At 36.5% G+C, this 72,089-nt stretch overlaps 1 protein-coding gene across 3 annotated transcripts in view; it reads right to left on the bottom strand.

Moving 5' to 3' along the window:
• Positions 1 to 71,743: 71,743 nt before the first annotated feature.
• Positions 71,744 to 72,089, bottom strand: part of LOC149182635 (uncharacterized) — a 3,249-nt gene continuing 2,903 nt past the window's right edge. For all 3 annotated transcript variants that reach the window (XM_089416908.1, XM_089416905.1, XM_089416907.1), the window contains exon 3: positions 71,744 to 72,089. This exon is cut by the window's right edge. In XM_089416908.1, the coding sequence (XP_089273034.1) occupies positions 72,014 to 72,089 (76 nt within the window). In that variant the 3' untranslated portion in view covers positions 71,744 to 72,013.

The raw sequence follows: 72,089 nt of genomic DNA, 5'->3' as shown, positions 1-72,089 counted from the left end.
CATATTGAAGAGAAGGGTCTTCGAATACTTCATGGTAAAGGCATGGTAGAAGCTATGAGTAATAGCTCTCTGGATTTTGATTTCTGTGAAAATTGTGTATATGGGAAGCAGAATCAGGTGAGTTTCCCCTCTGGTGGTAAGAGGGTGAAACAGATATTAGAGCTTGTGCACAGTGATGTGTTTAGACCTATGAACGTTCCATCACTAGCTAAGTTTGTGTACTATGTATCATTTATAGATGACTTCTCAAGGAAAACATGGATATATTTCCTTAAGAAGAAATCTGAAGTCTTTGGCAGGTTTAAAGAATTTAAGGTCTAGTGGAAAACCAGACAGAGAAGAAGATAAAGGTGTTGAGGACAGATAACGGTGGAGATTTTTGTAATAAGGAATTTGTAGAATTCTGTAAGAAGTGTGATATAGCACGGCAGAAGACTACTCCATATACACCTCAGCAAAATGGAGTTGCAGAAAGAATGAACAAGACGTTGATGGAAAGGGTAAGAAGCATGCTCAGTGGTGCCGGGTTAGGACAGGTATTCTGTGCAGAGGCAGTGGAGACAGCATGTTACCTGATCAACAAATCACCTTCATCAGCGTTGGAGGATAAGACTCCACAAGAGGTATGGACTGGTAAGAAACCCTCTCTTTCACATCTGCGGGTATTTGGATGTGATGCATATGTACGTGTTCAAAAGAAGAAATGAACCAAGTTGGATAGTAAATCTGAAAATTGCATCTTTATTGGGTATAAGGATGCTTTAAAGGGTTATAAGCTTTGGAACCCAGCAACAAGGAAGGTTGTGTATAGTTGAGATGTGGTGTTCAGAGAGGTGAAAGATGTTATTAAACATGAAGTCCAACCAAAGGAACTTGAGAAGATAGAGTTTGAGCTAAAGGAGGAAGAATCAAACTCTACAGCAGAGGAGAAATCAAAATATGAAGAGCCACAAACTCCGAGTGTAAGAAGATCAGTTCGAGAAAGAAGGCAGCTAGAAAGGTATAGTCCATCTGCTTTCTTTTAAAATTTTGCTTTATATATTACTGATGTTGATCCCATAACTGTGAAGGAAGCAGTAGATTCAGAGGATGGAAAACTCTAGAAAGAGGCCATGGTTGATGAAATTGTATCTTTACAAAAAAATGAGGCTTGGGATCTGGTGGAGTTGCTGGCTGGAAGGAAACCCATGGGCAGCAAATGGGTGTTCAAGAAGAAGACAAATACAGAAGGAAAGGTGGAGAAATACAAAGCTCAATTGGTAGAAAAAGGTTATTCCCAAGTGCCGAGAATTGATTTTGGTGATATTTTTTCTCTTGTTGCCAAGGTAACTTCTATTAGGTTACTTTTATCTGTTGTTGTTGCTTTTGATTTTGAGGTAGAATATATGGATGTGAAGACATCATTTCTTCACAGGGATCTGGAAGAGGAGATCTACATGAAGCAACATGAAGGCTTTGCAGTGAAGGGTAAGAAAGAACTGGTATGCAAGTTAGAGAAGTCTCTGTATGAGTTAAAACAGTCACCAAGGATGTGGTATTAGAAATTTGATACATTTATACGGGGACTTGGCTTCACGAGAAGCAAAGCAGATCACTGTGTGTATTTTAAATTAATTGGTTACCATGTTATTTATCTGGTCTTGTATGTGCTGGTTGGAAATGACAAAGAAATTATCCAGGATTTGAAGACCTAATTGTCCTCTAAATTCAACATGAAAGATCTTGGTGCTGCAAACTACATTTTGGGCATGGAAATTAAAAGAGATCAGGCAAAGAGGAAGCTCTGGTTAAACCGGAGGAAGTATGTCGAGACAATACTGCATGTTAGAGAATTATATATTACAAAGCAATGGAACACATAAAATATTGAAGAAATATAAACACAGAAAACACATAAAACAAGAGAGACACAAATATACGTGGTTCACCCAGTGTGGGCTACGTCCACAAAGAAACAGCCAGCCCTTCTTTTTATATTATCCAGCAAACTGAAGAGATACAACCTACAGCAGATCCGTTGTAATTCCGTTTTCTCTCTCAATCTCCTCTCTCTTCCTCACTCATAATACAGATATACATAAACACAATACAATTCCCTCATATATAGCGAGGGGTTGCCTTCTAGGGAAAAAAACCCTAAACTAAACATAACTTCTACCATCAGATCTCTGCTTAATGAACGGCCCAGATTGACTACGAAATTATAACATTTTACAAGGCAATTTTACATCTATTCTTAGCTTCAAGGGCGCTGCCCCCAATCCCCCCGCTGGGGGGGGGGCTCCCAAAGGTCGCAGCCGCCCGCCGGGCCCCCCCTGCAGCGAATATTTTACGGGCGGCGTTGCTGCCCCATTACGAACTGGGGTCCAATGTGACGATACCTTTGAATATAGAAGATAATCAGGCTCCACACCCAATAATCTCCCACTTGGAGACTGAATATAGCAACTCCACTGCTGCTTCATTTGCTAGACAATGACTCCACTTTGGACCTGGTTGTTTCTCATCTTCTTCATCATACTTGAAGACCAATTGAAACTGAGCAGATTCTCAGTTCCTCCCTAGTTACAACTTTTGTTAACATATCTGTAGGATTCTGGCTAGTGTGTATCTTTTCCAACTTCAACTGTCCATCTTCCGACGCTGACCGTATGAAATGGTACTTGAGCTATATATGTTTAGTCTTGGAATGAAATGCAGAGTTCTTTGAAAGATGTATGGCACTCTGGTTGTCACTGTATAACTTGCCCAACTCCTACTTCTTACCCAATTCATCCATAAACCTTTGTAACCAAATCATTCCTTTACTAGCCTCTGTAGCAGCAACATACTTTGCTTCTGTTGTTGAGAGTGCAACAACACTTTGCAGTTTTGAGACCCAACTGATAGTTGTTCCACCTACAGTAAACACATACCCTGTTGTGCTCCTCCTATTATCTCTATCACCCGCCATATCTGCATCAACATATCCCTGTAGAGCAATGTTTGAACCAGCAAAGCATAATGCTTGATTTGTGGTACCTCTCAAATACCTGAGAATCCACTTCACCAACATCTAATGTTCTTTTCTTGGATTGTTCATGTACTTGCTTACAATTCTCGCTGCATGTGCAATATCAGGCCTTGTGCAAACCATTGCATACATTAAGCTTCCAACTGTTGATGCATATGGAACTTTAGACATATGAGCCATTTCTTCCTGAGTCTTGGGACACTTCTCCTTACTTAATTTGAAATGGCTAGCCAAAGGTATACTAACTAGTTTTTCATTCTGCATATTAAACCTTTTCAACACCTTTTCTATGTACTCACTTTGAGACAATGTTAAATTGTGATTCTTCCTGTCTCTAATTATTCTCATACCAAGGATTTGTTTTTCAGCACCCAAATCCTTCATTGGAAATGAGTTTTCCAATTTTCTTTGAGCACATTTATTTCTTGCATGTTAGAACCTGCAACAAGCATGCCATCTACATACAATAACAATATAATATAGTTGCCATCATTTTTCCTTTTGAGATAAACACAATGATCAGAGTGACATCTAGTATAACCTTGTTTAGACATAAACCTGTCAAATTTTAGATACCACTGCCTTGGAGCCTGTTTTAAGCCATACAATCTCTTCTTCAACCTGCACACTAGTTTCTCCTTCCCTTTTACCTCATATCCTTGTGGCTGTTGCATATATATCTCTTCCTCCAAGACCCCATGGAGAAAGGTTGTCTTACATCGAATTTCTCAATATGAAAATCTTCAGCTGCTACTAGACTTAAAAATAGTTCTGATTGAAGTCATTTTAACAACGGGAGAAAATGTCTCATCGAAGTCTATGCCCTTTTTTTGTGCAAACCCTTTCACCACAAGTCTAGCTTTATACCCTTTTTGTCTCTCCATCTTCTTCCTTCAACTTGTAAACCCATTTATTCTGCAATGTTGTTTTACCTGTAGGCAACCTGACTAAGTCCCAAATCTGGTTATGTGCTAAGGAGTCCATCTCTTCTTTCATGGCTTGCTCCCACTTCTTCTTGGTTTCTACATGTACTGCTTCTTCATAACATTCTGGTTCACCAGAATCAGTCAATAATACATAATATAATGAAGGAGAGTATCGTTCAAGGGGTCTACATACCCTGGTAGATCTTTTAACACCACTTTCAGGTGTTTGAGGTACTTTTTGTTGTTCTGGTTGATGTTCTGACTATTGATCATTATGATTTTCAGGCACCATCACTTTTTCTATGATCTCGTCAAGCATTGTGTATTCTCTGTTTTCTTTTTCCTGTTTCTTTTCCTGCAGCTGATCCTTATACAAAAACTTTTCATTGAATATGACATATCTGCTCCTAATGATTTTGTGTTTTTCATAATCATAAAAGAGATAACCAAAATAATTAACACCATATCCAATAAAGGTACATTTATTTGATTTTTGCCTCAAGCTTTGTTCTATTTTCTTTATTAATGTGGACAAAGGCTTCACAATCAAAAGTCTTTAAAAAAGAGTAGTTTACCTTTTTACCTGTCCACGCCTCCTCTGGAATACCACCATCCAAGGAACTTGAAGGCTCTCTGTTTATTAGATAAACAGTAGTATCTGCAGCATCTACCCAAAATTGTAAAGGCAATCCTACATGCAATCTCATGCACCTTGCACGCTCCATGATTGTCTTGTTAATCCTTTCTGACACACCATTTTCTTGTGGTGTTCCTGGAATTGTCTTCTCTCTGCAAATTCCATTCTCTGAACAATACCTATCAAACTCTTTGCTGCAATATTCACCTCTATTGTCTGATCTGAGACACTTCAACCTTTTTCCTGTCTCATTTTCAGCCAAAGCTTTCCATTTCTTGAAAGTGTCAAATACATCAGATTTATTTCGAATACAATAAATCCAAGTTTTTCTGGTTGCATCATCAATAAAAGTAACATGATAATGAGAGCCACCAAGAGATGATACCTGAGCAGGTCCCCATACATCTATATGCACAAGCTCTCATTTTTCGCTCTTCTTTTCTTTCCCAACTCTAAGGAATCTAACTCTATTTTGTTTTCCATAAACACAATTCTCACAGATTTTTAAATCAACATGCTTCAAACCTGGCAACAAATTTCTTGAGTGAAGAATCTGCATCCCCTTCTCACTCATGTGCCCGAGCCTATGATGCCACAATGTTGTATCTTCTCCTGTAGAGGTTAAAGCATTAACAGAATTAGAAATACCATTGCATAAATACAATGTACCAACCTTTCCTCCTTTCACTATTACCAAGGATCCTTTAGTGAGCTTAAAGGTTTTATCTGTGAAAGTAGTTACACGACTTTCACCTCCCAACTGCCCTGTTGAAATCAGTGTTTTCTTCAGATCTAGAACATGCCTTACCTCCTTCAATAGCCACTGATTTCCATTTTTCTGTTTTATGAAAACTGTACCCATTCTAATGATTTTACAGGGTTTATCATCACCCAATCGAACCTGTACAAAATCTCCTTGAACATAATCATAAAAATGTTTCCTATCAGGTGTGGCATGGAATGAGGCCCCTGAATCTACCACCTAGGCATCAATAATATTTTCTAATGAAAGAATCAAAGCATCTTGCAACACATCACCTGTTACATTCGCTTCATGATTATTTTCTTGCTACGTGTCTCCTTCTTTTCCCTTTCAAGACTTGCAATCTTTCTTCAGGTGTCCTTTCTTCCCGCATTTCCAGCACACTATCCCCGATCTGGACTTGGATCTACCTTTTCTTGACTTATTGCGATATCCAGGGCTCCTTCCTCTTTCCATTTTTCTTCCCCTAGCCTCTGCAGTCAAAGCATTACCTGATGTCTCACCAGAGCTTTTACGTCGCATTTCCTCGCTAAGGATTTCACCAACAACATCATCAAACTTTAAAGTACTAGATCTAGAGACAAAGTTGCTAATGGCCATAACTAAACCATTCCAAATTTCTGGCAATGAGAACAGAAATAACAGAGCCCTAACTTCATCATCAAAAGTTACCCCTACAGAACTTAACTAACTGGTAACTATATTAAACTCATTTAAATGATCAGTAACAGATCCACCTTCTAACATCTTCATATTAAATAAACGCTTCTTAAGAAATACCTTATTTGAGGCCGAGGGTTTTTCATATAGTTTGGCCAATGTAGACATTAAACCCTTTGTTGTCGTTTCCTTTGAAATATTAAACGCTACCGACACCGCTAGGCACAGCCATATTGTTCCAAGTGCTTTTCTGTCGAGAATATCTCATTCTGTGTATATCATACTCATCATCTTCTTTGTCTTTCCACTCAATGGTTGGTACAGATCTCTCTAGTACAAATAATCTTCCATCTGCATCTTCCACAGCTGGTAGTTTTGGCCATTAAATTTTTCGACCCTAAACCTACCATCTTTCGCCATTGCTCCCACTCGAACTAGGAACCCTTCTCTCCTGCAAGTTTATCAGCCAAAAATATCTTTGGGTCTGATACCAGTTGTTAGAGAATTATATATTACAAAGCAATGGAACACATAAAATATTGCAGAAATATAAACACATAAAACAAGAGAGACATAGATATACGTGGTTCACCCAGTTTGGGCTACATCCACGGAGAAACAGCCAGTCCTTCTTTTTATATTATCCAACAAACTGAAGAGATACAACCTATAGCAGATCCGATGTAATTCCCTCTTCGCTCTCAACCTCCTCTCTCTTCCTCACTCAGAATACAGATATACATAGATGCAATAAAATTCCCTCATATATAGCGAGGGGTTTCCTTCTAGGGAAAAAAAAAAAAAAAAAAAAAAAAAAAAAAAAAAAAAAAAACCCTAAAATTAAACATAACTTCTGCTGTCAGATCTCCGCTTAATGAACGGCCCAGATTGACTATGAAATTACAACATTTTACAAGGCAATTTTACATCTATTCTTAGCTTCGAGGGCGTTGCCCCCAATCCCCCCGCTAGGGGAGGGCTCCCAAAGGCCGCAGCTGCCCCCCTAGAACCCCCCTGCAGCGAATATTTTACGAGCGGCATTGCCACCCCATTACAAACTAGGGTCCAATGTGGCAATACCTTTGAATATAGAAGATAATCAGGCTCCACACCCAACACTGCAGAGGTTTAATATGCAGGATAGTAAACCGATGAAGGTAACTATTCCTGCAGGTGTAAAGTTTTATGTTGAACAGTGTCCCAAGACACAAGAAGAGGAAGAGGATATGTCCCATGTTCCATATGCAAGCAGTCGGTAGCCTGATGTATGCAATGGTCTGTATTAGACCAGACATTGCACATGCAGTAGGAGTATTGAGCAGGTTTTTGTCAAAACCAGGGAAGGAGAACTGGACAATAGTGAAGCGGGTTTTTAGGTATTTGCGTGGCACTAGTGATTATGGTTTGTGCTACCAGGGAAGACCAGGCTTGGATAGAGTGTTAGATATTCGTGGCTTTGTTGATTCAGACTCGGTTATAGATCTGGATCAGAAAAGATCTACAAGTGGGTATGTGTTTAACCTATTTGGAGGTGCAGTCAGTTGGATGAGTAGGAAACAATCTGTAATGGCACTATCAACTACAGAGGCAGAATACATGGCAACCACTCATGCAAGCAAGGAAGTAGTTTGGTTGCAGAGATTGTGTTCAAGTATGGGGTTAGTACAGGGAGCTACAAGGATAGACAGTGACAACCAAAGTGCAATTTTACCCTGCTTACCATTCAAAGACAAAGCACATTGATGTTCAGTATCACTTTGTGAGGGATATGATAGAAGACAAAAAGTTTTTGCTGGTAAAGGTGGACACCTTGAAGAATACTGTAGATGCATTGACAAAATATGTGAGCTCTGAGAAGTTCTCCTGGTGTAGAGAAACAATGGGTATTTCAAGGCTGGAAAAATGACTAAGCTCTCATGTGGCCCCCTATGGAAAGAAAACAACAAGTGGGAGAATGTTAGGTTGTGTTATATTCTTTCCACAACTAAGCTACATAGTGAACTGAGGGGTTAGAGGGGGGGCGGAGCCCCCGCTTCGTGGCGCCGATTGCGCAGTGGGGGGTCACAAGGGGGCGGCAGCCCCCCCTGTCTGGGGGGTTTGAGGGGGCCGGGTAGCCCCCCTCTACGGCGTCAGGTGTAACGCCCTAGGAAAAAACATTTTGGACCCTATATTAGGTTGGGAAAACCTACCTATGGTTTTCGGTCCATGGTTTTGGACGTAATGGTTTTCGGTCCATGGTATTGGATGCTTCGGCATGTATAAATATGTATTGTAACATTGAAAGGAATATAATGAAAAATTAAGTTGGTAGTCCCAGTTTTGGGATCCAAGGGAAAATCTTTGTGTATATGTGTTTTATGTGTTATGCTCTCGCATTGTTTATTTTTTGTGTTTTATAATTCGTATGCAGGTAATTTCTGTACGGGGTTAAAATCTACACAAACGAGAGCACAAGAGAGAGAGAGAGAGGGAGAGAGAGAGAGAGAGAGAGAGAGAGAGAGAGAGTTGCACCAAGATTTTGATTTTCCTTACTTCCTTCTCCTAGACCAAACGCGCACTCCTTTTACCTTATTTCCTTCACTTCGCACTTTTTCCTAGTTTCAATAGATATCGAACTTGCTTGAGTTGATTGTCCTCCAAATGGAATTTTAATTGCTTCATTTATAGTCCTTAGGTGAGGCTAAATATCCTTCTTTGAGGCCAACTTGGTGTGGAGGTAACATAATTCATATTCGACTCAATACTTAACCTTTTACATGATTCAAATGCCCAATAAGGCTCTCTTTAAAAGTAAAATGACTCTATTGACTCATAATAAATCCTAGAAGTCCTTAATGGGGACTTTAACCTAAAACATGATGACCCAAGCATGAAACCCATGCTTTAATAAGTCATAATAATAATAATAATTCTTTTATTTATTCTTTGGACAAGTACATTACATGATGACTCAAATACGTTAATGAAGACCAAACCTAGTTACATTTTCCAACATCGAGGAAAAATTGCACACACGTCCACTCTTTTTGAGGATGGTGCCCAGGTTAAACCCTAGAATATTTAGGGCTCAAGACTTGTCAATAATAGGGCTTGAATACATTACAATAATATAGTCAATGTTTGCTCAATATCTCAGTAGTAGGAGTAGAATTTGAGTAAGAAAGATAATACGCCATCCCAAAACCACTTGGGCCTTTCAATCTTCCCTTCCAGAGGGGATGTGACAAGACCCACAATATTAGGATATCATAAGAACTTAAATCCAAATTGTGATTATGTCTCTAACTACCCGAAGAATGTCACATATTAGTTTCATAATTTTATCAATATTATAATGAAACATACTATTCTAAATAGTTGGTCTAATGTAGCCATCAAATGCACTTGTGTGGCCATTAGAGGGCATTACGCATTATAGCATTCCTCCTTTTTGTTGACCAAAGGAATAAGAACATGTTCAGAGGAAGATGTAATTACATAATATTCCCCATTAATGATGACTTTTAACATCCTTAAGAAGTCAGGAAGTGTATTTTTCAAGGACAAGCCTTGGGTGTAATAAGAAACCAACAGCAAATTGTAATTAGATCCTAATAAATTTATAAGTAAGGGCGTCTCTACTTATAGGATGACAACATAAAAAAACTGATAAAGTTTCAAGGAGGGGAGACCTCACTTCTATCAAAAAATCAATATATCAAAGAACAAGCTCTCATGAATGATAGTAAAGAGTATGTAAAGCTAAAAGTGATCTGACATGTTGAAGCATCAATAACCAACAATAATGCTTCAACCAAAATCCTAAACATGGTCACTCAATGATCAAAAAAATTAACAAGTGTTCTAATATGCATGACATGCAACACAAATAATGCATCATTCCATTGCCAAAGCTCCAAATAACTCTATGATTGAAATAAGGCATCATGCTTCACAGAGGAAGAAAAATATGTTATAATAGAAGAGTTGGTATGTGGAAAATGCTCATGAATAGTGGAAGAAATATGTCTATAAGATTTGAGGAAGGAGCTTTGAATGCACTACAATGGTTGATCATCAAGCCACCCATTATATCATTGGATGGTGGGAGTTGAACCGGGCCTATTAGGGAAATTTTATGGTCTAAAATGGTTCTCCTTAGGAAAATAATAAAGTAAAAGTTATGAATCTTCGAAGTGAAAGAAAGAAAACTACTTTTTATCATATTTTTTTACTTATCTCCTTATAGGTCTACTCAAATATCATGTGTGGGCACTCGTTGGATGTGGAATTCAATTATACATCCAATAGATAACCACTTTGCAAAATTTTAATACATATATAGTGAGATAAATTGGAAATATGTGGAAAACAAATTGTGTTTCTTAACCACACATTTTTTCATGTGTTTGTATTTTATCTCACTGTGGATTAAATGGGAAAAATCATGTAGTTTTAGTTTCTCACTATGATTCTATTAAAAGTATGCAGAGTGGGTATTTGTAGATTAGGAAAGTAATCCTACATCTAATGACTTCCTACACTTGAAATATGGGTAAACCTATAAGGAGATAAGTTGAAATAAGATTTTAAAAACAATATTATTTTCTCCAAAACTATTTACCCATATGGTTAACATTATCATCTTGAATCCCATTGGTTCTTTTAAAGTTGATGTTGATAGCACCCTTTTTCTGTTGAGACCCATTTTTTACCTTGAAAATTCTTTAATGATTTTGCATCTTCTATTTTTGCACAAAATGTGGATGACAATATATGGTTTATAAATTGATTTTTGAACATGGTAAAAGAGCTAAATTACCCTTGAATATTACATGAAGTGCTCTTCTTTATATGAACTTGTAGACATAGATGGAGAAGAAACTTTAGTGTCTTCCTAAAAACAAGGACATGTAGGAAAACAGTGACCAATGCCTTAACAAATTTCTAGGATACAACTTTAATTGGGTGAATAATAACATAACCATGCTTTCCTAAGCCACCTCCAGTAGCTCATTTGGTGAAGTAGTTTGGATTCAAAACCAAGTGTGTGAAAAAATGGAAAACATAATTATTTTTACATCATCTTCAAAATAAAAATAAGCAGAAAAAAAGACAAAAATGCAACATTGTCACACTCCAAAAAGGAATCTAAAGGATCAGTATAGGATTTCATTGATGTTATGTCTCCGGATCTATTAACTAAACTAAGGTTGGTTTTAACATCTACAAAAGATTGCTCCAAATCAGAAATCATTACTTACAAAATAATGATTGTATATTGTGATCATAAATTTGTGACAAGAGTTGAGCATTTTCATCTTTCAAAGCTTGATTCTCCTCTACATAAGTTACAAGATTTAACCAAAAAGAGCATGGTTCATTGAACAACTTGTCATTTTCGCTTGCAAGTTATTATATGTTTTAATTAAGACCATTACATCAATGCACAAATCCATAAGTACATTTTACAAATCATCAAAAAAAGAAATTTGAGCCAAAGAATACTTTTAAGCCCAAAATTTCAAAATATGAGCAATATGCTTCAAAAATAAAAGATATTTTCCATCATCGCATTTTCATGGAAAAACATGTAGATTCAAAACATTTTTGTTTGTGCTTCTTAGAAATTTCCAAAATGGGGCAAAAACATGTAGATTCAAAACATTTTTGTTTGTGCTTCTTAGAAATTTCCAAAATGGGGCATTCCTTAATTTTTGGCAAGAAATGTAAATTAACATCATCAAATAATGTAATTCACTTAAACCACTTACATCATTATGAAAAGCAATAAAAAATGCATAGTTTGTAAACTACACTAAATATGGATATTGTATGACAAAGTTATGATAGTTTAAAAAATTCCATCAAAATCTTAGTGCTAAACCCTACACATTGAGATAGAAATTCCATGTGGAACTAAATGATGGTCTCGGTGGCATTGACTATAGGATGACATGGCAAATGTGCAAATTTAAACATGGTAACACAAAAATTGAAGTGTTAGTACATATGGAATTCCATGGTACATATGGAAGGTTGATGTGGAAATGTTTGGAATGACACATGGTAGTTAAGTTGGCATCCTAGTTAGTAGGTAACATGGAACAAGTGCTTATGTGGTAGTGTATGAATGTGCTACATGGTAGTGATGTGGTGCATCTATCACTAGAACACTTTGCCACATGATGTTTCACCCAATGAGGTAGCTAATTATCTTCAATATAAAAGTTAGTTGAGGAGAAGCCAAAAGGTTTGAACCAAAGATTATTCATGTCCTCTTAGCCAAATGAGAAAATGTAGATTTCTTGTAAAATAATCCCATTTTTATGGTTTCAAATAACTTAATTTCAATATACCTTAGTTTAAACAGATAGTACACATCTACTAGAAAAATTACTCAATGTTTCAGTGACATCAAGGCCAATCATTAGAGAAATTTTCAGCCTAAAAGTGCCCATGGAATTTACATGTACATAATATGTAAACCAATCAAAATCCTAAATTTAAAAAGAGATATATGTAAAATATTTTGGAGGGAAAAGAAGAAAACTATTTTTTAAATGTATTTTTGACTTATCTCTTTGTATGTTTACTCAAATTTCAAGTGTACACACTTATTGGATGTGGAATTAAATTTCACATCTAAGGAATACTAATTATGCATACTTTTCAGAAGACACACATTGACTAAAATTGAAGATACATTAAAAAAATATATATATTGAACACAATTTTTTAATGTATCTTCAATTTTTTATAAATGTGAGTCTTCTCAGAAGTATGCATAATGGGTACTTGTTTGATGTGGAATTTGATTTTGCATCCAAAGAGTGTCTACCCTTGAAATTTGAGTAAACCTATAAGGAGATAAGCCAAAAATACAATAAAAATGTAGTTTTCTTCTTTTCCCTCCAAAATTCATAACTCTTATTTTATTATTTTAACTATGATTCTATTACTTTTCCTTAGGAGGTCACTTTTAAGTTGAAATTTCCTCTAATGTTTAATAAAAAAATTGATGATTTTAGCTAATTAGACCACTCTAAATACATCTATATAATCATATTGACTTAAAAGTGCACCAATGTATACATATTTAAAGTGCACCCTTGAATCTTCAAGCCCATACATAAGAGGCATTGAAAATCGATTTTAGATATGAATATAAACATTTGAAGTGGTTTTTTTTGTCGATCAAAGTTCTTTCATTAGATTTCCATAAAAACAAAGGTTACAAAAGATGTCTCAATGGCCCCCTTTTCCTCATTTTGACCAAACTTGATGGAATCGGGGGTTGGAGGATGCCACAAATAATTCATTACAAACATTATTTATGCCAGGATTAGAATCCATATAGTGCTTAAGGGAGACAAAAAGATCACAGAAACCAATATCGACATAGCAAGGAGGTGGATGGGGAGGGAGTACAGGGGGATTCAAAATAACCAACACGTTCATGCATATAAAAATCAATATGTTCCACCCAAGCTTCCAGGATGTGGAGGTGGTCATTCGTTTTGTGATGGCTCTGACGGAGGCTATCCAGTTGTTCCAATATCTCATTCTAGCTAAATTGGATATCATTCATATATGCAACTAATTCATTGCAATCTTCATACTTATGGTCATGAATTATGTCTATATCTATCTGGATGTCTCGTAATTGTGCTTCTATGGATTCCATGAATGTTGGAGCCTCGATACGACTTGGAGAGTGTGCTGGAGAATACGCCACTTCGCCCTCACGTTCCACACCGTCAGAATTCCTAGAAGACGAGTTGTGGCTTGGAGTTGGGCGGTCTACATTGGAGTGATGTCCACCCCCATGGCGAGGCCTCCCTCCTTGGTGTGGAATTTATTTGACCACAAAAGGGTTGGTTGACGAGGCCTTGGATCACCCCTTTGAATTCCTACTAGAGTAGAAGTGAGACCAACCTCCTGAGGAGGAATACGGCCTGTTGGTTTGGGATATGCTAGAGACCCCACCAGGGAAGATTCAGAGAGAATCCCAACGACTTTCCAGAAAGGCCACTGCCCGATATCCCACTAACCCATAGATGAAAACAACTTCCACCCAAGCTAACTGAGATCAAACCCACGAGACATCGACCTTAGAGTAACAACAATTTAGACAGCTAAGAGCACGTAATGAAGAAACAAATAACCCCTTTGTCAAGTACAAAAAGTAAAAGGTATCCAAAGGCGAACTAGAGCGGTGGCACCCACCGGAGCTAGACTTGTAAAACCCAAAACTAAAACTAAGGATGAAAACACAACGGGACTCTTTGGAGACTTGCAGACACAATATCCCAAATTAAAAATAGTACCCTCCCTGGGACTCTTAGAGATGGCTCGGGAGACAAAAGATAGACCTCCTAACATTACAAAAGCAATAAAACAAATTTACCTACTCAACGAGAGCAAAGAAAACCACTGTGGGGCAGCAATTCTGAATGGAGTGATGGAACCAATACTTCCAACCACAGGATATGCCTAGACCAAAATCTCCACTCAAGAATGAGCCAGGGTCCCAAGTACTTGTCTAAGGGCCAAACTCCTACCAAACTAGTGCAGACTGGTCTTCCACTTTGTTGTATCGCCAAAGCCAGAACCCTAGAAAGCTTCCATCGTCCTTGTCACACGCTTTTTCAAACTCCCTCTTCCCAAAATTCATCGTCGGAACTTCCAACCAACACATGAATTCAACCCTCCCTCTTAACATAACCACAGCGACGTCTAGAGCGTTTTTCCCACAGGTGTACTTGATGATTGAACCGCTCATTAATTGGAGCACGTATGTTGTGTAGTGGTGGGGGAGAGCCTCGAGGACCACCATTGTAACGTTTTTCCACACCCATCGGGGGATTTGAAGTGGTTTTTTTTATAATAACACAATTTTTTATTTAAATCAATGATTAGATCTTGTAGCAAAGGGTCATCTTTTATTCCTCCTACAAACATGGCTCTAATACCATGAAGAAATTTGGAAATGATATTAGACATCTCAAGATGATAATCTAGTATACAAATGGATTAAAAATCCATATTGCATATCACACAAAATATCAAATGAAACGAATAATAGTAAAACCCCAAGGTGGGTAACATTCACTCTTCCTTTAGCTTTATTTTAGTGTTAGGATTACAATCATAAATGACACCTTAACAAGTGCATAAGAGAGGTTACTTCATTATTTAGAAGAAATTGCAAAATCTTCTAATCACACAAGGAGATTCGATTTGATTTAGAATCTCATCAAAATATAACATAAGTATATGATTGTTTCTAGTTATCCAAATAATGTTATGTGTTATGTTCATCAAATTACAGTGAAAAATATTTTAAGTACTTAGTATAATATAACTTAAATGATTACATATGCCCACTAAACAATATCTTTGATCTGTATTATACCTTGCCCCAAGGCACGGTACCTTTGACGGGTATTTGTTTGTCGTTGACCAAAAATTTATGATGTTTATCCATAGTTTAACGTTAGGAATTCAATTTTTATTATTTTTTATAATTATTGAAATTTATTTATTTGTAAGGTGATAGGTTGAGGTCTTATTATGGGTTGTTTAGTAACTTCCATTTCTATTAGTTACTATTTTTTTATTTTTAGTTTTCTTTTCTTTTTATTTAACTTTTTGATTTTTTTCTTTTTCATTTTCTATTATTTCTTTTTTAATGAATTATATTTTTTTCACAATATTTTCAATTTAAGGTGACTTGTTATTATATTAAAAACATATTTTAATAAATTGAATTTTATATATATATATATATATATATATATATATATATATATAAACCACACACATATAGATATATGTGTTTTGATATAAACAATATTAGTTAATCGTATTTCTTAATTTTTGGTGATGACATTCAACAATATAATATTTTATTAGTTGTTTTATTTTTGTGATAAAATCTGTCTTTGTTACTTTTTGTTTAATTAAGCTATATTTAAACTAAGCTACAGAGACTAGCTACTATGTAGCGCTTGTTTTAATCACCAATGAAATATAGCCATTTACATTTACATGTGGAAAATAGAAATTATGGAAAAAAAAAAAAGCAAATACTCTCTAATAAATCTGTGAAATATGGTAAAAACAAACTCTTCTCATACACAAAAATAATAATAATAATAATAAAATTATTCATAAAGAAAAAGAATTAAGATAAAATCTTTCCAAATATATTAATGATTGAATAATGAGATATGAATAAATGCAATTAATATAAAAAGGAATGTTTCCAAACAAACAATTTCAAGAAAATGATTAATTGTTCACATAGAGCGTAGTCTAATAAGGTAACTTTTTTGTTCATAAAAAAACAGAAAATTTGGTATGATTTTGATAAAATTTGGCCGAAATTTTTGGAAATCTCAGTTATAGTTGTTAAGCTTTGAAATTGTGGATGCCTAGGGATTTTTTTTTGGTGTTAAATCGATTTCCACTTGTTGACACCTAATCATAGGGATTAGGTGAACAATTGTAAATATTGTAAATAACTAATAAGAGAAAATGGAGAGTCATCAGGAGATGAGACTCAACAGTCACTCCCTCATGTATATAACTATGAACAGCCCAAATGAATAAACATAATCTCATTTGAGGATTTACCTCCTGGCTTGACATGGTATCAGAGCCAGCTCCATTTTTGGCATTGCAGTCTGTCATTGTAACTCCCTTCTGCCATTTTTCAGAAATTTGTCCTACATTTCCTGCAATCTACCATATTCTTCAGTTCTCTGCTCTATGCTCTCTACCCTCTGCATGATAATCTGGTGTAACGCTTGGTATACCCATCGAATACCTGCACAGGTCCCAAGACTCATCCTTAGCTTGCGACCTGCTCCCAGCCAGCGTCTCCATACCGGAACGCAACCTTCGCTTGCATACCTGGTATCTCATTATATATCAATGTCTCCATACTTGATTTCTTCATTGTATATCTCACTTGTTTCCTGTAAAAGTCGCGTCATACCTCCCACGCTGCTTTGCTCCTCACACGTTGCCGCTGCTTGGCTTGGCCTCTCCACATATATATGGCCTCTCCTCTGCACATATATATGGCCCATAAACGCTGCCCATACCTATTCATCTGATGCAACAAGGCCTCACCCTCAAAAATTCTTCGTGGTTTCTTCTCATCAAGAGAAAGAATAATTCTTACAGAATTTCGAATGCGAATCAATGTATACTAAACCGTCCAAAGTTCTCTTTTGTTTCGGAGCCCATACTCTCCAACTAACTTCAGCTCAACATCCAACCGTTCCTTTTCATAAGGACGGCGAGGTTTCTTAAAAGTCTTGCCATAGTTGCGATAGAAGTTAACGTGGACCATGGCTGCAACGCTGCCCATACCAACATGTTGCCTGTAAACGCTGGCAGCTCCATTACGCTAGCAGTTTCTCCCTCACATATACCCCTGCTCTCTTACATAAAATGCTCCAGTATGCGAGGTGCATTGACCACAGTGGGAGCCCTTGTGCAGTAGTCGTGGAGGTTGAAGATACATTCATCCAAACGACATTTGTATCTTAAGCCAGGGCCGCCGAATTGTTTCCAAGCGAAGCATTGGTAATCGGTAGCGAGATTGTCAAGAAATAGTTGGATGTCATGTAAAAAAAAAATTGAAATCTCATTGTCCTCCATACTACTCCAGCTTCTAGTGAAAGCAAAATATCACAATTTTTTTTTAATATTGCATTGTGCCTCCACCATATATATCTTTGTTATATACATTAGAATTGTTCTTTTTACAACCAAAAGTGAAATTTCTTATAGAGTATGGTAGAAAATGTACATTTTTTTTATAGTACACATATTTTTTAAAATGCATTCATTGATATCTATTGTGGGAGTGGTTCTCACCGGCAAGGAGAACTATCCAGAATGGTCACGGAAAATCAAACACACTTATTTTTAATGATCTGTGGAAAGGAGTGTGTGTTGGAGACAGAGACAAAGAACCAAAACACCCTACCTCATACAAGGAATTCAACATTTGGGAAAATAACAACAGCAAGGCTTATGCCTTGATTGCAGTATCAGTAAATGAAGAGGTGAGTTGCCATATTTTTCCATTTTCAAATGCTTTCGAAGCCTTACAAAAACTAAAGGAACTCTATGACTCACACTCTACACTTGAAGTTGTTCAACTCATGATTAAATTGTTCAGCCTTGAATTACAAAATGATGATCCTCTTGCTCTTGCATCAGAAGTAAAATCTATTATGCATGATATCAAAGTCACTAATGTTGAACTGGATATTCCTCTGATAGCTTTTGTTAAGGCACTTTATCCCACTTTGTTATGAAACCTGCTCACAAAAAGATAGAATAGATAGATGAACGCCTTAGAAATAAGCCTCTTCGAGGGGGAAACCTCCTTTACATTACACAAATGAACAATTCTTGGATGATATAAATGAAGAGACCTCCTTTCTATATATAAAAGTCTAAGGGGTCATAATATAATCAGAGCCGACATAACAATAATAATATGAGGGCACAATAATAACAATAGTGGCACAATAGTAACAATATGGGGACTACATGGGTACAGCAATATAATAAGGGGGTTGTACTAATAACAATAAGGGGTTACACTAATAGTATAGGGGTCTAACATGCCCCTCTCCTTCAAAAAGTGTTGTCCTCAACGCTTGAGTAGTTCTTGATGCTTTTGTATAAAATTCTTGTCCTCCCATGTGGAATTTTCAGCGGGTAAGTTCTTCCACTTGATGAGATACTCTGAAATTGATCGATTTTGTAGCTGTCGCATTCTTGTTTCTGTGACTGCTCCAGGTTCCAATATGATTTTTCCTTCCTTTTGAAGTTCTGGAAATATTGTTTGAATTGGGATCTTCTGCAACTTTTGAATGAGTGGCCATACTTCTTCATCCTTCTTCCATTCATCCCTTGCTTCGTTTATCCAATCTGGTTGGATAATAGAAATAGCACAAAACAATGCTTCCACATCCTCATCCTTTCTTGAGAGTGCATCTGCAACAAAATTTTGCTTCCCTTTTCTATAGATGATGTCAAAGTCATAACCCAACATATTTGTGACCCATTTTTTCTGTTCTTCTAAAGATAATAGTTGTTCTAAAAAGTATTTAAGACTATCATGATCCATTTTTACCTTGAAGTGTCTTCCCATTCGGTAAGGTCGCCATTTCTTAAGTGCATGTAGTATTGCCAACATTTCCTTCTCATAAATAGCTTGTTTGAGATGTAGCAGTAAAAATACCCAATCACCTACATCAAAACATTTTTCACTATGATGTTGATCTACCTGTTGTTTCATTCAATTTTTCACCAAAGTGGCGTTATCCTTTAAAAGTTGGAGAACTTGTTGTTGATGCTCAATGTGATCTTTCACTGCTTGAACCTTTTTCTTCTTGATAGGTCCTTCTATCTTAAGAGTTTGAGGAGTGGTAATTTCTTCCAATGCTTTAAAAGATATGGTTGGATTCATTTCTTGATGCTCGATGTGATCTTTCTCTTCTTGAACATTTTTTTTCTTGATATGTCCTTCTATCTGGATAGTTTGAGGAGTGGTAATTCTGGCCAATGCATTACAAGATATGGTTGGATTCATTTCTTCTTTCTTGATGTGATCTTTCACTTCTTGAACCTTTTTCTTCTTGATATGTCCTTCTATCTTGAGAGTTTGAGGAGTGGTAATTCTTTCCAATGCTTTACAAGATATGGTTGGATTCATTTCTTCTTTCTCTGGGGTTGGGTCCTAGCGCATATCCTCTTCTTTTGATGTTTCTTTATCCTTTTCTTCCTCCTCTTCATACTCTATGTAAAATAATTTCTTCTCAGCACACTTATGACCTTTAGTGCATTTTCTATCATAATTGTAACAAAGCCCTTTTTTTATTTTTTCTTCCAATTGTTGTGGTGTAACCCTTGTAGGTTGTGGAAGGCTAGGAGAAACAACACTTCCATTATTATAGTTGTGAGGGGTAGACTTCCTTGTTGCCATAATTTTACTTTCGACTTTGTAACAAAGCCCTTTTTCTCTTTCCAATTGTTGTGGTGTTGCTCTTTGTATCCTCATAATGTGTTATCATTTCCTCCATGAAAATTGACCATGTAACAAGTTGTTTATGAGAACAGAGCCCTTTATACCATAAAAATTGATTTGGTTCTAAATATGAAGATGCAATACATACCTTTTGTAACAATGGTACACCATGTAGATCAAAATATTGCTCCATCTGAAGTATCCAATTTACCAGATCCTTGCCATCAAACTTCCTCATATCACCTTTTCTTGATTTTAGGAGCTCGATCTTGAAACAACTATAACTCTGTAATTTCAGTTTTTCCAGTTCTGAAATTGCGATCTGCAGTAGCCCTCTGTGTCCTCTTTCTAATGCCACCAGTCTGATCAAATTTAGATTCTCCAAGAAAGAGTTATGCACAATCTCCAAAGGTGACCTGATTATATACCTTTTCAGAAGAGTGAATTTGTATGAAGTTCCACGTGTCACTGTTTTAACCTTAGGATCTGAAAAATATACACAGGAAGCTACAGTCCGTCCTCTTTCTATAACTTCTTACGAAATTTCAATCTGATGCTCAAAACAAAAGTTATGACAATTTTCCCCAGGTCACCTGTTTGGAATGTAATTCGGGAGTCTACAAAAAGGCCAAATTCCTCAGATCATATCTCCACAAATATAGCACGAAACACTCTAAAATTCGAACCCGACCTTCAGAACAATTCAACCCAAATGGGTTTTGTTTTTAGCATCTGAAACGTCATGGAAAAAAAAAAGTTATAGCGCAAATTCCACGATGACCTGTTTGGAGTAGCGAAACCCTAGAATCCAAAGCTCTAATACCAAATGTTATGAAACCTGCTCCCAAAAAGATAGAATAGATAGATGAACGCCTTAGAAATAAGCATCTTCGAGGGGGAAACCTCCTTTACATTACAGAAATGAACAATTCTTGGATGATACAAATGAAAAGACCTCCTTTCTATATATAGGAGTCTAAGGGGTCATAATATAAGCAAAGCCGACATAACAATAATAATGTAAGGGCACAATAATAACAATAGTGGGCTTCTATGGGGCACAATAGTAACAATATGGGGACTACATGGGTACAGAAATATAATAAGGGGGTTGTACTAATAACAATAAGGGGTTACACTAATAGTATAGGGGCCTAACACACTTACTCAAATTATCTTGAGTCATTGCAAGCAAATGGAAACCTCAAAGAAATTACCTTTGACTCCCTTGTGAAAAAAATTGCTGAAAGAGAGAAAGATTTTGGGAAGAAGACAGCTCCTCAGTATTTTGAAGAGGCTGTGTGTCTTACACATAGAGAAAAGAATCTTTCTCAATATTCTTCCAAAGGAAGAGGTGGTCGAAGAGGAAGAGGAAGAAGAAATTTCAAAGGCAAGGGGCAGACACTCTCAAGGAGAAAAGTCATATTTGCATTGCATACATTGCAATAGCGAAGGATCACATGATGCATCCACATGCAAGTTGCCTTGGGAGAGAATTGAGCAGGAAATAAACCAACCCAAAGGTAAAACTAATGACAAAGAGAAAGGTAACGCTCCTAAATCTGCTCACTATGTTGTGGCACACTGTAATATTGGAGTAAATGAAGACTTATTTAATGCTTCACTTGCTTCTTAGAAAAATGATTGGTTGCTTGATTCAGGAGCAACTTGAAACATGAATCTTAGAAGAGATTTTTTGAATAATTTACTGACAATGTTGATGGAGCAGTATACTTTGCAGACAAATCAAAACTCAAGCCATCAAGGCTTGCCACAATCAGGCTTAAATTGCTTGGTCTTCCATACTTTCTTCTACATCATGTTTTATATCTCCCACAGCTAAGGAGAAACTTGTTGTCCTTGGTCCACATCCACCAGCAAGGACACTCCATTCATATTTTTGATGGCAAGGTTGAGGTGAGAAAAGAATCAGATCACTCACTTGTCATGACAGGGATAGAAGAAGAAAGGCTTCTCAAGCTGCAAGGTACCTCTGCTCGTGCACAAAATTTCTCATACAATTCTCATTATGATGAAGGTACATTTCCATCAATTTTATTATGGAATTCTATATTTGGAAACTTGAACTATGACAGCCTTCGCTTGTTGAATAAAAATGGTGTTGCTGGTTTGCCTACAATTCCTAGGAAACTTAAGCAATGTGATGCTTGCATTCTAGGAAAGCATAGAAAACAGTGTTTTCATGATTCACATTCCAGAGAAAATAGAAAACTTGAACTCATTTATTGAGACTTATGTGGTCCAATGCTTGTTCCTTCTGCAAATGGAAATAAATAATTGATGACATTTATTGATGACTACACCAAAATGTGTTGGGTTTATTTATTGAAGAACAAATCTGATGCTTTTCAAACATTCAAGAACTTTCATACATGGATTGAAAATGATGCACAATATCATATTGGCTCTATTCGCACTGATAATGGAAAAGAATACACTTCAAATGAATTTGAAAACTATCTTCGCCAACATGGGATCAAACAATTGTAACTTATAATCCCCAACAAAATGGAGTAGCTAAAAGAATGAATAGGACAATCTTAAGTATGGTGCGCTCCATGATGTTTTTCAAGAATGTAAAATTGATGTTTTGGGCTGATGCAGTTTTATGTGTTGTATATGTAAAGAATAGATGTCCATCTAATGCTATTAGAAACAAGACTCCTTATGAAATGTGGTATGGGCACATTCCTTCGATAAAGCATCTCAGGGTCTTTGGTTCCACATGTTATTCCTTGATACCAAAGGTACATAGAAACAAACATGGTGCAAGGAGTCGTAAGTGTATCTTCCTGGGGTATTCAAACATCTCCAAAGCATACCGTCTCTATGATGAAGTCAATAAAAAGTTTGTTGTATCTAGAGATGTAATCTTTATTGAACCATTCAAAGTTAACAATGTTATTGAGTGGCAACTTGATCGCTTGGATAGATTCGCAAATGAAAAATAATTTCAAGAATTTGATAATCAGATTCCATATCTTGAAGGGGGAATTTCTATACTAGATCAACCTGTGGAATCTTCTTCTGAAGCACTCTCTCCCCTGCATGAAACTCCAACCACTGATGATACTTTGAGTGATGTGATTGATAGAATTGGGAGGCTCAATCTTGATTCAGTCCAACTCAATCAACTGAGTAGCCTGGATCATCTCAGAAAGGTCCCCAAAAGTGGCTGACAAAGACACTTGAAAGTTTTCATCCTGATGAGGTTGGAAAGACAGGAACTAGAAATTCAACCCAGCAAAATGGAGGTGATGTAGATGACTTTGATTCACCTGTTGATATGGATGTTTCTTATGATTGTGAATAGAATGTATATATATTTTGAACCAACTTCTTTCAAAGAATATGCTTCTCATGATGAATGGAAAGAAGTAATGCAAAAGGAGTATGATGCCTTGATAAAGAATGGCACTTGGAAGATGGTTGATCCTCCATTGGGAACCAAACCAATTGGCTGCAAGTGAGTCTACAAGAACAAGTATAAAGTTGACGGCTCACTTGACAAGCATAAAGCCAGGCTTGTGGCAAAAGGTTTTGTATGGAAGGAAGGGGTCGATTATGAGGAGACTTTTTCCCCCATGGCAACATGTGCTACCATCCGAACACTATTTGCCCTAGCAACTCAGAACGATTAGAAAGTCCATCAAATGGATGTAAAAACTGCTTTCTTGAATGGAGATCTAAAAGAGAATTTATTTATGCCCCAGCCTGGAGGATTTGTTGTGAAAGGACATGAACATAAAGTATGCAAACTTGTGAAATCCTTGTATGGCCTCAAACATGCACCGCGAGCCTGGTATGAAAAAATAAATGAGTATCTTCTGAAACTCAATTTCAAACATTATGATCTTGATGATGCAACTTTGTTTGTCAAGAAAGTTGGCAAAATAGTTGTATATCTTTTCATATATGTAGATGATCTTTTGATGACAGGGAACAATGAGAGCTACATTGCATCCATAAATAAGGAATTGAGGAAAGGTTTTGAAATGATTGATTTGGGCTATGTTCATTACTATCTTTGTATTGAAGTAACTCAACATCCGAAGTCCATATTCCTTTCTCAAAAGAAGTACATTGGAGATCTGTTGAACAGGTTTGGCATGGTTGAATGCAATCCTCTAACTACTCCAATGGAACAAAACTTAAAGTTCACATCCATTGAAGGAAAAGAATTTGAGGATATAACAAAGTATAGACAGCTTGTAGGAAGTCTCAACTCCCTGACTACTACCAGACCAGACATTCCATTTGTTGTTGGAATCCTCTCCAAGTTTATGCAAAAGCCTTGTGAGGGACATTGGTCTGATGTAAAAGGAGTTCTAAAGTACTTGAAGGGAACTCAAGACTTTGGACTCAAGTATACATAGGTGGGTGACTTCAGCTTGATTGAATACTCTAATTCAGACTTCGATGGAGACAAAGAAACTGGGGTATCTACTTCTGGTTATGTTATGAGTCTTGGATCAGGAGCTATCTCCTAGAGATCACGCAAATAATCAGTTCGAGCAGATTCCACAACATAGGCAGAATATGTGGTAGCAGCTGAGGCAACAAAAGAAATTGTGTGGCTCAGGAAAATTCTGGAATATTTGCAAGTAAAACAAGTGCATTCGACTCCACTCATGATTGACAATGCCTCTACAATAAAGTTGGCCAAGAACCCAAAGTTCCATGATCGAACGAAGCACATCAATACAAAATATCATCTGATTCGACATCATGTTGAGGCCAAAACAATCCATCTTTGCCATTGTTCCACTAATGAGAAGATTGTAGACATCTTCACGAAAGCGCTTGGAAGAGAAAAGCTTGAAAGATTCAGAACGATGCTTGGACTCACCAACATCCCTTCAGATTAAGGGGGGGGAATATTGACGCCTAATCATAAGGATTGGGTGAACAATCATAAATAGTGTAAATAATTAATAAGAGAAAATTGAGAGTCATCAGGAGATGAAACTCAACAGTCACTCCCTCATGTATATAACTATGAACAGCCCAAATGAATAAACATAATCTCATTTGAGGAGTTACCTCTTGGCCTGACACCACCATTAAAAACATTATTCAAATACTACCAAAAAATGATTAAAAAAAATACTAAATTCCAACAACAACAAAAATAATCATTCATGCAAAATTGTCACCTCCTTAAACAGCGCCATTCACATAGTTTTAATGATCAAAACACATTGTCTCTATACGAAGAATTTAAAAACATAGCCTAAAAAGGATTCAACCCTTAACATAATAATTTCAAGGAAGAGTAGATTAAGGTGGCATTTAAATAATAAAAAGAGGGGAAAGAGAAAGCCTACTAGAAATAGAAATCAAGCAATATTATTATTATTATTACGTCGTAAAACACATAAAAAAGACAAAGATTCCCCAATGAAAAGAAATTTGCAATTAAAAACACACTAACACATATAAACATAATTACAAAGTATCATGCATCCTCATGTCCCGTTGGATTTGATAATCCATGGCCATTCCTCATAGGTGGAGATGTGATGTCATTTTTCGGCTATGTGACATGTGACTTGCAATTCAATGCTCAATCTAAAGAAATTTACATTTAGATATTCCATTGCCCACAAGAAAATGGGGATAAATTATTCAAAAAAGCATTCCATTACCCACACGAACATGGAGAAGTCATCCATGGGGGTAATTATATTGGTATTTATTGGTTTGTTTAGTATATAAAATATATATTATAAACCTTGAGGCCTCATTAAGTGTTTTTGGTTAAAATGACAACGCCATGTGAACTTATTTCAATGTTTGAATAACAATTTTCAACTCCATGTGACCATGTCATTAACATTTTATGTGTTAGAACTCTGTAATTTAATAAGGCTAAGAAATAATTGCAGAGGTAGCCACAAACCACTTTGGAAGCTGGGATCTAGCCCTGCCAGCTTTAGAGAGGGCTCTCTCTGTTTGATTTAACTTTGTTGTATTAGATGTTAGGCTAGTTATGAAGGTTCGAAGTTTGATTTATGAAATGGTTTGGTTGGAATAGCAAGGGCCATTGGGAAATGGAGTTTGCAAAATTAAAAAGGATTTGTCTCAGATTTTCAAAGGATTTTCACAGGGAAAGGTAGTTGAACTAGCTGAATCTTTTAGATTTAAATGAAATGTAACAGAAGAAAATATATAGGTTCAATTGAAGTTAAAGAGAAATTAATAATTCCTTAACATGATATCAGAGGAAAACATTGAAATTATCTACATCCAAAATCATAGTGTATTTTTCAACAAATTTTGTTCATCAACTTTCTATGAGATAATTTAGTTTTAAGAAAACATAAGCATGGAAACAAAGGAATAACACATAGATAATGAGGGAAGCACTTCACCAAATAGTCCAACACATGAATCCTGTGAAGAATGTCATTTTTATTACTGATAAGTCCCTTGAGGCTTGAAAATGTACAATAGATTTCTTCTATAAAAAACCAACACCTCTTACTTCAAATGATGAAGTATTTATAAAAATTTATTACAAAATATCTTGATTTAAAATATCAAGATTCATTTCAAAATATCCTAAACTGATTGTAAAAATAGAACAAAAATAAAGGCAACTAAAACTATTTGAAGAGTTCTGGCACTATCCTTGAGGGTTGTTGGTGATAAAGAAGAGAAATTCAAATTTGATTGCAACTCTTATTTGATGAGGTGGCATCCCAATCACTAATTGTCCATGAGCTTTTTCCTCCCGAAATTCTGAAAAATAGGGTCATGTGATACCTTTATATATCCCAAACCATAATATCCATTAGAAAACAGAGAGAGATTTTTCTAAATTATGATGTTAGAAACAAAATCCTCTTTCAGTTTTTGAAAATTCATTTCCACCTACTCGGAAACTACATTTGAAAACACTGACTAAAAATAAGAAAATTCGGGAAAATATGCCTGCAAAGCTTCATCTGAATCTCCCAAACCATAACAGTTGTTAGAAAACTAAGAGAGGTTTTTGTACATGAGGATGTTATCAAAAAAAATATTTCATTTTTTGAAAATCTGTTCTTATTTGTTTGTAAACCATGTTTGAAATTACTATTCTATATAGGGAAAAAAACATAGTTTTAACTGACCATGAAATGAACATATGACGTGGAGGCGGGAGGTGACATGGAGGTGGGGATGATGTGGAGTCACATGGTTGGTGGAAAGGAATTTGGGTTCGTAAGGTTGATGTGGAGAAATGACGTGGAGGTGAGTGGGGACAGCAGTCCAAGTGGCAGGCAGTGAGTGGTGCGGGAGTGACAGCGAGGTCAAATATCAGCGGGAAAAGGGGAAAAAGGTAGCCGGATTTCGAAGGGGGGTATGAGTGGTAAGTGTTAAGTGGGGGGGTGTGGGGGTGTGAAATAGTGGGAGAGGGATACGTAGCGGTGAGGCCCAGCAGGGAAACCGTTTTTTTGTACCCCCCCCCCCCACGCCGATAAAGGGAGACATCACGGGGGGGGCTTAAAAGGCGCGAGAGTCATCCGATGAATAAGACGATGTGATCGGGAGCGAGGAGATGTGTTACGTTTAAGCGCCAACGACAAAACGTCATTTCACGCACATATATTTTACAATAAGGTTTCGAACTTTGGACAAATAATTCCATATGTTGGTACTTTAACGATCCGCAAGTAATTTTGATATTTCTTAAGGTTTTGACCTTGTTTTTTGGAAATAATTTACAACATGGAATATTATTTACAACACTTCAAACATAATAATGATCAGCGATAATCAAATGATCCTAATAAATAAAATAAAAAAATAAAAATAAATAATAATAATAATAATAATAAGAAAATAAATAATAAAAATAAAATAGAAAAAATTTAAAAATTATATATACCAAAGTTGTAAAAAAGATTTGATAAGTTAAATAACTATATATATATATATATATATATATATATATATATATATATATATATAGATATAGATATAGATATAGATATAGATATAGATATAGATATTGAAAATATATTATATCAAATACTGTAATTACATGTTGGGACATGTTTGTTATAATTTAATATGAGGAAGATGTGTAATTGTTTGGATACTCAATGTAATGTTAAAATAAAATGAATACATAATCCCCATGGTAATTAAATAGCATCGACACTCTAAGAGATTATTCACATTTTCACGCAGTCGCCACCTTTTCCACTCATGAGGCAAGGGCAAATGGTGCAATTAATGAGCGTGTGTGTTAGCAAGACACTGAGAGCAAGTAAGGATAGTCATTTCAGCTACCCCCTAGATCATCTAATGATTATTCCTATGCTTGACCATTATTTCAACCTAGTCTAGAAGTGCTCCACAACTAGGATGGCAGTCATTTCAGAATTATGGTTCAACAAGTTTAAAAGCTTTTTGAATTGGGCATGTCTCCCTGCTTTGCACTTCTTCTAGGCAAGTTACCATAAGTTCTTATAGATTTTGTAGTTTCCTCTAGCTTGTTAGCGACCTCATCCTCATTCCTTCCCCCCCGAAAAGCTCTATCCCTCTATTCATGAGTTCTCCCTTGCTCAATCTACATCTCATTCCTTTGGAGCTTCTTAACGTGTTCGACGTCAGGGACTATGTTCATCCCCTTCCTTTCAAGTTTTTTCCTATATATTAGATGTTTTTTGGTCAATGTGTTATATTTTTTGTTCCATCGATTAGCTCTTTCACCTCTATTCTCGTTCCTAACTTGATTCGCACAATTCCTCATCATGGCTCCTCTTACATTCATCGGTGAAGCAAAGGAAGAAGGGATCTCCTTCGCATGTGAGCCAAAGCTAATGTATAAGCCTCGACAACTTGTTACTAGTAGCACACCCCTTGAGTAGCTAGAGAGGAGATAAGTATGGCATAAAAAGGAGGCTCATGATAAGGATCGTTTCCTCTCAAATGTCGGGCAGTGTATTCCAGACATTGGGAACACCTTCTCTCCACAACCTCAGTACATACAGACAATGAATATTTGCTAGCAAATAAAACCATTATGGGAAAACTTTTTGTAGAGTGTAGCAAGGCTCGACATTGATGCCCTATAAATGAAAATTACCAAATTGGACAACAAAGTCGCAATATTGGCTAAGAAAATTGCTAATTTGGACTTCCACATAAGCAATGAGGAGGAACGTGATCCGGTACCCACCTAGATAGACTTCCCCCACACCTTTAATGATAATGCATTTTCTATCTTTTTGAGTTTCTCGCAGTTAAGCAAGGATGATGGCCTTGCTACTAAATTTAGTTATATTTCATTCACTAGATTTTCAGATAGGCTCATGCTTAGCTACTTTTATAAACACCATTTTTTATTTGGTATGATAATTTTGACAAAAGACTTATGTTTGTGCTATTGGTATGGTTTCCCAAGTGGCGGGTGTTGGCATTATGACACAGGTTTGGCGCTATGACACAGGTGTTGTCCTTGATGGCAACTCACTCAAATGGCAGATCACAGTTCAGGCTCTCAGAATGAAAGAAAAAGAGATATACGCAGGTTCCTCTTAACCAAGTCGCGTATACACGCGAGATTTCCAATCAAAAGGCGTATATACGTATGCATGCACTTTCATGCAAGGAAAAGTGCGTACATGTGGGAAAACTTATTTTTTAGTCCATGGTATTTAGTCCTTGGTATTTGGACCTATGGTTTTGGACCATTTTATCTCGTCTGAAGCGTTGAACCCAGGTATTGGGTCCATGGTATTGATTCTCTATGGTTTTGGACCATGGTATTGAGTAAGGCCTAAGACTATAAAAGGGGAAAGAGAATATTAGGCAAATGCACTCTCAAGGATTGAATATCTTATGATGAGCAAGATCTAGAAAATTGGTCATTGGGTTATGGTGCATAACTGGATGTGAACCAAGGAGGAACCTGAGCGCTAGAAGAAGGATAAGTTCAATTGATGGGTCAAGATCTTAAGGGTTGAATAGTAGTATCTTTTTGTGATTTTGATCTGTTATATTATGGTGCATGACTTGATCTATAAATCTAATAATCTGGGTACAATTGATGTCTGAATAAGTGAAAGGGGTAAATTATCTTTTATAGATCTGTACGCAGGTTTGGCACCGCAGAGGCGTGTATACACGTTGGTTCAGTAATTCAAAACATCGTATATGTTGGTTGGCTTTAATACAACAGCATATGCACGCAGGTTCTACATATTGAAGTAGCATGCGTCTCATGAAATATGTTTTAGCTACTTATGTTTATTGCTGCAGTGTTCTAGGTTCAGGATTGATTTCTGGTTACTGTTAATGTATTCTGACTATAGCATTCAGAGAAGTGATTGTTTGATTCAGTTTTTGGTTGATGCAAGGGAGATTGGTTGATGCAGATGTATTTGATGTTTGATTAATGTTGTTGATGGATCCAGTCTGAAAATTTATGAAACGTGGTCCCTGGAAGAAAAACAGAAGGTTGAATCCTTCTGTAGGTCAGCACCTATGTACTAGTACATCAGATAGTACAAGAGCTTATGGGGTAGCAGCTCCCTTCTAGGAGAGTCTGGAGAATGAGAGAAGGTTGTAGACTTCTGCAGGTAGAAACCTGTGTACTGGTATAAGACTGCACCAGTACAGAACTATTGTAAAAATAAGTTTCTCATTAAAAGAATATAGAGATGAATTGCAGCGGGTGGTTTTCACCCACACTGGGTTTCCAGCTTATATCTTGTGTTCTTGTGTATTGTTCTTGGTTACTATCTATATGATTCTGATGCACAGATTAATGATCAACATTTGAAGAATAAATCAAATTATAATTTTGCAGGTTATACGTTAGTTTCCTTAACTGTAGTTGTGTATATACGCAGTTTTCACTAACTAAAGTAGCGTATACAAATCTGATTGTGAAATGAAAAATAATTGACTTGATAATACTGATTCACCCCCCCTCCCAGTGTTATTTCCAACAATTGGTATCAGAGCAGGTCCTTCAGAAGAAGCTTGATCGCTTGAAGGAAGATCTATCATCATGAGCAACTAAGAAAAGGAGGCATCTATCAGGCCACCAATCTTTGATGGGAGAAACTTCATCTATTAGAAGGTAAGAATCACAGCCTATCTTCAATCTCTTGGTACAGAAGTTTGGGATATCATGGAAGGAGGATACACATTTCCATCAGCAACTCCTACAGATACGGCTGGTAAAAAGCAGTATGAAAAAAATACAAAGGCTGTCAATACTCTATTGGGGAGTTTATCTCAATCAGAATTCGTCAAGGTTATGCAGCTCAAAACTGCCAAAGAAATATGGGACAAGATCGTTCTAAGCTATGAAGGAGACGATCAGGTAAAATGTGCAAAACTACAATCTCTCAGAATTCAATATGAAACTCTCAGAATGCAAAATGATGAAAGTGTGGCTAATTATTTCTTACGTATAGATGAGATTGTGAATCGCATGAAAAACTTGGGTGAAGAAATAAAAGAAGTCACTTTAGTTGAAAAGGTTCTAAGATCTTTGTCCTCTAAGTTTGAATCAAAGGTTTCTGCCATAGAAGAAAAGCAGAATCTTCAAAGTATTACCATGTCACAGCTGCACGGAATCCTAACTGCTTCCGGAATGAGAAAAGGGGGTCCATTAGACATGAGAGAAGTCGCATTCAAAGCCTCAGGAAAAGGAGAATACACTCAGTCAGGACATATGTCAGAAGGAGAGGAAGAATCAAACTTTGTCAAAAACCTTCAATGGGGTTCTGGAAGATTCATAGGTAAGCTACCTTTCAAATGATTTGCTTGTGGAAGAGTCGGTCACTATGCAACCAAGTGTCCTCATAAAGATAATCTTGAAAAAGGTAAGGAACCAGTTAGATGGAACAGAAAACGGAATGTAAGTAAGAAGAGCTATTATACACAGGAAGACAGTGATGGATTTTCAAATAGTGATGAAGATGAACATGATTATAGACTTCTGATGGCTTTTGAAAATGATGAGTTCTTGGATGCTATAGATGAAGATGATCTCTATGAAGAAATTTCTAAACTTAAAATCTGTTTAGAAGAAAAGAATATGATCATAGATAATCTGACATTCCAACTTGTTGAAAGGGAAAAACACAATGAAAAGTTAGAATGTGAAATTGTGGGACTTAGAAAAGATATTGAGAAAACAAAAGCTCTTAATATTATATTTTCTAAAGGATCTGAAACTTTAGATGAGATTATCAAAGTGCATCGTTCTCCTCTAATCAAGACAGGTCTTAGATATACTAAATAAGCATCTCAAGCACAAAAGCCATCCGCCTCCAAAAATTATCTTGATGCAGCAAGGAGAAGTGAACAAGTTGACAATCGTCAACAAAGCTATAAAGCAGATCACCAAGTAAATCAGGGTCAATCTACTTCAAGGATGAACAGAGATCACCAAGTAAATTGAGGTCAATCTACTTCTAGGATGAACAAAAGCTACAACCAACCACAAGTAAATCATTCTCAATTTGCCTCAAGAATGGATGTAAATGGAAACTACAATCAATTGGTCGGTAGGTTTGATAATCGCAGGAATTTTTTCAATGGCCAATGTTTCTCTTGTCATAAATTTGGACACAAAGCTGCTCAATGTGTTGCCTACAAGACCATCATGACTAGAGAAGCACAAAGGAGTATGACTGGGATCATGAAAAGGACCTACAATAACTTTTCTGCTCTTGAAAATGAAATAGAATGTTCTATTTGTAACAACTTCGGTCATGAAGATTCTGAATGCAGGAGTAGGTTTCGGCAAACAACTCAAAAGGAGCAAGCTTCATTAAGTCCCAAAACATGGAGAAAGAAAGAACCGCAACTAGAAAGATGTGATATAGCCTTATATGCAGAAGGGAGAATCAGTGGTACATCGACAGCGGATGCTCGAAACATATGACAAGTGATAAAGAAAAACTTCAGTCATATAGTTCCTTAGAAAAGGAAAGGAAGGTCTCATTTGGAAATGACACCCCTGCACTCATAAAAGGTAAAGGTTCTGTTATTTTGAAAGAAAAAGTCAAAGCTAGAAATGTTATGTATGTTGATGGCTTAAAGCATAACCTATTGAGTGTTAGCCAAATGTTTGGTCAAGGAAATGAGGTAATATTTTGATCAAATGGATGTATTGTTCGTGAGCTTGATACAGGAGAAACAGTGATCAAAGGCATAAGAACTCCAAATAATTTATACATACTCAAGGGAGGACAACAACAATGTTATCTAAGCAAGAATGATGAACACTGGCTATGGCACAAAAGATTGGGGCATCTAAGCTTCCCTCAGATAAGGAAAGCATGCAAATATCATGTTGTTCACGATCTTCCTGACATCAAAATTCCAGACAATACAATATGCAAATCATGTCAGTTTGGTAAGAAAACCAGAACTCATTTCCCTGAGAAGGAAGGATCAGCTAGTAAGCCACTTGAACTTGTCCATACTGATTTATGTGGTCCATCAAGGAAAAAGTCACCTCGTGGAGAAGAATACTTTATATTGTTCATTGAAAAATTTTCCAAGATGTGTTGGATAGGACTTATGAAGCGTAAAGACGAAGCTTTCGAAAAGTTCAAAGCTTTCAAAGCCTTGGTTGAAAATGAATCAGATTGCAGAATCAAATGCCTCAGGTCTGATCGAGGAGGGGAATTTACCCGGATGAATTTTTCGATTTTTGTGAAGAACATGGAATAAGAAGGGAATTCTCTACTGCAAGGACTCCTCAGAAAAATGGAGTAGTGGAAAGGATGAACAAAAATGTTCAACAAATGGTTCAGGCTATGCTTGATGAGTCTGGAACTCCCGCAACCTTCTGGGGTGAAGCTGCATTTGTTGTCGTTACTATTCTCAACAAGACAAACGTTCGAGTGAACAGCACTCAAACTCCTCATGAACTTTGGTATGGTAAGACTCCTACCGTAAAATACTTCAAAAATTTTGGAAGCAAATGTTACATCAAAAGGACTGATGAAAACCTTGGCAAGTTTGAACCTAGAGCAGATGAAGGCATTCTCCTTGGTTACTCTTCCCGAAGCAAAGGATATAAGTGTTACAATAAAAGACTTGGAAAAATTTGTTGAAAGTATTGATGTAATGGTTGATGAAGCAGGAAACAATCCAAGGCAGGTAAAATCTGAATATTTCGAAGATGATGAGGATTATCCTTCAACATCAAATCAAACTAATGATAAAGAAGAAACCTATGAGGCACCAGAAGAACAGATAAGGGTAGAAGAAAAGACTCCATCCAGGTACGTCCAAAAGAATCATCTAGAAACTCAAATTTTGGGGCAGAAAGAGGCAGGTGTATAAAAAAGAAGAACTATTTCAGAAGCTTCAGGCTATCTAGCATTGCTCTCCTCCATTGAACCACGAATGTAAGTGAAGCATGCAAAGATGAATGCTAGGTCAAGGCCATGAATGAAGAACTTGAGCAGATTGAAAAGAATAACACTTGGGAGTTGGTTCCTAGACCAAATGATAAGAATGTCAAAAGGAGAAAATGGATATTCAAAAACAAGTTGAATGAAATTGGAGATGTTATTAGAAACAAGGCCAGACTTGTTTGTAAAGGGTATGCTCAACAAGAAGGCATAGACTTTGAAGAAACTTTTGCACCAGTTGCTAGACTTGATGCCATAAGAATGTTCCTTGCTCTTTCTAGCTTTCAGGAGTTCAAAGTATATCAAATGGATGTGAAATATACTTTTCTAAATGGAGACTTAGAAGAAGAAGTGTACATTGAGCAACCAGATGGATTCATCCTTGGGAATGATCCAAAACTTGTATGCAGACTCAAAAAGGCTCTCTATGGCCTTAAACAGGCTCCAAGGGCTTGGTATTTTTGTTTGGACAAATACCTCCATCAACAAGGTTTTTCAAAAGGATCAACAGATAGCAATCTATATATAAAAATTGACAATAATAAATTGCTAATACTTGTTGTGTATGTTGATGATATCATCTTTGGTAGCAATGAAGAAACCATGAGTCAAAACTTTGCTTTGGTGATGCAGAAAGAATTTGAAATGTCCTTACTTGGTGAGCTCACATATTTTCTTGGTTTACAAGTCCAACAAAACAAAGACGGTATCTTTCTATCACAAACCAAGTACCTCAAGTAGATCTTGAAGAAATATGGGATGGAGGATTCGAAACTAGTATGTACCCCTATGGTAACAGGATGCAACCTCAACGCAAATGATGAATCAACAGCAGTGCATCAACCAACCTATAGATCCATGATTGGAAGTCTGCTCTATCTAACAGGTACCCGACAAGACATCATGCATGTAGTGGGAATAGTTGGAAGATTCCAGGCAAATCCAAAGGAAGCACACCTTCAAGTAGTTAAGAGGATCTTCAAATATCTTCAAGGAACTCAAAACTATGGCTTATGGTATCCCAGAAATACAAATCTCACACTTCATGCATATACAAATGCAGATTGGGCAGGAAGCGCGGATGATAGAAAAAGCACTAGTGGTGGTGCATTCTTTATGGGTTCCAGATTAGTATCTTAGTTCAGCAAGAAACAAATTTCAATTGCATTATCTACAGCTAAAGCAGAATATGTGGTTGTTGCATCTTGCTGCACACAACTCCTGTGGATGATGCAAACATTGCAGGACATTCAAATCACTTGTACTCCACCTATCTCCATTTTTTGTGATAATACAAGTGCATAATTATGTTTGTTAGATAATGTGTGAATCTTAATATGATTGTCATATCTAACCCATACCAATTTCTCTCGAATTAGGAAAAAAAAAAAAAAAAATCGTGAATTTGGTTCGGATAATGAATGATTCGATAAAATTCATAAATGCTCTCTTGGACTTTTTGGAGTTGAAATCGTTAGAGATGCTTGGACCTGGGTGAGTTTTATTCCCAATCCAGCCCAAGCTCTATGAAAGGATAGCTGTAATCAGAATTTGCTGGCATGGAATGTTAAGACCACTATTTGGTTGAATACAAGCCAAAAGGAAAAATAATTGTGACATTGGAAAATTTCTATATTTCAATTTTTTCCTTACTTTGCAAGGCTGAAAAGCCAAGAAAGTAGAAAAAGAGAAAGTGAATTGGGATTTATTTTTTAAATATGTTTTTATTTTTTATGAAATGGATTATCAAATAAATTTAGGGATTTATTCCCACGTTCCCCTCCCATAACTGGCATGATGGCGTTTCGATATGCTTTTTGACTGTGTGGTTTGCATGTTGTATTTCCAAGTCATTAAATGTGAAAATGTAAATAAAACAAATTTGTTGGATTGCATGCAGGCATGGGCACATGGGGCGATTCTGAGAATCGTCCCACCACCCCACGATTCTCATAATCGCCCCAGCTGAAATATTCATTTAGAAAGAGATCCAGCTGAAATATTGGTAATGTATTTGAATTCAATGGAAAAGAATTATTGTAAAACCTATGGGAATTTTCTTTTTCACCTGCAAGAATTTGAAGATATGGATGAAGGCATTTCTCTTCATAAGTAAAATTTGTCTGTCAAAACATGCTTTGAAAAGTCCGATTTTGCTTAAGCCGTATTTTTCTTTAGAGAGTGCTGCGGGATGGCTTTTTGCTTTATCGTGTGGAATCGACAATTCTGAAATCAGATCGGCTCCGACGCGAAAAGATTTAAATGCTTCTGCAAACTCCTTCGCTGAGACATATCAGTATGGCTTCTGTTAAATTTGTTGCATTGCATGCAGGCGTGGGCACATGAGGCGATTCTGAGAATCGCCCTGCCACCCCGCGATTCTCAGAATCGCCCCAGCGATATAAACCGCGGAATGGAAGGGATTACATTGGACGTGTTCCTCTCACGCAAGAGATACCAATTAATTAAAATTGGGTCTCAGGTATACATAGGACATGTGGAGACCAAATTTCCGTATTTAACCAATGGATCATATCCTCAGGTTTATTGGGACTCGCAAAACCTGTTTTCAAAGCTGAGAATATTAAATTGATAGGGAATCACCTTTATGATTTCAGAAATGTATGGAGATTTGCAACGCTTGTTTTTATATAAGTTGCAAGCACTTCGAAATTTCACATTTACTATCCCTTTTTTAAAACAATAACTTTAGCATTTGCCGACAATTAAAATAAATATTTTATAACTGAAATCTGTAGAAGTCAGAGCTGATATACCTGCCCACCTAAAGATTCGTTAAAGTCACTTTAATATAGGCAAGCATGTGACTTGCAATTCCTTAAATATTAGTATGTTTTCTGTGTAAACTTTTACACGTTTTTCAGGTGAAATTAAAATAATGTGGAATTCGAGAATCTTTTGAAAAATTAAATGAATGGCAGGATTTGGAAAATATTTTCTCGTAATTCGCTGGATTGCAAGCAGGCGTGGGCAGAATCGCCCCACCACCGCGCGATTCTCAGAATCGCCCCAACGATATAAACCGCGGAATGGCTGTGGCTCCAAGAGGTGAAAATGTTTATAGCAACTTTAGGTGATGGGGCTTTATAAGAAGGTATGTTCCTTGCATTTATAAGAAGGTATGTTCTTTGAAATATTAGAAGTACAATAAGCTTGTCAACACATCGAACTTGAGTGTGAAGTTAACTCATTAGATATGTTCAGCGATTGAGATAGTGATTACATCAATGATAGAATGTGAAGTTAATTCATTAGATAAGTTTAGTCACAGAGATAGTGATTATATGTTCACAACTATGCATAGAAACATAATCAGAAATATTACGGTAATACGCCATTATCAATTTAAAGTTATGAGTAATTATCAATTTAAAGTTATGAATTGAATCATGATGAGAATTATAAGACTATTAACATTATATTTTATTAAATAAAAAAACAAGTGACCACTTCACATTTATATGTATTCGAGCCTAAAACCATACTAGCCTTTCTAAATTGCCAAATGGTAGAATAAATAAGATGCATCAATACTTTAATTTGAAGAGGGCCTTAATATTTTTTTGCTTCTAGATTTCTTTCTTGATTGAAGTCATCATAAACACTACGCCAAACCCCAACCCAAAGTTGAAAAGTCGCTCATCCCATGGTTTTCTGAAACCTATAAAACAATTGAAGTTAATAACCGAAGGATAATGTAGGAATCCTTTAAAAAGTTCTAGAAAGTATAGACTGAATTATGATCTGAAAATATCCCTCATCGTTGCACTTGGTAATGGTGTCAATTTTCCTGAATTGCATGCAGGCATGGGCACATGGGGCGATTCTGAGAATCGCCCGCCCCGCCATCCCGCGATTCTCAGAGTCGCCCCAGCGATATATTGATTCTACACATGATGTGACTAAGTTTTCTTTCCTTCCTAAATAAAATAATGGCAACAAACACATCCTCACTAATCAACATGTCATCAATATTACATGTTGAATTCGAGTTAGTGGGGAGACCTTTTTATCCTAACGTTACTTAATGGAATTTGTGTAGTATACCACTTTGTGACTCTTATAATGTGTCCCATTCTATGCGAGAGTTGCCAGTCACATAAATGGTTAAAGTCCACTCACCAATATATTGAACTATTAATGGAATCTAGGAAAACGTTTAAAGGTTTCGCAACAGGACATGGTTAAATTTGCCCTCTATTATAGCAATATGCAATAGGAGACGATTCTACACCACAACTTAGCAACAAGAAACGTTGGGTTGGTTGCGTCAGACATTAGAATTAACTAACTTGTTAGATATATATATATATATATATATATATAATTAGTATATTCAGAAGGTTAATTGGGAGTGGTGGGTGAAATGCTATTATTTTCTTACTAGTGATATGATGACTATAATACCATGATTGTAATGACTTTGTGTGTTTATGATTAAGAGTTCCTTGAGAATATATATATGAGATTTTGTGAAAAGTAAAAGATTTCTATAGATATTTTAGAGTATATTTCAAAGTTATATGATGGTAGCAATGACTCTTGGAAAAGTTATTTGGGAAGATGTTAAATATATAACATTAAATTAAACCAATATAATATTATGTTATATAGATAGGTAGATAGTGTTAATATAGTTTATATCAATATTCAAATATGTAATTTTTTTGGAAACTGAAACAAATTAATAACTTGGAAATCAACGTTAAATTTTGTGCTAAATTATGTAACCTTTAAACCTAACAAAATGAACGTTCAAATCAATTTTTTTGAAATTGCATAAAATACAATTTTATACATTTAAGATTACACATATAGGCTTTATTAATGCATCAATTTTTAAAACACAACCTCCAAACCTAGGCTAGATTCTAGTTCATAATTACATTTCCATTGGAGATATCTATGTAAACTTTGAAACGGGAATTATAAACTCAAAACGGGAACTCTGGAAAAAAAACCCCGAAAAAACATCAAAAACAGTGCTAAAAATGAAAAGTGTGTATACTGGAACGATGATTTTATTTTTTAGGGGTCAATTTTGAACATGTTTTAAAAATGGTAGTGACTACGAAATTTACTACGAAATTTTCATGCAAAATATAGCTTCAAAACGAAAGTGATGATACTGGAACAATGATTTTTTTTAGGGTCAATTTCCAATCTTTTTAAAAAATGTTAGTAAAACCAAATTTTTATGTGCCAAACAAAGTTTTTTATGAGGAAAAAAACACATTGATGTTTCTGGTAGAATATCATTTTTCTTTCCTAAGTATAAATTCAACATGTTTTCAACCATAACATGTTAGATACAAAATGAATTGAATTTTATTCAACTATAAAATTAAAAAACCATGACATTATGAACGAATTACATCACTAAATGAATTCAAAAGTCATTATTTGTATATTGAATAAAACATACATTATATCTCTAATTTAATATTTCATTGTAGATATTTTAAACAATAAAAATTATCATAACTAAGACATATAATCCAACAATATAAAAATGCCTCATAACTTCTCATTTAACACCATATGGAAATCATTAATTTTATTTCAAAATACGATGCATACATCAGTTATATAAACTGTCTTAAACAATTATTCAAAATCACTCATATTTTCTTGCACACCATCAGAATTAATATCTTCAGATGAGTGACTGGATGCTGATGAAGATGTTCCATATTCTTCTCTTTCATCAACTAGTGCCCCATATGAGTCCACATGCATGCCCAACACTTCAGGTTTCAAAATTCTTCTAGATCTACGACTGGTTTCAGCAGACTCCCATCTCAACATTGTTCCTTCTGGTAACAACCTTTTCAGAATCTCTATCGTCTTGAAGCAAAGAGTTCCTCTCTTTGTTAAATTGAAGTCATAAACAAGTATGTCAACATCCTCCAATTTTAATATGTCTGTGCGGTGGCGATTTATATTTGTATCCTTTCTTTTTCTCTTTCTGCCATTTTTTTTTGTCAACTACCATCTTTGGCTTATACACACCATTGAATAGGTGTGTATTTGTGGCATACCAATGTACTTCAACACTTGTAACATCCTCATTTTCTGTAAAGACCTTTATAACTTTAGCAACCCATAATGGATAGCCATTGGGATCTCCATCTGCTAGCATTGCAATCATGCAACCCTCCTTAATATCATGTACTGAACCCCTATAAAGGTCTTCCATGGCTTCACGTTGTGCACGAGATCTTCTGGAACCAATATACATCTCTCTTTCCTCTGCCTGTGAAGAATTAATAATACCTTGAGATTGTTGTTGTTCAACAATGTTTATTTCCTCATGTTCATTTGACACATTTTGTGGCAAAATAAATGGATTTTTCAAAGGTATATCTTCATTTGTTGTTGTTGAAATGATATCACTTTGATTATTGAAAAATGACTCCCACCAAAATGAATCAGTAATGTCAAAGTACTCATCTGTATATCTAATACATTTTTTAATTTCTTCCAGGCAATCAGAATAATTTATATCTCTATTTTGTCTGCGTGCATTCTGAACTTCACCAACTGATTGTAATAACAATATTTTTGATGCAAATATTGGATGATCTGGAATGAACTTCAAAAATTACAAACCTGATGATGGTGCCCATTCTGCAGTAGTTGAATACTTCTTGCCCCATATTAGTGTTTTCCCATCAATTTTTTTGATACGAAATTGATGTTGGAAGCTAATTTCATTAAGTTGTTCAATGCATTTCCCCTCACCATATGATCCCAGAATAAACCTTCGCATGTCAACAGTTTCTTCCAACACATCAAAAGTAGGCTCTGGCGTGTATGATTTCTTAAGACATTCAATTAGTGATGGCAAGCTCCCAACTTGCTTCCTCCTCAATATGACTAAAAAACGACTGAACATCTAATAAATATGGTCATGAGTGTGCCCAACAAGAAGGAAACCAACCTTTACCTTTTGAAAAATTCTCAATTCAACAAGCATGTTTAGATATCCAAAAACAACTTGATTTTTGTTTTCACGGCAAGTGTTGTCCAATTGTAGATACAAAACTTCAGGAAGAGTACCAGACCAATGATAAATCACATTATGAATTATGGTTATGGTCAGATTTGCATCATTATGAATATTTGGAGCTGTGAAGTACACCCTTGGCAACATTTTCCCATTGAAGACCATACAACCGACCAAGTGAAACTGAATAAAATTTTCCTCCTGTAAATTTTTGGTTGTGCGAACAAAATGTGGTAAAAGTATTTTCTTCTGGTCCATACCATCAATTATCAAACCCAAATATTTATTTGGATTATCATAACACTTCTTTCGATTCTTGTACAACTTCATCCTTTCGTTTGTTTGTTGTTCACGATGATCCTGAAGTTCTTTGACCATTAAATCTACACAACATAAAAGAAATTCATTAAGAAATATGTTTTCATAGTTGATGACTATACAATTTTAAAAGTTAAAGTTATGAATGCTTACCTCTTTCTAACCCTTCACATTTGTCCCTTTTTTATTTTAGAGAAGCACATGTACTGCAAATCCCCATCATTGTCTTCTTAGGAATACGGACATTGTTGAATTCTTTCTTCCATACTTTCACAAAATATTGATATGTAATAAACTAGCCATGTCCCTCAGCACCTTCTGCATATTCTTTGTATAAGTTGTAGATTTCTCGTCTTGAAAAATTATCTGGAATATGTATTGTCTCTCTATTTGGAATACACTCTCCATGCTTTGAAAATAAATCTTTCATCCATGACATTGCAGTATTTGATAATGGCCCAAATTGTCTTTTATGAGGTACTTCTGAATAAAATGTGTGATCCTTTTCCAAATTTTCTTGAATTCTCGAGAGACGAAAATTCCCAATCGAATGAAACATTTTGAAACATTTTCTACAGATAAATAAAGTCCCAATATGATAATCATACCCTGATAATGTAGATTGCATGCACCCAACTAAATATGAATTTTGCATGCTTTTATTCATTGACAAATATCTCTTCCTGCTTTCTAATGAAAATTTGAAATCCATATGTTTCAAGCAATATTTTTGACAACATTCACTTGAAACGAGAGCACTGATAGAACTTCCTCTCGTTAGATATTCTGCTCTACCCCTTGTACAACTAGAACAACTTGCATTGATACGAAAAGGTCTGCTCCTACCCCTCGATACTATATTTCTTGGCAACATCTCCATCATTGGATCATCATTTGTATAAGGCTTTTCATCATCATTAAGAGGAATGTTATCCACACTATGATCAGTTCTGCTTTTCAAATATTGACTTGGAGGATATTCTTCATCTTCCGCTTCTTCAGTGCTACTGTCGTAGTCCTTAGAATTCGGACTGAATGGAAAATCTGACTCGATGTTTAATGGATATTCTTCCTCATGTGCATTGTCAGTGCTACTCTCATAGTCCATATAATTAGGACTACGTCGAAAATGTGACTGTTTACTTATTGAAGATGCTACATCCTGTCATTTGTCACTGCTACCTTTATACTCATTAGAATTAGGACTAAGTGCATCATCATGTCCTTCATCACTGCTGCTCTCATAGTCCCTAGAATTAGGACTAAGAGGACACAGTGACACTCCATTCTTTTGAAATTCATCATCACGCTCTTCATAACTATTGCTCTCATAGTCCGCGGAATTAGGACTAAGTGGACACCGTGACACTCCAATCTTTTGAAATTCATCATCCCACTCTTCATCACTGCTGCTCTCATAGTCCTTAGAATTAGGACTAACTGGACACCGTGACACTCCATACTTTTGAAATTCAACATCACGCTCTTCATCACTGTTGCTCTCATAGTCCTTAGAATTAGGACTAAGTGGACACTGTGACACTCCATTCTTTTGAAATTTGCCATCATGCTCTTCAAAACTGCTGCTCTCATAGTCCTCAGAATTAGGACTAAGTGGACACCGTGACACTCCATTCTTTTGAACTTCACCATCATGCTCTTCAAAATTGCTGCTCTCATACTGTGACACTCCATTCTTTTGAAATTTTCCATCATGCTCTTCAAAACTGCTGCTCTCATAGTCCTCAGAATTAGGACTAAGTGGACACCGTGACACTCCATTCTTTTGAACTTCACCATCATGCTCTTCAAAACTGCTGCTCTCATACTGTGACACTCCATTCTTTTGAAATTTTCCATCATGCTCTTCAAAACTGTTGCTCTCATAGTCCTCAGAATTAGGACTAAGTGGACACCTTGACACTCCATTCTTTTGAACTTCACCATCATGCTCTTCAAAACTGTTGCTCTCATAGTCCTCAGAATTAGGACTAAGTGGACATCGTGACACTCCGTTCTTTTGAACTTCACCATCATGCTCTTCATCACTGCGGCTTTCATAGTCCTCAGAAGTAGGACTAAGTGGAATATGTGACTCTTTATTTATTTGAAATTCTCCATCCCCTCTTTCATCAGTGCTACTCTCATAGTCCTTAGAATCAAGACTAAGTGGAAGAATTGACTTTCTATCCACAGTGCAAGAATTCCCGCTATATTCATCAATATGAATAGAGTTGTTACGCGATGAAGATGTTGATGGTGTATAAATCGAAACTTCACTATCAGAACAATCCATCCCTTTCAAATAGAAGATGTTGAATGATACAAATGGAGAGTCTCCTAAAGATATTATATAGCTTAAAGAATGAAATTTTCCCTCCAAAAAGTTTCGCGAAAATATTTCCCTCCAAAAAGTCTGTTAAATTTATTTACCTTCATTATTTTGTTCTGCAATTTATTGAAAAATGTAAACTAAATTTTTTATGAAATAAATCATTAAAATTAAAATTGTAAACTACAACTTATACATTAATTATTTTAATAGTTAAAGTATATAATATTTACTAAACAATTGAATTTTTATTTTATTTTTTTATTTTTATAATATATTCTAAAACAAATTATCCCACATTCAATCCGTTGTAAAACAATTCTACAATATTCGCTTTATAATATTTTAAAACAAATTATCCCACATTAACCGTACAGTAAAACATCTCTGTAATTTCACTTATATATTAAAATTTCATTATCACTATTAATCACATCACATTCAGGCTTTCTGAAAATCGTTGAAAGACTTGTGAATTTGTGGAGCAGCTACATCGCTATCAACAACATATTCAACGAAGAATTCTCGCAATTGAAAGGTAAGTTAAATTTTTTTCCTTGAAAATTTTTATATTAAATTAGTTTAATGAAAAAGAATTTTTTTTTAAATTAATAATTTTTCTGAGCCAAAATAACCATTACATCTGTCGTGAGCATGGTGGGCCCGATCAAACTCAATTGCCCAAAACCCATGGGTGGACCGCCGTGGTGTCTTGGGGTGGGCAGGGAGGTCGGGCGAGTAGGCGGGGTATGAGGGCGTGGGGGGCGGTAAGGGGTGTGGAGGGCCCCAGCGGCTCACCCGCCTGTCATGGGGTTGGGCGATTCTCAGAATCGCCCAATCCCCGCAGCGGGCGGGTGAGCTGCCAAGGTGGGCGCCACAGCCCGACTCGCCCCCTACCTCCAAGCCCCCTCTCGACACCCTCACTCCCTTCACCCACACCCTGCGCCCCCGCCCCCATAACCCCCTCAACGCCACCCTCATCCCTTACCACCAACCCCCCAGAGCCCTCACCCCCTGGCCCCGTCCCGCGCCCGTCCCTCCCTCACGCCCCTCTCTCACCTCCCCGCACCCCACTGGGCGCCCTCACCCCTCCCGCGCCCATCCTTCCCTCATCCCCCTCTCTCACTTTCACGCACCCCCCGGACGCTCTCCCCTCCCTCAGCCCCACCGGCACCCTACCGAACCGAACCCCCCGCCCGCTCGAGCGCCTCACCCCAACCCCCGGCCCGCGCCCTCCCTCTCCTCGGGCGCCCCTCCCTCCTCCCGGCCTGTCCTTACCCTCCCTCCTACCCGCCCGACCGCACCCCGCCTCACCCTACCCCCCATCCCACCCTACCCGATCTTCCCCCGGGGCACCACCCCGTCCCTCGCCCTACCCTTTCCCCCTGGGCGCCTCGCGCGCCTCCCCACCCCACCTTCCCCCCGGGCGGCATCCCCTGCCCACCCCTTCCTCCCCCACCAGGGCGTGCCCCCCCTCCCCCCACTTCCTCCCCTAGGCGCCACCCCCCGCCCCACCTACCCTCGCCCGGGCGCCGCCCCCCGCCCCACCTACCCCCGCCCAGGCATGCCCGGCCATAACTGCCCCACCCTCGCCCCCCCCCGGGGCGCCGTCCCACCCTTCCCCCCCTTCCTCCCCCACCCCACCTCCCCCCACCCAGGCGCCCCTTCCGCCCCACCTACCACCGCCTACCGCCCTACCCTCCCCACCTTCCCCCCAGGCGCAGCTGCCCCACCCTCCCTCGGCCCTACCACCCGGGTCGCCCGGCAAGCGGCAAGGCGATTCCGGGAATCGCCCTGCCGCCTACTGGGCGCGGGCGCGGGTGACCCGAGTGACGCCTGCCTCGGCCGCACCCCCGCCCGACAAGTGGAAGGGCGATTCCAAGCGCCACCCTTGCGGCCCGCACCCCTGCCGCCTGCTGGGCGAGGGCGCGGCCGAGGCAGGCCCCACCGGGCGGCCCGCACCCCCGCCCGGCAGGCGACAGAGCGATTCCTGGAATCGCCCTACCGCCTGTCAGGCGGGGGCGCGAGCCGCCCGAGTGGCGCAACCGAGGCACGCGCCACCCGAGCGGCCTGGGTGGCGCGGCCGAGGCAGGCACCACCTGGGCAGCCTTCGCCCCTATCGCCTGCCAAGTGGGGGGCGGGCGGCCCGAGTGGCGCCGACCTCGGCCGTGCCACCCGGGTAGCCCGCACCCCCGCCCGGCAGGCGCAGGGTGATTCCGGGAATCGGGAATCGCCCAGCCACATGCTGGGTGGGGACGCGAGCGGCCCGAGTGGCGTGGCCGAGGGAGGGTGGGGCGAGGCGCGCCCGGGGGAAGGGGAGAGGGGCTGGGGCGATGAACGGCGAGGGGGGGGAGAGTGGGGTAGGACGCGCCCGGGCGACGGGAGGTGGGGCGGTCGGCGCCCGGGGGAGGAAGGGTGGGGCGGAGCGCGCCCGAGCGGGGGGAGGTTGGGCAAGGGGCGGTGTCAGGGGGAGGAAGGGGGGGGGGGAGGGTGGGGCCGTGCTCGGGGGTGGGAGGGTGGGGCAGGGCACGACCAGGCAAGGGGAGGCGTGGAAGGGGGTGGACTGTGGGGCAGCGCCCGAGGAGGGGAAGGGTGGGGCGGGGCATGGGCGCGGGCCGCCCGGGTGGCGGGGCCTAGGGAGGGTGGGGTGGGGCGCGCTCGGGGGAGGGTCGGGTTGGGCGCGGTGCCAGGGGGAGGAAGGGGGGCGAGGGAGGGGTCGCGCCCGATGAGGGGAGGGGGGCGGTAAACAGCGGGGGGAAGGGTGGGGCGGGGGGCACCCGGGGAAGGGTTAGGCGGGGCGTGGCGCCAGGGGGGAGGAAGGGGGGCGAGGGAGGGGTCGCGCCCAGGGAGAGGAGGGTGGGGCAGGGCGCGCCAGGGGAGGGGGAGGATGGGGCGGGGCAGGGGGTAGGGAGGGGCGTCGCCCGAGAGGGGGGGGCAGGGTGGGGTGGGCGGCGACCGGGGGGCGGCGGGAAGGGTGGAGCGGGGCGCGCCCGGGCGGGGGAGGGAGGGTGGCCTAGGGCACCCGAGGGAGGGTTAAGGCGCGGGCTATGAGAGGGTTAGGGCGCGAGGGAGGTGGGGTGTGGGGCGCCCGAGTGGGTTGGGATAGGGTGCCCGGGTAGGGGGTTGGGAGGGCGCATCTGGGGTGTTGGTGGGGATTGGGGCGTGAGCTGCGGTCGGGCCCCCGGGCGAGGGGTTGGGAGGGCGCGCCCAGGGGGGGCGGAGGGTTGGGGCGCGAAGTAGGGGGGTAGGGCGGTCGCCGGTGGGGGGATTAGGTGCCTGGGGGAGGGCGCCCTGGAGGGGGGCGCCGGTGGGTGAGTGGAGTGTGGCAAGCGCCCAGGGGGGTTGGGCGGAGAGGGGGGTGGCGCTGGGTGGCTGGGTGGCTAGGTGGGGAGTGCGCCCAGGGGGTGGGGGCAGAGGGGCAAGCGCCCGTTGGTGGGGGGGGCGGCGACGCTGGGAGGAGAGGGGGGAGCGCCGGTGGGTTGGTCGGAGGAGAAGGGTGGCGGGTGCGCCTGGGGCGAGCGGATGGGGTAGGGCGTCGGTGGGTGCGGTGGAGCGCCATTACATATATTTTTTTTGTACTTATTAAAAAAATAGACATTTCATATAATATATATAGTTAATTTTAGAATGTTTTATTCGTGATTTACTTTTTTTACACTAGAATGTTAATGCATGGCTTTTTAGAATGTGAGGGGCGGTGGGTGAGGCGATTGTTCTCATACAAATAAAAAATTTATTATATATTTTCGTTGTTAATTTAAGTTAATATGTTTTTATTGTTTACTGATTTATGTGTTTCTATTTTTCAGGAAAATGGAATCAAAGAAAATTTCAGTGAATCTTTCTAGACCAAATACTCTTAAAGGTGCATCTTCAAGAAACATTGGTGAACGAACTCCACCTGAGCTCATGACTACAAATCTTTCAAGTGCCTCAAGTGATAAGAAGATGATTTCAGACTGGAAGAATTCGCAAGAGGTGAAATTGGTATGTGAAAGAAAGAGAAAGCACAAATGTGAATATATATCTATATATTGATATACCGAATGATAATGGAATTTTTGAGGTGATGGGAAGAGTCATAAATATGTGTTCGGTACCGAACACTGAAGTTGTTTACATACTTACAAAAGCTCCCAAATCACATGAAAGGATTAAATACCAACTATCATATTCATTGTATGATACGAGAGAGGTATCTACAAAGTTGTGTAAAAAAATCGTAAATGAGATGACACAAAACATCGTAAGTATTGTTATTTATATTTGTATTCTGCGTTCTTGAAAGTGTCTCGCTATTTTTTTTAACTTTGTTTTTTATTGACATATGATATTTTGTTTAGCAGAATTTTGTTGAAAGTTGTTCAATTAGGTTGGGAGGCATTCATTTCATAGAGTATGATATCATGAAAGTTGTCAGCAGCTTTTACTTAGTGTCAGAAAAAGATAAGGAAAATAAGCAAAATGTAGTAATTGATGATGCTACAAAACTACATCCAAAGAATCAGAAAAAAAGGCCTCTGGTGGATAAATCTAGCAAAGGTAAACAAGTTACTTTTGAGAATGATGAAGTTGAAATTGACAGTGAAGCATATGTTGCCATTACTGAAGATGACATTGGAACTAAGAAGAGCCATAAAAAACCAAATGTAACAATGCCCAAGAATAAATCTGTTGGGAATGTTATGACCAAGAAAAGTAAAGTTGAAGATTTTGAAGCAGTCATTACCAGCAGTCAAGAACCTAGTGAAACTTCAAAAGAAAGCAAAGAAATCATTACACCAGGAGCTGCTTTAGAGGATGGCATTATCAAAACAAAACAAAATGCTATTCGAGAGAATTTGACAAAGAGAAACTTAATTGATGGTGCTCGCACATTTCAACTTAATGTCAGGCAAACCTATGAAGCAAGTGAACGACAATGTCAATATCAAGTTAGAAAGCCATATCATCTGCATGTTCACAACTTGAAGACATTGATGAGGTACAATCCATATGCTCATGTGGTTAGTTATGTGCTTCTTGTTGATCCACTTCAAGTTCCCAACAAAGAAGCATTTGATAAGTCAAAATATTTTGAATACAATTATTATGTGCTTGGGGGGAACCATTCTGTAGAAGCTCAAAGACAATTGATGGAGGAATATCCTAATAACCCACGTTTTGAAACAATGAAATGTATCATTTACGCTGGTTTATCAGATATAGACCAAAGTTAGTGGCATGGAATCATAATTCAGATAATGAATATAGGATGTCTATGACTTTCATCCAAAGGGTTAGATTTATTCATAGTGAATTTGAAGAAAAATGTGGTGGGGATAAGATAAATGTGACTGTAGATTTCCGTAAGGAATGTTGTACGAAAATAGGATATCAAATTGAAGAGAAAACCAATTCAAAAGGTGGAAAAGGCAACAAAAATAGTAATTTATTCAGAGGTGTTGATAACATTTTCCAATTGGCATTTAGAACTGGAGATGTTTGGAAGTTTATTGATGAGATTTTTAGCATGTGGGAAGACATTGCCATTAAAAACCAGAAGGTCAAAAATTCTAAGCAATTGATATGTGGCAACAGTAAATTAGCTCCTAAAATGAAGCAGCTTCCAGACGATATGACTATCACACCTTGGAGGGCGATGCACAGAGTGAAAGATGAAAAAATTGTCAAAGCAATATTATCTCGTGTGAGGTCAGGGGAATTATCATTGTAGGAAATGTCTGAAGAATTTCAAAAGTAAGTTTATTGAATTATTTTTATTTATTTCTATATTATAATTATATTTTAAATAAAACATGTTGTTCTTGGTAGTATTTGTTATACATATCATTATATTAACTTTTTGTTACTTTATCTATGCAGTCACAAAATTTATATGAAAATTCAAGAACAAATGGTTAAATTATTGAATGAAGATAGTTGGGATGATGTTGTACGCAACTATCCAGATTCAAGTTCTACATCAACATTAAAAGCTTTTTATCTTGCATTTAAAAAGGTATCTTGATTTATACATTCATTTTTATTTACCTATGTACTCTTTGTAATTTATAACTTACACATATATTTGTTTATTTTATAAAAGATGAGGAAGGATGATAATGGAGCACCAGACAGTTTCAAAATCTTTATTGAAAAAATAAAGACTGAAATACTGAGGAAGCAACGTATTAAGAATGTTCAACTTGATCCAACTCTTAGTCATTTCATTTGGAATGGGCTAGACACTATTCAATATCAAGTAATACAAGGCGACTGTGAAGACATTGCTAAACTCATACCTAAAATGGATTATGCCCTAGTCATTGCAGATATTCCCCATGGTTTCAATATTCCAAACATTGACTATGATAGTGACCCTTATACTTATCAAGCTCTTAGTAAAGTGGTTGCGGGATTTGTAGAAGTCACGTCATCACCATTATGGAGATTTGTGACATTTCATTCAGACACACAATTGGCAATGATATTGTCAAGTTTCAAGGGGAAAACAAATTCAAGGATGTAGCTTACATGGTAAGACGTTTAAAATGTATATTTGATTAATGTTGAAAATTTATTTATGTACGAGTTAATTGAACTTTTACTATTTCATGTTACAGGAAAAAGTCAAATCTTCTTAACAATGAAGATCAACAATTTATAAATGATTGTGAGTTCATTCATATTGATAGTTAGGCAAAAGATGATAGTCATATGTCTATGATTTTTAATCAGGGAGACGGAAAGAGTCATAGCCAAATACTGACTTATGATGCTGTTGTGAGAAAACTAACATATGAAGAGAAAGAAGCAAAAGGATAGATAATTAACATTTATCAAAAACCACAATTATTGATTAACTATCTTATAGACATTTGTTCAAATGAAGGAGATTGGGTTCTGGATTTATTTTCTGGCTCAGGTGGAATTGAATTTCAATATGTTATTTTTTAATTAATATGTCATTGTACTAATTTAATTCCTTATTTCTTTTGTGCTTGATAAATAGGTACAACACTAGCATGTTGCCCTCAAAAAGGAAGAAATTGCATTGCAATTGAAAAAGATCCAGTACAGTGCAATTTCATTCAGCAAAGAATTAATGCTCTTCAATTTCTTCCAGATGCAATGCAAGAAATTGGGTTGAAGAAAGGGGACTTTAGTGAATCACGTGTGGCAAAAAAGGAAAAGGAACCCCAACCACCATTACATGAAATGTTTGGAAAGAAATACATTGAGAGATTCGCAGACATCAAAAATCCATTAGAAGAGGAAAATGAGCAAAAGGAAACAGAAAATATTGTGGAAGAAGACAATGATGAAACTCTAGAAGACGAAGAGTTTGGATTACGTGACATTGTTGATTAAATTTAAGTTATGCTTGTAAATCAAGCTTTGCAATGTTTTGATTTTGACATTTTATAAGAAGAATAAACACTCAATTAGGGTTGTTATACGTTCAATATTTGTAATATGTGATTTTCACATTGATTTTTAAGTTAATCATTATTTTTTAATTTCAAAAAAAAAAAAAAAAAAAAAAAAAAAAGAAGAAGAAGAAAGAAAGAAAGAAAAAGAGATTATTATTATTTTTTTGACATGAAATTCATTATATATATATATATATAATCATTTTTAGTTAAAATTATCGTATAAAAATTGTGATTTTGACATGTCAATTCTAGCAAAAAATTATCAAAACGTGTAGTTTTTTAGTTATATTTATGTTTAAAATGGTTATTTTTATATCCATTGTTAAAAAATATTGTTTTTTAGAAACAATTATTTCATGTGGATTGAAAAATTAATTAAGGATGTATAAATATGTAGAATATCGAAAATTCTAAATATCGACCTTCTAATTTAAAAATGCAAAACAATAAAAACCTCACTAAAAAAAATTAAAATTAAAATAAAAAACAAGAAAATGTGAAGAAAACGACCACTTCAAAAATTATCAAATTTACAAAATAATTATTTACATTTTATACATTAGAAAATTTAAAGCCAAAAAACAGGCTTTTAAAAAAAGGGTGTGATGCAGAATACTCACTTTTTTAAATCAACGTGAAAATCACTACCATTCTAAAACGTAATGTACATAAAAAAAAATTAAAGTGCCAAAAACTATGCTCTAAAAAAAACATGTGCATTCTGCATCACCCCTTTTCAAAATCAGGTCACTTTTTTGCTATCTCTACGAAACGGGTAACAGTATCAGTTCTCGTTTCAAAGTTTACATAGATAGATGCATAAAAGGAAATAATTATGCTTGTATTCTCAAACATATTATCATAATTTGTAATCTTACATATGTGTTACATGTTGGGTGTGGGGCCTGATTATCTTCTATATTCAAAGGTATCGCCACATTGGACCCCAGTTTGAAATGGGGGCAGCAACGCCGCCCGTAAAATATTCGCTGCAGGGGGGATCCAGGGGGGGCGGCTACGACCTTTGGGAGCCCCCCTAGCCCCTGGCGGGGAGTTTCGAGGGCAGCGCCCCCGAAGCTAAAAACAGCGATAAAATTGCCTTGTAAAAGTATAGTAATTTCTAGTCAATCTGGGCCATTCATTAGGCGGATGATCTGACGGTAGAACTTATGTTTAGTTTAGGGTTTTTTGCCCTAGAAGGCAACCCCTCTCTTTGTATGAGGGTATTGTATTTGAGGCTGTGTGATAGATGTGTATTCTGTGTGAGCGGGAAATAGAGAGGTGAGACTGTGAGAGAAAACAGAGGATATTACAGCGGATCTGTTGTAGGTTGTGTCTCTTCATTTTGCTGGATAATAGAAAGGAAGCACTGGCTGTTCGGGGTGGATGTAGCCCAAACTAGGTGAACCACGTATATCTGTGTCTCTCTTGTTTTATGCGCTTTGTGTGTTTATATTTCTACAATATTTTATGTGTTTCATTGCTCCATAATATATAATTTTCTAACATTACATGTGTGTTATATATTGTGATCGTGAGTTATAATTGTGAGTTTCTAGATTACTATCTTTAGCTAATCAAATCCATTTTCTTAGAGCATGAATAGGCCTACTGGTTAAGAGCATGTGTTTTCTCCTACGAGGTCATAGGTTCAAAAACCAGAAAGGGTTAGTGTAGGTATGCCTTCATAGACATAATAATCAAATCGTTGCGTGGAAGTGGGTCTCTTGTCCCACAAACAAGGGGGTCTCATACACCAATTTGGTGTCTGGCTTGGCTATGACCTTAAAATTGGATAATAATAATAATTAGGATATAGATTGTTAGAAATTCATAATCTATAAGGGTGAAAGCATGGAGCTGGGTTATACTTTTTGGCAAGAGATGGCATGTTTGGGTGGAAAAAATGATTGCTCGATTGAACCCTTTTTAAGCGCTCGATCGAGCCGTTTGAGCACTTAAACAATGTAACCCAATTTTATTTAGGAGCTCGATTTAGCCATGTCTTTGCGGCAGTCAAATGAAGGAGATTGGGTTTTGGATTTATTTTCTAGCTCAGGTAAGTTTTATTATATGGAATTGAATTTCAATATGTTATTTATTAATTTATATGTCATTGTACTAATTTACTTCATTATTTCTTTTGTGCTTGATAATTAGGTACAACACTAACATGTTGCCTTCAAAAAAAAGAAATTGCATTGCCATTGAAAAAGATGTGATACAGTGCAATTTTATTTAGCAAAGAATTAATGCTCTTGAATTTCTTCCAAATGCAATGAAAGAAATTGGGTTGAAGAAAGGGGTCTTTAACGAATCACGTGTGGCGAAAAAGGCAAAAGAACCCCAACCACCATTACACAGAATGATTGGAAAGGCATACATTGGGAGATTCGCAAACATCAAAGATCCATTAGAGGAGAAAAATGAGCAAAATGAAGCAAAAAATATTGTGGAAGAAGACAATGATGAAACTCCAGAGGACAAAGAGTTTGGATTATGTGACATTGTTGATTAAATTTAACTTATGCTTGGAAATCAAGCTCATTTTTGGAAACTATTAATTAGTTATACTTGTAATATTTTGACTTTGACATTTTATTAGAAAAATAAGCACTCAATTAAGGTTGTTATGTGTTCAATATTTGTATTATGTGATTTTCGCATTCATTTTTATGTTAATCATTATTTTTTGAAAAAAAACAGTGATTATTATTATTTTTGACATGAAATTCATTAAAAAAAACTATTATTTAACCATTTTTAGTTAAAATTTTCCTATAAAAATTGTGATTTTGACATGTCATCTCTAGCAAAAAATTACAAAAAATTATCAAAACGTGTAGTTTTTTAGTTATATTTATGTTAAAAATGGTTTTTTTGTCAATTGTTAAAAATTATTGTTTTTTAAAGACAATTATTTCATTTGGATTGAAATATTAATTAACGATGTATAAATATGTAGAATATCGAAAATTCAAAATATCGACCTTCTTTTTTAAATATGCAAAACAATAAAAACCTCACTACAAAAAAAAAAATATATGAAGAAGAAGAGCACTTCAAAAATTATTAAATTTAGAAAATAATTATTTACATTTCATACATTAGGAAATTTAAAGTCAAAAAATAAGTCTTTTAAAAAAATGGCATGATGCAGAATTACCACTTTTTTAAATCAACATGAAAATCACTACCATTCTAAAACGTAATGTACATAAAAAAAATTTAAAGTGCCAAAAACTATTCTCTAAAAAAGACGTGTGTTCTGCATCACCCCTTTTCAAAATCGGGTCACTTTTTTGCTATCTCTACAAAACGGGTAACAATATCAGTTCCTGTTTCAAAGTTTACGTTGTTCTTCATGTTTCAAAATGGTGTTCACACACACACATATAAAAAACCAATATAAGTTCTTCACAGTGAAAACGTTTTTTGAATTGAAAAACCTTAAAAGACATTGCACCTCAAAGGATTTATTTGAACATGGGTAAGGACATTAACACTCCTTACGACTACTTGAGCTGGATTCAATTAATTTGATGAATAAAAAAAGATTAAAATATTAAGAAAAATCGATGCCCTTAACTCATAAGGGTGAGGATAAATATAATTTATAGTTTAGAAAGATTATGTTCCCTAACCTCCTCATTCCTTATGAATCCCCAACTTTTATGGCTTAGGAATTCACAACTAACCATTTCCATGAGGTAAGACATACAAGAAGAGGCAAATTTCTTTAGTTTCAATGGTTTGGTATGCTACTTTCATGAGTTTTGGCCTTTGTTCATTGACCTTCATGACTAGATCTCAATCTATTGGAAACCATTGATGTAAAATATGCATTCATCCATCCCTACACGAATGGTTTCTTCATTGTTAAGTTTGACATTGCAGAAGGCAAAGATCTAGTTCTTGATTCAAGCTTGTGGTTTGGAGGAAACTCGGGTTTGTGCATAAAACCCTAAACTCCTTTCAATTGTTTCATCGATATTTATTCATAAGCTTATGTATGGGTGAGACTACCAAATCTACCCTTGCATTTTTGGGGTTTAGCTCTATTGGTCTGTTGCTTTAGCCTAAGGAAAGTTTCCACTTGCAAGTCCATGCACTGAAAGGGATAACATATCAACATATGCCAAAATATGTGTTAAAATGGATTTAAAAAAGGGTTTGTAGGAGAAATTAATTTGATTGGTGAAAGTTATTCCTAGTCTCGACAGTTGGATAATGAAAGTGTTTCTTTGTAATGTAGAGTTTATTTCCAAACATGGCACATTGCAACACAATGCCTCAAAGGACCTACTAGGAAGAATAGGAAGCATCTACATAAATCAATTTAGTGAGTCAAAAGGAATATCATCAACTAATCTTACAATCCACTGAATGTCATCACAAACAAATCCTTTGATACAACTGGAATCAATACCTCAATAATTACAACAAAAAAGGTATCTCAGAGCTTGAAGAAAGGGGAACTTGTCTCTCTTGATTTGGAGCAAGGAACATGGATTTGTCCAAGATCTTAGCCAATAGCAAGTCGGGCCAACCAAGCTAAAGAAGTTGATGCACTAATTATAGTAGAACCTTCAAATTGGGACAACTTAGAATTGGTAGGATCAAGGAATCCAACAAATGCAAAAGAAGTTAGATGGTAGTGGGCAAAAAAAGAAGAAAAATGTAACAACATTCCAACCAGTGGTGAGAAAAATTCAAATGAACAATCCAATACAATCATGTCTTGCTTTTGTCTTTTTTTATGTGAGCAATTTGTATGAATATACTCGCGAAAAAATTTGAATGCAATTTGTATGAATATACTCATGTAAAGAATTTTTAAATGTAATTATTTTCAATGTTTGGAAGATTATGTTAGCAAGTTTTGAATTTGAGTTATTAAGCCTTAGAAACAAACCTTGAAAATGTCATCAATATATTGAATTATGACCAAGTCAGTGTGCTAACACGATTACAACTATTTTTATTAAAAATAAGAAAAATAAAACAACAAAAAATACTTTTTACAACTATAGATTTGTTATCACGTATATATGTTTAAAAACAAACTTTAAATATCAAGAAAAATCCACACCTTTATAAGGATTGTTGGACATTGGATAAACAAACCCTCCCTGTTTGTTTCACAACATGGACTAACCGCCTCTCACGGATCCTTATCTTTGGCGATGTGATCATTGACTAACACCTGCGCATTTTGGTTTAACAGCAATCATGATTCCCAACAAGTAGTATAAAAGCGTAGGTCATGAGTTCGATACACACTCGACTCATGTTGGAGGGGAGATTGTTGGGCATTGAATAAACCAACGTTCCCAATGTGTTTCACGATGTTGGACACCTAATCCTAAATGGGTTACTGTGGAAGCTGAATAGACTAAGTAGTCCAAGAGACCTTGGGATGTGAAACCCAACGGTCGCAATAATGTACTATAAATGTATATCAGTTGTTAATAAAAATTGTACTGCATGTTTTATCTTTCATATTTTCTCTTGTTGCCCATGTGTGTTTAACATGGTATCAAAGCTGTAGGCAAATTTTTGCCCTGCCCAAATTTGAGCCACTTGTTGTGGCCTCTCTGTGCATGTCAGTTCTGTATTTCTGTAGATAAAATTTTCATTATTGTCTGCATGCCTATTTCATGTTGCAAACTATCTGGCTGACACGCACATGCACTTCTACCTATTCTGCCCATGTTGTGCATTTATGTAGCCTGACACATCTGCCCTCTGCGTGATAATCAGAGTCTTCGCTCTGCGTGATAATCAGAGTCTGCCCTCTGCGTGATAATCTGGGTAACGCTTGAGCGAGGATTCCATTTGTAAGTGGAGAATTACAGTTCGTCAGTCCGGGTCTGCTCACCAAAAGATGGTATACACCTCACGTCCACCGCCTGCATAATATATTCTTTCATATAACGTTGTTGGGTTGTTTTCATATAACATTGTCTATGGATCCTTGAAGAAGTTCTGTTGCAGCAATCGCTGCTCCTGCAAAACGTTGTCTCAGTCTCCACGCTGATATATAACAGCGCTTTCACATAAGCTGCTCTCTCCACGCTGTTGTGAGCAGATCTGCCCTTGCAGAAATGAATTTCTCATTCTGACATCTTGAACCTTCCGCCATCCTGAACTTGTCAGAGCTAAGTTTATACATGGCTGCTTATAACTCTTCTATTTCACTATTGCTTCGCCAATCAATTCTGTTGCAGTCGTAGAAAATGTTCCCTACATGTCAGATGTTACCTACTCTTGCAGAAGCGTTTCTTTTTCTCACCAAAACAACGTACATAAAATTCTCACTGTCTGAATAAGCTGATTGCGTAGTAATGCCCATTCTCTTGTAAACCACCTCCAAATTACAAATCAAGCCTTCACAAATCACGCCTCCTATTACCCACGATACACTTTGAAGGCTCAAGGAAGTTCCAGTGTCAAGCAAGTCTCATCGATCCTCCAATTCTAGTGGTCGCTGACATATACAGACCGCCAAATTTGCAGACTCTGCTAGTAACTACCAGCGTTTTTGGTCTCTGTCTACTTGGGACTGAAGGGCGACCCTGTTCCCTGTCAATATGTTCAGGAAACGGTGGTACAAAATGTGTGTTTTGTAAAGATGGAAAAATGAGAACAGAGACTGAGTTAGCTGATTGTCATGTTTGTTGTGGTTCGAGATTCAATACAATATGCGTGTTAGTCAATTATATGTTGCAGTCAACATTATTTGTATATCGTATTTGTTGCCAAAGCTCCAACGTTGAACTCATCTTCCTGATCTGAGGCGGCTCAGCTGATCAGACAAGGGAAGGGGACACGCTGGTGTGTGAGGTTTTACGCTGGCCTGTCACCACCATAGCAGTCGTTCTGCTGCTGCTCACGAGAACGCCAAAGTCTAGATCCACTTTGTGTCAATAAATCCAAAATTATATCATCAAAGAATTCATCGATGGTCTTCTTGGGATCTGCCATCAGTGAACGCCAAATGTTCTCCATTGCCTCCCTGATATTTTTATCTGGATCGTACTGATAGCGGACAAGCTTTGGCACAAGTGAATGTAAATGAGGCTTAAGTGCATCACCAGCCTGCTTTGCATTTTTAGAAAATCCAAAAGCGGCACCACGTTTAGAGTTCAGAGGGACCTGAATCCATGAACTTATAAATCAAATTAGGTTGGCCCATGTCAGTTGCTAAACTGTAGAGTTCCTTATATGTGCTTAGTTTCTCCCCACCAGGTCTTTCTCCAATGCTTCCCTCTTCAAACACTTCAGAATCCTCTGTCAACACCTTAAACTAAGTGAAGTCGCTGCACGGCAGAGACTGTCACCAGCATTCCGAACACTTTCCTTTATGTCATCCATAGCTCGAAAAGCTGTGATCCAGACTCTCTCCAGGTACTTTCCAACCTGATCAAATTTGCGCCCCTGTAAGAGATCTGAAAGAGCAAGGCATTGAAGTGTTTGTAAGGTATAAATTTGGTGCATACCCGGCATTGAAGTCTAATTGTTACAACAATCTGTCAGTAATAGCGACCGTATAACTTCTGGGATAGCATCAAAGAGACACCGTTCTAATAACACTAGTTTTCAAACAACTCCCAAACTAGTCATACGTTCATCGTAATGCGCAACGAATTTTACCAAGAAGCATATTTTTTAAGAATAGAAAATATGCACAAAACATTAGCATTTGGGGGCATGACAGGCAGAGAGCAATTAAAATCATGGTAGAGCGCGAAGGGTTCTAATGGAGCTTCAATATCCGAGAACTTGATAGCTAGAGGCATCCTGTACTGCTGTAGTAGATGCAAGTTCTTCTGGTTTGTTGATCATAAAGATCCTCCTTTTGACTTAGTTGTAAGCTTTTTTTGACATTAAGCTCACCAGTTTTATTTCCAACAATTCTCTTTGCTACCAGTGGTTTTTAACTGTGCTTGCAATAGCTGGAGGTGGAAGACCTACTTCAGCTTTAGAAGGAACTGCTTGAGAGACATTGCTGCAGTTTTTTGATACTCTATAAAACTTATATTCAAGAGACAGTTTTGATGAGCTAACGAAATTGGGTGTCAGAACTTGGTCTATTGTAGATGCTATTACTGAGATTATATGTCTATATCAGGTGTTGAGATATAAAAGTTTTCAATAAAAACGAATCTGCATTATCTAGTTTGTTGACTCCTTGCAAATTTTGAGAAAAAAATAATTATAGTGTTGAATGAATACTTAAGTTGCTTTCTGGTATACTTCAAGACTTTGTTGGCCTACTGTAAAGCAATTCAAGTTGATCTGGTTTTAGCATCTTCGAATTCTACCTGTTGCTTCTTGTTGCACACTGATCATTTGCTGCACATTTATAAGGATATTGCTGTGTACTGTGAGTGGGTATTACTTTTCTGCATTAAGTAGTACTTTTGATCAGTTTTTAACGCATAAATGGCCAGAATCAGTGAAGTATTATAGTTCATGAAAACCCTTATACAATATACTGTTGATGACACATTACAAATCAGCATAGGATCTCTCTCAGAAATTCAGACATGTCTACAAAATGCACAGGGAAAGATTGATTTTTTGCGGCTTGAATCTCAGCGACAGCAGGAATAATTACAGCAGTGGAGTCATCATTATGAATCTGTTTCTGTTCAGAAGATTGAAACAGACTCCCAAAAACAGCGAAACAATATTGTTGAAGTTCATTCAGATCCAGTGCCCAATAAAGCAGCCGTTGTACATGCAGATGCAGAAACTCAGTCTGCACTTCCCAAGCCCATCATCAGACCTTGGGAACAACTTGTCCACATCAAGCACAGAACTGGTCTTGGATATGACAAGGACTTGTCCTTTCATATTCCAGACTACTCAAAGCCCATTCAGTTTCAGAGTGCTGGATTTATTCATGACAGTTCACCTGCTCCTCATGACAGTTCACCTCCAGCTGTTCCAGATTCTACCCCTCTTCCACAGCAACAACAACAACAGATTGTAAAATGCCAACACTGTGACCGAGTTGGCCATTTGAAAGATCATTGTTTTGATCTTCATCCATGTAAGCACTGTCATAAAACCACCCATTCTTCACACAGATGCTTCAGAAACAAACGTCCTGCAAAAACAAAGATTCATCTTGGATGGATCGTTTCTTGGCAATGGGCATCAACATTTTGTATTACAGCTCTTCTTGGACTCATACATAACCCTTCGGATTAAGGGGGGGAATGTTGGACACCTAATCCTAAATGGGTTAGTGTGGAAGCTGAATAGACTAAGTAGTCCAAGAGACCTTGGGATGTGAAACCCAATGGTCGCAACAATGTACTATAAATGTATATCAATTGTTAATAAAAATTGTACTGCATGTTTTATCTTTCATATTTTCTCTCGCTGCCCATGTGTGTTTAACACACGACATGGACTAACTACCTCTCATGGATCCTTATCTCTAGCAATTTGATCGTTGACTTTCCCTGTGTTTCACGACATGGACTAACATATCTGGCAATGTGATTGTTGACTAAGACTTGTAAGTTTTGATTTAACGACAATCATAATTCCCAACAAAAATAAAGATAAATATCATTATTATAAATATATAAAATAAAAATTATATTATAATATATTATACATATATAAATAATATTAATTACACATAAAATAATCTTATATAACTTAATTTTTTTTATATTTTAAATAACAACTTCTCTTATTTATATATCTATAATACTAATTTATAAATAAATAAATAAATTTAAAAAAAAAAACACTTTATTAAATTATGAATATTATAAACCTATTTTAATATAATTAACTTCTCTAACTCCATTATAAACTTATTTTTAATATAATTAACTTTTCTAACTTCATACTATTTATTTTTTTGTCATCCATTCATTTGCATCTTAGTAACATAGACAAATCCAATATCAGAAGGTACTCCATACTACATCATAATGGGAAAAGTGATAGAATAAATCCAAAATAACCTAATATCCCATCATGTCTAACATAGATATATAAGTACATAAAACAAGTCTAAACCCAATAATAAGAACAACATAATATTACATCATACCAAACTTAGATAAAAATAGCATAAAACAAGTCCTAGACAACTTAAGATCACGTCATACCAAACATAGCTCAAGAAAAACATAAAAGAAGCCCAATGTAAGCTACATATCCAATAATGGCAAAAAGCCAAAAAGGAGAAATGCCAAACAAAATATTCAAAAAATATATTATTCATGAATGTTATTACAGTTCAAGGTCAATATCACCGTATTTAGAATTACACCAGTGACAATTCTACCCTATTAATGGGTTGGGCGTCCAATGTCATCGTTCAATTTTTACTTATATAATTTTTTTTATAAGTTGAGTGATAAGATAAATAATATATATATTATATATATATATATATATAGTTATTTAAGAAATTCAAATTAATTATTTCTAAATAAATATATTAATAATAATAATAATCAATTAATTTAATTCTTTAAATTTATATTATTTTTCAGTAAAGTAATTTTTTATTTTTATATTAATTTTCATATATTTTATATTAAATTTTAAAGTTACTAAATTTTCTAACAATTTAAAATATTATTTCTCTAATTTTTTATCAATCTATCACCTTCCTTAACTAATTTATCTAAATGGAATCACAAAAAGAAGTATGATGTCTATTTTTTTTTTTATTGATCTATCCTTTCCCCTCACGAAGGTTGTAAGGGATGAGTTAGATAATTGTTCAATGAGTTAACTTGAGATTAAGATGATTTGTGATTGGAATCACAAAGGGAAGAAGTATGATGTCTCCCTTTTTTATTGATCTATCCATTTTTCTCACCCAAGTTGCAAGGGGATGAGTTAGATTATTGTTCAATGAATTAACTTGAGATGATGATTTGTGATTGGTTTATTTCACTGTGGTTGAAAACTTATTTCTTCCACCATGTAGGTTTTTAATTTTTTTTACTTTCAAACTTTAAAAAAACTAATGTTTAAGCATGAATTAGGTGTATTCATGATTAAAATAAATTTTACAAGATACAGTGACATGTAACATGTTTCAAAGTGTAACCATCACACTAAAAAACAATTTTCAAAAATATACAATGAACATAAATCATATATTGACACTAAAGCTAAAGTAATCTTATACCCTAGGGGCATGGTGTATTTCTTCCATTATATATCACTCATCACTTAATGGTTATCATTCACATCAACGCACATAAGCCAAACACAACATTTTTAATTATGTATTATTAATATTTATTATCCACACATGCATATTTACGCATAGATGGGGCACACAATAACATGCAAGCACATATATTCATTTTACTAATTTATTGGGATTTATATGCTAGTGCAAAACAAACCTATCAACCAATGTGAATGTATTAAAAATAAGGGAAAAAAAATCAAATAAAAAGTTCTTAACACAAAAATGTTTTCTTAGAGGTGGGAAGCACAAGACATGTGGTCACCTTAACAAAAACCGTGAAGCTTCCTTCATATAAGTCTTTCATATAAGTGTCTCGACAAACAACGAAGTAGAGGCATATGTGCTTCTTCAAGGTATAATTATAGCTAGTAATGCTAGAATTGAGTCATTAATTAGTGGTCCAATAATTATTATTAAATACTTAAAAAATCCATTTATTCCTCAAGATATCAAATTAGCCTCCATTGTCTCACAAATCATCAAGAACACTCATTGCCTAAAAAAGGTTTCATTTTATCATATCTTGAGATAGCACAATGGGATCATCAATAACTTTCAAATGAAGCCATTCATTTATCACAAGGAAGCATAATAAATTAAGGATTCTTACTGTACGCCTATCTCAAAGTTTATGATTCTCTAAATTTATGAATGATGTTGCTTTGTGTGTATGGAGCAGATAGAATGCCACAAATAGTTATGATTTTATAAATTAATGAGCGGTGTTGTTTAGTGTTTATGGAGTAGATAGAATGCCACACAAATAGTTCAAATTCATATGAATCGAAGTGCGTTGAAAGGACAAAATCTGTGGGATATGGGATGTAAGCATTTACAATTGTCATGCTATATATTTCCTTGATAATAAGTTTCAACATACAAGGCGGGATTATATTAGAACTACCTCAACAATGAATGTGGTTTTGTTTTGGTTCAATTATTCAGCTTGGTGAGAACGCTGTTGGGAACTTTGCAATAACTTGCTTAGGCTTCATGTCTTGCTTGAAATGTGATTTACATTTGGAAAAGGTAGGAATTATGCTCTCATAGTTGTGTATTTCAAGGATAGTTGATGGGAAGTCTTTACCAAGATTCTCTACAGTCTACATGTTTGGATTTCGCTGCCTTTTAGTGTTCTCTTCATCAAAATAGGGTTTGGGAAGACAATTACTAACCCGCATTGGCATTTTTCTTTTATGAGTGTCAATAATTCAATCTTCAAATCATTTAATGGTTGGTTCTTAGGAGCTTCCTTCAAGGTTATTTGAAATATTGTTTCTCGACTCTGGTATTGGATTTTGTTTTACAATTTTAGCATCAACCGTGGGTTATGCCTAGCATTTATGAGACTTGTGGGACTCATCATCATCATTTATGGGATTTATGGGACTTTCATGTAAATCTTTTTGGATTTGGTATATAGTATTCTTACGATTTGTTTGCGTGTCTAGTTCAACCATTATCCTACTCTAATATAAATTATTTGGGCCAAATGCTTCTATTTATTTTTTCTATAATGGACCCTAGAGATCTCCTTGAAATCATTTCCATCTACATCCGTGAAAATGAAAAATAATGTGACGCACATAACAAAAACATTATGAATCTTTTGGATGAGCAAATGCATAAAATAATGGAGCATGAAAAAGTGTGGCGTGTTGAGGATAGCAACCAATGAACTTGTCTTATGATGTTTTTCAAATTAAGCAATCTACTCATTAATAATTTACCTATCATAATCTTAAATATTACTTTTAAAAAAAGATATAAATACTCTAGAGATTAATAATTTCAAACCCTAAAAATTATTCAATTTTCCATCTAATATTATCAAAACTAAAACTATTTATCAAATATTATTGTATATTATTTTCCACTTAACCCATAAAAACTAAATAACAATATCCTCTCTTTTATGCAGCATTTAACACTACAAGTCATATATAAACTATCTGATTTCAAATTTGACACTGTATACCACCCACTGTAACATTAAATGTTAAATAACCAGACACAAAAGTTAGCAAACACACACTCCCCATTACCAACATTAAAATGATAAAATATTATCATTGCAAAGGATAAAATGAACAGGTTCCTTGAAAGAATAAGTCCCTCTTTAATGATGAAACCTTCAACTAAAAGGTGTCAAATAACCAGACACAAAAGTTAGCAAACACACACTCCCCATTACCAACATTAAAATGATAAAATATTATCATTGCAAAGGATAAAATGAACAGGTTCCTTGAAAGAATAAGTCCCTCTTTAATGATGAAACCTTCAACTAAAAGGTGTCAAATGGCAAAATTTTGGTGAGTCCCATCTACAAAGCCACCCACTGAAAAGCACCAATCTTACAAAAGTTGCCCTGGGATAAAAACATTACCCCATTGGGGAAAACCCCACCATCATAACCATAAAAACATGACAAGAAGCCCCATGGACCCCACCAACGGCTGCATGTCAATCGAGGGATGGGTTGATGGAATAAAAACATGACAAGCCCCATGTACCCCCACCAACGGCTGCACGTCAAGAGAGAGATGGGTTGATGGAATGTCACTTGGGGCGGCTACACCTTTTTTAAAAGTAAATAGGTTTTAAATTATTTTTAATTTTAGGAGTTCATTTTAATGACTTTGTCAATTATTAAAAGTAAAAATAATTATTTTTAAATGATGATGTTAATGATATTTTACCCTTTTATTTTTTAAACTAATTTCTTCCCATTATAATTGGTTAAACTTTATCTATCCAACTATAGTTGACAGTGTCAAGTTAGTCTATCCCTCCAATCCATATTCTTTGTTTAAAGAGTTTGATTTTTGAAGGCTGAAGGTTCTTATTTCTCTATTTATTGATGAATGAAAATGGTTAAATTTTATCTATTCTAACTTTAGTTTATTATTTTAAGCTATTTATTATCGTTATATTTATTATTATTATTATTATCTAATTTTAAGGTCACAACCAAGCGAAAGCGAATACACCAAATTGGTGTATGAGATTTCTTTGTTTGTGAGACAAAAGACTCACCTTCATATCCCTTGTTTAAGGAGCTTGATTTTTTAAGAGGGAAAGCTTTTACTTATCTATTTATTGATCAATAAAGATGGTTACATTTTATCTATTCCAACCATAATTTATCATTTCAAGTTATTCATCATAGTTATATTTTTCTTATTATTATTATTTAAGCCAGACACCAAATTGGTGTACAAGACCTCACCCAAACACCAAATTAGTGTATAAGACCTCCTTGTTTGTGAGACAAGGGGCCCACCTCCATGTAACAATGACTAACTAGACTATTAAGTCTACGAAAGCATACATACTATACATACTCTACTTTTTTGATTTTGAACTTGTGACCTTTTAAGAAAATACACATACTCTTAACCCACTCTATAAAATTATATTCTATATATTTTTAAAAATCAGCTATAATTAATTAATATATTCAAGTTAATGAATCATGATTTAATCCCATCATAGTTCTATTCTATGTGTTTATCTATGTGTTTTATTTAAAGAGATTAGTGTTAATTTTTGAAGAGGAAAGATTAGAAATTTAATAATATAGATTAAAAAACATTGTTGATTATTTTGCAAAGTCGTATATGCTTTATTTAAAGAGGTTAGTTAACTATGTTATCTCATCGTATTTTTAGTCTCTATGTTTTTTTTAAAGAGGTTGGCTTTTTATGAGATAACAGGAAATTTAGTAAAATAGATTAAAAAAACAAGGTTCGTTATTTGCAAAGTTGGTTAATATCTTTGATAATTATTTCAGACGAAGATCCAAAGTTTACATAGTTTATATCTTAATTTTTTAATGGAATTATTTATAAATTTGGATACTAATTTGAATTTTAGTACAGCATATTATCCAGAGTTAAACAAGTAATGTATATAATGGTAAGCCACAGAGAGTTTAAACTAGTAATGTATATAATGGTATGCTACAGAGAGTTAAACAAGTGATGTATATGACGAAGATCGAAAGTTTACATAGTTTACATTTAACTTTTTAATGGGATTATTTATAAGATTGGGTACTAATTTGAATTAAATGGGATTATTTATAAGATTGGGTACTAATTTGAATTTTAGAACAGCATATTATCCCGAGAGAGTTAAAGAAGTAATGTATATGATGGTAAGCTATTGAGATGGGAAGACTACATATATTTGGTAGAGTTTGTATACAACAGGAATCAAGAAGGGTTGGAGTTGAATCCATTTGAAATTTTGTATGGTAGGAGGTGAAATACTCTCTTCAGTTGGAGTGATCAGGTGTACAGAGTTATAGTTGCTCTAAAATTGAGCTAAAAAATAGAAAAACAAGTGGTGAAAGTAGAATTTGAAAGCTACCTCAATAAGCAAAAAGTCATGCAGATATAAACAGAATTAACAGAGAATTTTAAATTGGGGAAATGTATTCTTAAAAATAAAAGCAAAGAAAAGGTCAATGAGATTAGGCAATTGTGCCACATTGACAACGAGGTATCACTCAAGATTGTAGAAGATATCGGCCCAGTTGCATACAGACTTGCATTGTCTGCATCTATGTATTTTCATAATGTGTTTTCATGTTTTCTTTCCTTAAAAATAGGTCGACTTCAAAGTCCGACTGGTAAGGATTTTGGATAAGAAAATTAAAATGCTCCTGAATCCAGCCATCAGTATTGTAAATAGGTCGACTTCCAAGTCCGACTGGTATGAATTTTGGATAAGAAAATTAAAATGCTCCTGAATCGAGACATCAGTATTGTAAATCTGCAGTGGACTCAGTCCTAAAGATGCTAATCGGGAGCAGGAAGACATGACGAGAGGAAAACCCTCATCTTTTTAAAGGAACATAATGTATATGTGTATATATTTACTGATTAAATGTGTTTACATCAGTATGGTAAAGCTGCAGTGGACCATGCTAAGTCCTAAAGATGCTAATCTGGAGCAGGAAGACATGATGAGAGGAATACCCTTGTTTTTTTATGGAACATAATGTATATGTGTACATTTACTGATTAAATGTGTGATTAAATGCTAAATGATACATGGTAAATAGCAGCTTAGTATTGCTTGAATTATACATATAGTTATGCATTTAATAATTTAGTGAATTAATACCAAGAACAAATACATTACATGGCCTCACTTTTATAGCTAAATTGACAGATACACGGTGTAATAAGATGACACAGAGGGCCATCCGTGATCTGGTGTGGTCACAGGGGGCTCTAGAAGTGGCCAAGGTTGGAGTCTGTACCAGAATTTTGAAGCTTCCACTGAGAAATGGCAGTGCCTGGTTGTGGGTTGTGTGGTAGCATTGTTGGCTGGGGACTCGAGACATTACAAGGTAGTATCAGCTAGAGTAAAAACTAGAAATAAAAAAATAAATATAAAAATAATTTTTCCAACTAAAACAAAGGTCAATTTTAATATAATCTATACACTAGTAAAATGCCTACAACTGCTGCTATTCAAATTATGCAAGACACCACTGAGCCTAAATGCCCTTTAAAACAGTTTTCTAACCACACAGCCCTCATAACTTTTTAAAACTATTAACTTAATAAAAACTAAACCCTTATTTATACCTCAGATTAAAAAATATAAATTAATATACAAATATATATGATATATTCAATAAAGGGGCTTTCTATTACATTAAAAATTTATCTAGCCGTTGAGATCTATGTCCATGAGAACAACTACCAAATATATAAAATATATATTTGGTAAGAGGACTTTCTATTACAGTTGATATCTATGTACCTGAAAATATCTGTGTCTGAAAACCACCACCAGGGATATTGTCAACACAGCCAACCAATTACAAAAACGCTTTTAACATATCGAGAGAGTAACTTAGCAGGGATATTGTCAACACAGCCAACCAATAACAAACACGCAGCATATCCAGAGAGTAACTTACCAGGGAAATCGTCAACACAGGCAGCCAATCACAAAAACACTTTTAAGCATATCCAGAGAGTAACTTACCAGGGAAATCATCAACACAGACAGCCTAAACGCTTTTAACATATCTGCAGACTAACTTACCGAATGTATTAAAATATATTTTAGTGTTTTAAATATTCCTACTGCTTAGGGAGCCTCAGTTGCGCATTTCACTGGGATATAGGGAATATAATTACATTTAATTTCTAGAATTGTGCTTCGTTTCAGCTCTCCTTGCAAGCAACAGCTAGCTTCAGCTTACTCTAAGAACTATAATTTGAAACCTGAATTAGTACAGAACACCATACAGTTCTAGGGACTAGGTATGTAACATTGTTGGTTTGGAATTATTTTCCCCGGGCCTCTGTAGGTGCTAAAATTTATATTGAAGCTCTATTCGGCTCTTTTTATTGACTAGAAAAACCCCACCGAATCTTTTTCGTCAAATCAATTTCACAACATATCATATTTGTTAATCACTGGAAACACTGAGAAGAGATGACGTGTTCAAATTATGAACCGCCAAATCTCACGTTCCATTCTCTCACACCAATCATTAACAGTTTAAAACCGGATCGTTTTGTTTGTCGCCTACATAGTATATAACTTTTATCCAGTAACTTTTTACAGTCAAATATGTGCAGAGTAAGTAATAGAATAATAAAACACCTAGCAAGTTCCTACATGCCAGTCCCACGCATCCAAACCCTTTAATCATATGTCCAATGACTGGCTTCACTTGACTAGAGTAGAAAAAACACATATAACTTGCCAAAAGGAATTGAAAGCTCCACAGTGAACAGTATATAGCATAGTAAATCACAACAAATAAAACAATGCCAGGTTGGTCTTATTTGATAGGACCACAAAAAATTAAGATCTACCAACCACTACTACCGTTACTCCATGGATAAAATCATCCAGTATTCCAGTCTCCACTCCTACCTAAAAAGGATGCCATACAGACATTGGAGAAGACGGAGCTATACAAAGACAAATAATTTCTTTAACAGGTCAGCATTGCAACTACGATTGCGGTCTTTTTGAAATTCAAAGTGAAATGATTCGGGTAAATAATAATAATAATAATATCTATTTTTAAGGTCACGGCCAAGCCAGACACCAAATTGGTGTATGAGATCCCGTTTAGTGAAATGACTCAGGTAAATAATAATAATAATATCCATTTTTAAGGTCACGGCCAAGCCAGACACCAAATTGGTGTATGAGACCCCGTTGTTTGTGGGACAAGGGACCCACTTCCACGCAGCGATTTGACTGCTAAGTCTATGAAGGCATACATACTCTACCCCCTCTGGTTTTGAACTTGTGACCTCTTAGAAGGAAAAACATGCTCTTAACCATTAGGCCCACTCAAGCTGTATCTGAAGATAAGTAAACTACCTATCTGGGAGTAAGTAAACTATGAAATTCAAAAAAGTGAAATGACTAGGTAGATAAACAAGCATCATACCAAAAACAAAAATGAAGAGGGGTAAACTACCTCTCTGGAAGTAAGTAAACTATGAAATTCAAAGAAGTGAGGTAAATAAACAAGCTATCATACCCAAAAATGAATAGGGGTAAACTACCTATCTGGAGGCAAGTAAACTATGAAATTCAAATAAGTGAAATGACTCGGGTAAATAAACAAGCATCATACCCAAAAATGAAGAGGGGTAAACTACCTATCTGGAGGTAAGTAAACTATGTTTATCCCATTTTCGCTGTAAATGTATTTCAGCTTAAACCAAAAATAAAAGGCATATATGGCTTAATAAACAAGGCTCCCAACAAACTATTAAATTGATCTCAAATCGTACAAATGTTTCAAATACTGTAATCATGGAATTCATTAAGTCAAATTCTGCCCTGTAAACATGGCCACTATTGACAACAGTGGTAAATAAGATGGATGTGCATATCGGAGTCTCAATAATCCCACAATAATATGAAAATAAAACCAATTTAACTTAATACTGTAAAAGTGAAACCAATTTAAATTTAAGAAACAAATTTTCCTGTAAATAAAACCAATTTAAATCCTAGAAGCAGATCCCCATTTACTGGAACTTTGAGCTAAAACGGGACAACCTCCCAAGACATGTTATATCAGTATGTTTTTTTTCTCACAATGTAGCCAAACCATATCTAATAGACATTTGAAATAAAAATATTTATTCTCAAACGCTGTAGTCTTGGTGACTAAAGAGGGCTAGTATTTGAAAAGGCTGCAGAAGACCAAATCAAGACTCAAATGATTTGAAAAAAAAAACATTCAAGATCAAAAAGCCATCTCAAGTATGCTGACGTAATAAACAACGCAAAATAACCAGAAAATCAAACTCAAAACTTCATTGAAATTTTGGATGTAATAAAGGACACAAAATAACCAGAAAAAATCAAACTCAAGTCTTCATTGAAAACTTGTTTCTTTGAAGTTTGAGAATCCCTAGGGAAACTGATATACTACAAAATAAAGGAGAAGTACATAAGACTGTTACTGGAACTCGTTGCAACAGGGAACAATTTGTAAAACCCATCCATAATCCTCTTGTATCCCATCAGCGACAAACAGAAGAATACAACCCACATAAAGATGACATGAATATAACACAAATATGGAAAGAAGATTAAAACAATTGCCCATCACCCTCGGATTACTGAAGCTCCAGAGAAATGCTAGATTTAATATAAATTTAAATTGCAGCTTTGAGATAGGATAGAGTCGACATTTTATTAGACATAATCTAAAGCACAGACACAGCTAGGAGACGCAGAGGATAGAGTTACATTTCCTGCTCAGAAGTTCTGCTATTTCATAGACCCACAACATATAGGACCATACACTGGTCATTTTCACGTTGCAAATCATTTTCATGAGGTCTTCATGTGGTAGATTACTAGTTTAGTTTACGCTACACCAAGCGCCAAATAATAACCTCGACAGCCTTCTAAGTCAATCTCCAAACTCTAAAAATATAGAATAAAAATAAATGCTTAAAACATCATCCATTTTTCCTCATTTCAATCTATTTGTACAGAATGTTACAGATCAAGAATACAATAACATTTCGGCCAGAGCAGAATTTCAAAGATCAATAGCCTCCCCAGCCCTCTCACTTTCCAACTGTAAACCATGATCCTCAAACATTGCATGTTGCTTTATCACTCGAAAATACCTACCATATAAAATAGTCAAAGAAGAAGAACAAGATAAACCTAATAACTATTAGCCATATTAATTTATATTTATCGCCGCTTGGGATTTCTTTCTTCATCCTCCGAATCACTATCTATTTCATCCCTACTCCTCTTCTGGTTTCCA

This window comes from Pinus tabuliformis, chromosome 3_2 (assembly GCF_031772625.1).
Source record: "Pinus tabuliformis cultivar Carrire ecotype Pingquan chromosome 3_2, CPIR1, whole genome shotgun sequence".
NCBI lineage: Eukaryota > Viridiplantae > Streptophyta > Pinopsida > Pinales > Pinaceae > Pinus > Pinus tabuliformis.
This window is presented reverse-complemented; position numbering and strand designations above follow the sequence as displayed.